Source organism: Triticum urartu, chromosome 2 (genome assembly GCF_003073215.2).
Source record: "Triticum urartu cultivar G1812 chromosome 2, Tu2.1, whole genome shotgun sequence".
Classification (NCBI taxonomy): Eukaryota; Viridiplantae; Streptophyta; class Magnoliopsida; order Poales; family Poaceae; genus Triticum; species Triticum urartu.
Window position 1 is genome coordinate 1 of NC_053023.1, and position 72089 is coordinate 72089.

The 72089-nt window shown below is 41.7% G+C and overlaps 4 protein-coding genes and 1 long non-coding RNA gene across 10 annotated transcripts; all 5 read left to right on the plus strand.

The window, feature by feature from the left end:
• Positions 1–111: 111 nt before the first annotated feature.
• Positions 112–1237, plus strand: LOC125540533 (indole-2-monooxygenase-like; the record flags this gene model as incomplete). Its single annotated transcript, XM_048704152.1, is given in 2 exon segments — positions 112–415; positions 496–1237. Coding segments are annotated over 2 exon segments (931 nt in total), but the record flags the coding sequence as incomplete, so codon positions are not given.
• A 12745-nt stretch (positions 1238–13982) lies between these two features.
• On the plus strand, positions 13983–16790 carry LOC125534904 (indole-2-monooxygenase-like). Its single transcript, XM_048697953.1, has 3 exons — positions 13983–14591; positions 15178–15606; positions 15951–16790. The coding sequence occupies exons 1-3, from the start codon at positions 14034–14036 to the stop codon at positions 16575–16577; spliced, it is 1614 nt and encodes a 537-aa protein (XP_048553910.1). The 5' UTR covers positions 13983–14033; the 3' UTR covers positions 16578–16790.
• Positions 16791–22654: 5864 nt separating this feature from the next.
• On the plus strand, positions 22655–24640 carry LOC125540534 (GDSL esterase/lipase At5g33370-like). The gene is made up of 4 exons (XM_048704153.1): positions 22655–22981; positions 23053–23180; positions 23296–23538; positions 23926–24640. Exons 1-4 carry the CDS (start codon positions 22732–22734, stop codon positions 24394–24396), a joined length of 1092 nt encoding a protein of 363 aa, XP_048560110.1. The 5' UTR covers positions 22655–22731; the 3' UTR covers positions 24397–24640.
• A 250-nt stretch (positions 24641–24890) lies between these two features.
• LOC125534905 lies at positions 24891–29332 on the plus strand. 6 transcript variants are annotated; one of them, XR_007294552.1, is made up of 5 exons: positions 24891–25195; positions 25312–25435; positions 25800–26035; positions 26448–28623; positions 28855–29332. It is a non-coding gene; the product is annotated as an uncharacterized LOC125534905 (long non-coding RNA). The 6 variants fall into 6 exon arrangements; XR_007294551.1 differs by having other exon boundaries at positions 26448–27636; positions 27706–29294; XR_007294550.1 differs by having other exon boundaries at positions 24898–25195; positions 26448–26648; positions 27507–29294.
• Positions 29333–30735: 1403 nt separating this feature from the next.
• Positions 30736–33311, plus strand: LOC125540535. The gene is made up of 2 exons (XM_048704154.1): positions 30736–31093; positions 31240–33311. Exon 2 carries the CDS (start codon positions 31286–31288, stop codon positions 32006–32008), a length of 723 nt encoding a protein of 240 aa, XP_048560111.1. The 5' UTR covers positions 30736–31093; positions 31240–31285; the 3' UTR covers positions 32009–33311.
• The last annotated feature ends 38778 nt before the right edge of the window (positions 33312–72089 follow it).

A 72089-nucleotide genomic window follows, 5' to 3' on the forward strand; every position in this document is an offset into this window, starting at 1 on the left:
ATCGATCGATCGATCGATCGATCGATCGATCGATCGATCGATCGATCGATCGATCGATCGATCGATCGATCGATCGATCGATCGATCGATCGATCGATCGATCGATCGCAGGAAACAAGGCCACGATAAACTCTTTCGGGAACTCATCGATGCCAACGCATTGCTTATCGGTGGATTTAACCTGGAGGACTACTTTCCCATGTTGGTGAAGCTGGGCATCATCAAGAGGATGGTTTGTGCCAAAGCTAGAAAGATTAACAAGATGTGGGATGACCTTCTCAATAATCTCATCGATGAGCATGCAAGCAAGCCGACGTCAGAACATGACAACGAGGAGAATGACTTCATCGATGTGTTGCTTTCTATTCAACATGAGTACAACCTCACGAGAGACCATATTAAAGCCCAGATGGCGGTATGATGTCACAAACATTGCCTACACATGTGGAACCTTATATAACATTGATACTTATATATGTATCTATATTTTTGTAGATCATGTTCGAAGCTGGGACAGATACATCATTTATAGTACTAGAATATGCAATGATTCGGCTCGTGCAAAATCCTCGCCTCATGGAGAAGCTACAAGATGAGTTGAGGAGTTCTATACCAAAGGGAAAAGAAATGGTTACCGAAGACGATATCAAAAATTTGGCCTATTTGGAGGCAGTCATCAAAGAGACACTTCGGCTACATATGCCTGCACCGCTCCTTGTGCCCCACCACTCCATGGCCGACTGCAACATAAAAGGCTACAAGATACCATCAGGAACGCGCACCATCATCAATAGTTGGGCCCTTGCAAGGGACCCTGGCAGTTGGGAGAATGCGCAGAAGTTCATGCCTGAGCGGTTCATGGATGGCGGTAGTGCCGCAACTATGGACTACAAGGGAAATGATTTCGCCTACTTGCCATTTGGCACCGGGCGGCGGATGTGTCCAGGCTTCAACTTTGGGATTGCGACCATTGAAATCATGCTAGCAAATCTAGTGTACCGCTTCAACTGGAAGCTACCAGAAGAGTCGATGAAAGGCAGCATCAGTATGACTGAATTATTTGGGGTGACAATACGCCGGAAGGAGAAGCTCCTTCTTGTCCCTATAGTGCTAGAAGATTAAGATATTGGTCCATATTATTTTGTGTGTGTGTGTGTGTGTGTGTGTGTGTGTGTGTGTGGAGAAGATTGACCACTCGTGTGTGCTCTGCCTACATAATAGTATTGTCTATGTGAAATTTGGACTTATTGGTAAGCACAAGTGCATTGAATAATCAAACCATTGCATCATAAATAGAATACCGTATTTGTCACTCGCAATTGACACTGTTATATAAATGGTCATATTGGACAGTTTTATATGTGGCAGAAGTTACCCTTCTCAGCAATGCTGAATACTTGATTACACACTTGATTTTATTCAAGTATAGATAGAGATCCGATAAAGCACGGGTGGACATGGTGCCACGTACGCGAGGTTGGTATCATACCACGTGATTCGTGCAGTTCTTATACCGCGAGCATGTATATTCATATCTCCGCACCATATCCAACTTGTATACCTTTCATATTCTATCTGACAGGTCAGGTCTGTGGCATGCAAATAAACGACATGCATTGAATCGCTCGTTAGTTGCAATGGCTACCTGCAGCACGCTACCCTCCTTCTCTTTAATCCATTCAGCCTTATTGCTTTGCCCTCGTTCTCGGCTTCTCGCTCTCTTGCCACCATCTTCTCGCCACAGGTCGGAGCCATGTGTTTATCCATGTCGCAGGGAAGCTCTCCGCCACCTTCATCCAATGTTAGTTCTAGCCAGGTCACCCGTTCATTCTCATCCATTGCCCTGAGTAACGCCCGGTACATGGTCTGGTTCATTTCAGGCAGTGGTAAACCCGGTGAGGCATTTCTACAAGAGTGATCGCCATGGTGTAAGTTCATCATCTACCTTTTCACCCATCGTTTGAACTCTGTCCAACTAACACAAATCCCTTGCAGACAGGAGGATGCAAGTTTCGGAAGCGAAAGAACAAGTATATACCGTACTTGAGCCCCTGATGGAGTCACCTGTTATAGCATTCTGGACTCCATCCATCGCATGTCATATCTTGAAGAGAATCAAGCCTGGCTGAATAACATATTAATCTGGTGCATTGCCAATGTGGTCGCCGTTGCCATGTTCTTCGTCCACAATCACTGAATCCCACCCCCATGTTCTACGGTCGTCGTCGAAGTCTGCATTTAGCAGTGCAAGTCCACCGGTTCGTCGGCTAGCCACTCTATAGCTAGTATATTTTTTTGCATCAATTCTTTCCCGTCTTTCTCCTAGTACATGATGAGTGCTCACCTACCGCACATCCACCCAGCCTGTGTTTACAGTTCCTGTACCAATAATTTTGGGTGATCTGTTGCACTTATCCACCACCATTTGAGTTATTTGCCTCCTGTAACTACGGAAAACACATGAAAAAGATAGTCCTGGGCACACCAATCAGCAGGAACTATGTAACTACTCAAATACGGTTCAATGTATCAAAAGATAATAAATGGCAAGGACAAAAATGTATATCAAACTTGTATACATCTATCAAAGACATGCATATTTGTTCTCAAATACTATTTAAGTACATATAGATTAATAGACCATAAATGAGTTATCAACAATGTTTCTTTATTGACAAAATTATAGAAGCTTCATCTTTCCAAGACAATAGTAAATCATGTAGAACAAGAGGAGCGCATTTTGGTGCCCAGGCTCACCTGCACCTGAAAATTCCGTGTGTTGGTGTCCCTGTTGGAATTCAATAAATTTGGTTTGATGGGACATGTTTGGTTTGCGCGAAAGTTGGATACGCGCCATATACCCGAATGAACAATTCTCGATGGTGGGGGCTAGCTGGCGGGCGGGGGTCAGATTCGAACGATGTGGGGATCGCTTCGCTCAATCACATTTTGAACCATGGCTCGTCTTCCCCACTTTATGCCTGAGCTGTGGCCCAATCCATCAGCACAATATGGGTGTTGAGAGTCGACTCGTCGCTCAGGTTGCCATTGCCATGGTAGTCCGTGTGGGTCTGTAATGCGAAAAACCTAGGTGTTCGGTGAAGAGTCATGCACAGCTTAACCGGGTAGTGGAACTCATTTTCTCCCTCAGTTGAGCTGACCACACAAACATGGTGTGGTGGCAGCCGATGAGTTCCACTTGCTAGCTATAACTGTATCTGAACCAACGCTCATGCGTGCCTACTACTCTGTGGGCTGGCCTATGCGGGGAGGCCCCCCTTGTGCAAAATGAGGGCTGTTCGTCACATTAAGCCGCACAGAGGAGGGGCCAACCCGATTGGGCGCGTATGTCGCTACTTAAAGCATCTCCAACAGACGCCCAACACGGCACGCGTAAAAAACAGCTTTAGCGCGTGTCCAACGCTTGGTTTGGCGCGGCGCGCTGCGCCCGCTCCAGCAGCCGCGCTAAAATGTAGCGCGCAAAAAATGCAGCGCGCACACAACATTTTTTTTAATTTTCGAACGCATAGATAAAATAAAAAGTAGATAGATTGCATATAAATAAAAAACGATACAAAGGTATTTTACATCGGTGCAACTAGATAGATAGTTCGAAAGCATAGATAAACTACGGCGCAACTAGATAGAAACTACTCTAAGTCTCTATCATCATCATCATTATCATCCTCGGCGGTGTCGTCCGAGGTATCTAGCCAGATGTCCAGCCACCGATCATCGTCCGGCGTGAAGAACGACTGCCCACCTGCTGCAACGATATCGGACTGCGCATTCGCCAACGCCTTCCGCTGACGCCTTTCCAACCGCGTCTCGCGGCGCCTTCGCGTGTCCTCCTCGCGGCGCCTTGCCCAGTAGGCCTACTCGTAGGCGACGTCCTCCGGGTGGCGCTGGCGTCACTCCGCCATGACCCGCTCGTCCTCCTGGGCGACGAGGAGGCGGCGTTGTCGCTCGGCGTGCTCCACACGGTCTTCCGCCGTGTTCAGACGAGGCAGAGGGCGCGAGGTTGAGCGCTTGCTGGAGCGTGTACACATCTTGAAAGTTCATCTGGCCACGCGGCCGGCCTAGGCGCCACGCCGCCGCGTCGTACGCGCGGGCGGCCTCGCGCGCCGTCCCGTACGAGGCCGAGCCGGAGTTCACCGGAGCGTATCTCCGCGGTGTAGCAGCCGTTGGGGCGCAGGCGGACGCCGCGGTAGCCGGACGCTCCTCGGCGGCGCGGCGGCATGGCGGCGCGGCGGTGGCGGGGCGCTGGAGCGGCGCGTGGCAGAGAGGGAGAGAAAGAGGGGAAGAGGAAGTGTGGAGAAGCGCGTGACGAAGCGGCGAAGCGGCGCGCAGCTTTATAGGCGCGCGCGAAGCGGCACGCCAAATCTTGCGCGCAAGCTGGCGCCTTTTCGCGCGCGCGCAAACGGTTCCGGCGCGCGCTTGTTTTCCGCGGCCGCTGGAGCGCGGCAAACCGCCTTGCGCGCGCTAAAAGTTGGGTTTACCGCGCGCGCGTGTCGTTTGGGGCGTCTGTTGGAGATGCTCTTAGCGACCGAATGCATCCCCAGCTGCCGCTACACATATTTGGGTCGGCCCATTAGCTCTTTTCAACTCTGGGAAGGTTCTAGAACCTTCACTTCCCTTTTTTGTGTTTTTTCTTTGCTTTTCCTTTTGCGTCCTTTTCCTTCTTTTCTCTTTTTCATTTTTTCTTTTTGCCTTTTATTTTATTTTCATTTTCTTTCTTTTTATTGAACTCATGATCCTTTTTAGAACTCATGGACATTTGTCGTATCCACGAACATTTTTTCAAATTCCCAAACATTTTAAAATTTGTGATCAAATTTTAAATCATGATCTTTTTTTGAATCCACAAACATTTTTTACAATTTCGCAAATACTTTTTATAAATTGTTCACATTTTTCAGAAACCCGGGAACATTTTTATGAATTGGTGAACATTATGAATGGATGAATGAATGTATTTTTCTGGAAATTTGGGGAACCATTTTTTAAAGTCATGATTTTCTTTGACGAACATTTTCGAGTATATGGACATTTATTAAATTAGCAAACATTTATTAAGTTTATTATCTCTGTTTTGTAATTGTTGAATATTTTTAATTTCGTGAATATGTTTTAAAAATTGATGAACATTTTTTGAATTTCTGAACATTTGTTCCATTTCATGAACAGTATTTGAATACAGGAACCATTTTTGATTTCCGAAACAATTTTTTTCAAAATCATGAACATTGTTTTGAATATGCGAACATATATTGAAAAATCATGAATATCTTTTATGAATCCATGAACATTTGATGATTTCTTGAAAACTTGTTTTCAAAATTTACAATTTCTTAAAATTTTGGAACTTTTATAAAATCCTGAATTATTTAAAGAAAAAAGGAAACAAAAAGAAAAAGAAAAAGAAATGAAATGAATAAAATAGGGCGCCCCCATACGTGGGCCCGCAAAAATGGCACGCTAGGGGAGTGGATGGTGCGCGTTGCGCCTCCTCCCAGCGCAATCACTAGTTAAGGAGCGCCCCTTGTAAAGGTCACTTCCACCTTCTCAGGGATTGACAAGTGGCACCCATGCAGTGCTTCTCGCGTTGAGATCTTCGAAACTAGATCCCATGTCCATATGTTTCGACAAAAAATTTCACAAAAAAACTAGAAGAAGAAATACCAAGCCAAAAGCACTTTTATTGGCACTTTTTCCCTTTCCGAGAGGCACGGCTAAAGGAAGCAACTTCGTGCCTCCCAGGAAAGCAAAAAGAAAAAGAAATCCTTTTCCAAGAGGCACAACTGTATCTCCACAAGAAGCAAATTTGCGCCTCTCGTGGAACCAAAACTTGTGTCTCCACAATGGGTTTACGGAAAAAACTCATCAAAAACCCGAAACGTGTATAGAAAAATAAAATAAAAATCCGAGGAAGCGTTCATCATGCGACACGTGGAAAGTGGCTCCCGCAAAGGGCACCCCTCGATTAGTTGCTCCCTCTAGATGACACCCGTGAGCGTCAAACATACGAGCTTTCACGCACTGGACAATCTGAATGGGCCGGCCTAGACGGTGACGTCATAGCAAGCCGCTACCAAAATCCTAAAAAAAAGACGATTGGTTGAGGACTCAAACTTGCAACCCCACGATAGAGAATAGAGAATAAGTGTTTCATACCACCTGAGCTGATGAGTGCTAGTGATCAATCGCCGCACAAACATCTATGATATAAATGCACTGGCAGATCCAATAAAAATTTGACCTTCAACCACTGAACGTTTCTGTATTATATTAGGAACAATTTTTAAAGACACATTGAACAATTTTATAATATAAGCTGAATAATTTTTTGTGATATATGCTGAACAATTTTTAAATACATATTGAACATTTTTGTAATATATGCTGAACAATTTTTTTAATACCTATAGCAGCGCAAATGCGTGGGTCACACTGCTAGACGTGGTCTACATATTTATCTGTTAGTGATTCTTTCTATGGATCTTCTTTATTTATTTTCCAATATTTATATAGAAAATTATAGCAATGAAAAAACTTGGAAGACATGAAAGCATGATTAAACTTTGGCCGAAATATTTCCATCATATGTTTAAAGTTGTTGGTGAACACCTGGACGATCAAGAGAATCAGCGTATGCCTCCTGCCATGCAAAATACTTTGATTATATTGTTCCCTCTTTCCTCATCCCTCAACATTTATCTTTGCACCTACTATATATTTATGAATTTTCCCTGATAAATTATAAACACTGATTATTTGTACCGGCATCTTGTCATCTATTTCATCACCTATCTCGTCATTGGCCATACTGTGCTTGTGGTTTTATTGACATGTATATGCTTTCATATCTTGTCTTCTATCCCTGGCCCTCTTTCGACCATGTTATTTTTGATGATGCTTATTTCTTGTGCATTTAACTTGAAATTTTAAGAAAAGTAAAAATATCCATTACATACTCGACATGATTTTGTCATTCCTTATTTGCTAAAAATATTCTCTATCATTCACTCACACCTTATTTTACTATATTTTTATTTTTTCCGTCAATATCCACCCAGGTGGCCCAATGTTATTTTATTTATTTTTGTCTTCACATTAGCATTGATGCAATGTTTAAATTTTATGGAAATATCGCAAACAAAATGTGCACCTCATGGAAACATATTAGACTTCGGTCAGCGATCTATGTTCAATTGTATTATTGTTGGCAAACACATCCATATAATTTCGCACTAAACTCCGTGTTTCTCTCTTCTACTTATCACCATCAGTCGTTATTTGCTCCCTCAACCAGCGCTACCCAAACTGCAATGTTCCCATTGGTATATCATTTAAATAAAAAGACTTGTTGTTCGGAATATGGACCCTAAGGAAACACGATCAAGATTTGGCAGAAATCTATATTGTTGTTGATGATATCACCATGTGAAAAAGAACATTTTTGTGATATAAGCTAAATAATTGTCAGTACACATTGAACACGTTTTGGGAAATAAGCTGAACATTTTTTAAGTACACACTGAACATTTTTTTTCAAATACTTTGAACTTATATATATATGTACAGTGAACATTTTCTTAAATACACGATGAACATTTCTGTTATACATGATGAATATTTCTGTTATACACGATGAACTCTTGTATAATACACAAAAAAGAATAATAAGAAACACAATTTTTTCATGGTATGAATGAAAGAATGGACCATAAAGCATTATCTTTATATATTGATGGAAGAAAAAGGAAATGAAAAAATAAAAATAAAAGAAATAAAAAATTGGAAAGAAAAACCAAAAAAATATGAAACCAGAAAAACATGAAAGAACCAAAAGAAAAAACCGAATAAGATAAAACAAAACAAAACAGAAGAATCGAACAAAAAAAATGAAGCAGCGAAACGCACAGCACACGCTGCCGCGATCTAATGGACAAAGGGTTTTTAAAGTACTCCCTCCGTAAACTAATATAAGAGCGTTTAGATCACTATAGTTTACAGAGGGAGTAGTCAGCAAACAGAAGAATCAGATGGGCCCACCCCCGGCTGAAACTCAGAGGGGGGGGGGGGAAGAGATTAGTTTGAAGGGAATAAGTAAAGCCCCGGTAAACATCACGTGCGTTTAGAATTATTACTCTCATAATCATAGGAGGTCCCCCGGATTCCATGCTAAACATGGACTTGGCCATGCTAAATAGGATCTGCCCTGCGCCAGATGGGCGTTCTGATACATATATCGAGAACCCACAACTGCCGAGAGGACGGCTGATTAGCTTGCGCATCGCATGTCCAAATGAAGCTAGCGATTACCAAATCTTCCTTTGCAAGGTCACTAATGGACAAAGGGTCTTTAAAGCAGTCAGTAAACATTTCGTCAAAAGTTATCATTGAGACAATATTTTCGTCTACACGGATGACGCTTATCCTTACTTTCCACCATTCTGGCGAATTCTTCCCACTCGCTTGGTACCTTTGTAGGTACAAAACTCCAAAACCATCGACGTAAGACTGTACGACGAGCAATATGCAGGAAGAAAAGTTGACCCAATGTATATGAGCTACGCGTTCGTGTGTTTTTGTATACTTACTGTTTCACCCAATATCTCGGTACGTAGCTCTTCTTCTTTGCCGGCCATCATTTGTTCGCACAAAATGTTTTACCGGCTACTTGCCCTAGGACGGACAAACTTGTTCTAAACTCTCTCTTAATTAATGAATTAATAAATGCGGCAATTCGTTTGCCCTTTAAAAAAAATCTTGGCAGAAAATGAGTTAACTGAATCAGGCACATACACAGCTGAGTGGAGTGGATCTGATGCTGCAGCTTGTATGTATATACTCTGCGGTCTACATGCATGCATGCTTTAGTCTCCGAGGATATGGCATCGAAGTGCCTCCTGCTTGCATGTCATCTTTAGGGCGACTGGCTGTATTCGTACGTTGTCGTTACTCACCCATGCAAAAGTTAGAGAGGTCTATGTCTGTAACCGTTGGGAGACAGTAGCACGGAATACTTATAACAAGTTTGGATGGTAATCTAACAATATGATAGGTGGCTAGTCACCATGTCCTATTTTCGCGGGTTGTGGCCTTTTTTTCATTGATTTTCTTGGCTTTGCTTGCGTAATGGATCTGAACTACGAACTTTGTGGCTACTTTGTTTAATTAAATGATTGTCTGCATCACTTGATGCAGATGTGGGGGTCTTCCTCCTTTTTGAAAAAAACCAAATATATTCACCTATGTTGTCACAGTCAGTTTTTTTTTAACTTTTACAAATTCTTGTTAATATATTCACCCGAACAAAAAGTTGTTCAATAAAGTGCCAGGAAACCGTAGAGGTGAGTCGGAGAAAGAAGCCAGTGTTCATGGATCCGCGTGGTGCTGCACTCACGCTCGCAGTACCCAAGTGCAGGTACAAATGGTTTGCTACTCCATGTTGCCCTCATTAGCCATACTATGTTGAGGTTCTTAGTGTGTGGTCATCCATAAAAATAATCTGTCTTTGAGGCCGGCCGGCTGCTTTTCAACGTACGTAACTCGGCCAAACAGGGCGCGTGTTTGAATGATTGATCTCATATTGCCCGCCTGTCATATCATGCGCATATACATGGATGGATCCATCAACCATATCTATCTAGTAGTACAACAACAAATCAACATCACGGGCATGTTTGTAAACACGATTTCTTAAGTTAATTATTGCCTTGACGAATGCTAGTATCATCCTTTCGGCGGAGCGAATGGTATGATGCCCCGTTATCTTCCTTTCTACTAATTTGATTCCGTACAAGATCACAAGATCAACCTTAATTTGCTTGCACTCCACAAAGTCGGGGCGGGGCGGCTATCTGATGGAAACCCACGATTCAACTGACACCGTATCTCTTTGGATTTTCGATTCAGGATCTTCTTCAGGGCCTTACTTCGGATGTTATCTAAGTAGCTCCTCCCAAGTAGGTAGCTACAAAATTTTAATAATACATGTTAAACTTTTTTGTATTATTTGATGAAATGTTTGAAAGAATATGAATATATACTTTGAACAAATTTTGAATACACATTGAACATTTTGTAACTTACGCTGAACAATTTTCGAACACACACTGAACATTTGTGTAATATACACTGAACAAATTTCAAAATGCACAGTGAAAATTTGTATGTCGTTGAACAATTTATAATGAACAATTTCTTAATACACAATTAACACTTTTGTAAGACGCAAGGAACTTTGTATACTACACAAAAAAGGAAAGAAAATTATAAAATTAAAAGGAAAGAAAAATGAAAGAAATAAAAATAGAAACAAAAACAGAAAAGAAGAGAGAAAAGAAACAGAAGAATGAAAAAACAGCAAAGCGACCATGGGCCAGCCAAATCTGGGGCATCAGGAGGCCGCGCTTCAGCGAAACCATGCCCTTTTGACGATCTTGAGCGTCAAATAGGAATCACATAGTCATATTGGTGGGACGGGACTCCATGCTAAAACATGGACTTAGTGAATCCCGAAGGTGATGGGCTTTTACATTCAGTTTGGCACAGTGCCGCCAATATATATTGAGAGCTCACAATGGCCGAGAGGACGTCTGATTAGCTTACCGTGTCGAAATGAAGCAAGCGATTACCAAATCTCACTTTGCAAGGTCACTAATGGACAAAGACTAAAGTAGTCAACAAACATTTTGTCAAAAGGTCACTAACGTATCATTGACACGATTTTTTCGCCTATATACAGCTGGCGCTTATCCTTATTCTTCCACCATTGTGGCGAATTCTTCTCACTCGTTTGATACTTTTTTTAGCTACATAACTCCAAATCCATCGACATAAAACTACTGTACGATGGGCAATGCACCAAGAAAAGTTCACATAATGTATCTCTTGTCGGAGCTACGGCTGGGCAAAACCAGACCATGGCCCGCCCAGCTCAACTAAAGTTTAGTGAAGACTGTTCTATTTTTTTAGCTGGCCCGCGCAAAGATGTGGATGCAGCTCCGCCACACACAGCCGCACGCGCGGGAGTGGATCTGATCCTGCAAGTATACTCTCTACCGTCTACATGTATGCATGCTAGGAGACCATATGGGATGGAAGTGACCCCTGTTCCATGCCGTCTATGTCAGTGTATGCTGTAACAGTGCGGGGACTGGATCTGATCCTGCAACTTGTATAGTATACTCTCTACCGTCTACATTTATGCATGCTAGGAGACCATATGTGACCCCTGTTCCATGCCGTCTATGTCAGTGTATGCTGTAACAGTCAGTTTTTTTTCTTTTTACAAATGTGGATCCTAATATGTCATTAGACCTTTGTGATCCTTACTTTTTTTTGCGGGGCCCTTTGGGATCCTTACTGATATTAACCACGACAATAAGTTGTGGAAGAAGGTGCGAGGGAGAAAACCAGTAGTACCGGAGAGGGTATGGTGGAGAAAGAAGCCACTGTTCATGGATCCGCGTGGTGCTGCCCTCACGCGTGCAGCACCCAAATGTGTGTACAAGTGTTCTGCTACTCCATGTTACCTTCACTAGCCATATTATGTTGAGGCTCTAAATGTGTCACCATCCATGAAATAATCGTCTTTGAAGCCGGCCGGCTGCTTTTCAACGTACGTAACTCGGCCGGACCAAGTATGTTTGAATGATTTATCTCATTTTAGCCGCCTATCATATCATGTGCATATGCATAGATAGGTTCGTCCATCATATTCATATCTAGTAGACGACAACAAATCAACCACGCTGGCGTTTTTGTAAACATGATGACGTTAGTTAATTATTGCCCTGACGAATGTCCGTATCATCCTTTCGGCAGAACGAATGGTATGATCCCCCGTTATTGTCCTTGCTACTAATTTAATTTCATACTAGATCACAAGAGATTTGCAGGCACTCCACAAACTCAGCGCGGGGCGGCTATGTGATGGAAACCCATGATTCAAAAAAAACCGTATCCATCTGGATGTTGCATTCAGGATCTTCTTCAGGGCCTCACTTTGGATGTTATCTAGCTAGCTCCTTCCAAGTAGGTATCTACCTCTTGTCTGTGCTATTTGTCTGCCTGTTTTCAGAACAGTACGTTTTGCTGCATGCCATGTTTATTTCTTCTTGATGGAAATGATCTTGTCTTCGTCTGAGTAAATTGATGAATTAGTTGGTGAGTCTATTTTGTCTGGGTTTCAATAGTGTTTAAGGTTGCCGTGCGATTAAATTAAGAAAGCAACTATGGGTTTGTCCGTCTTGGAGTTGATTCCTACTTATCTTTTCTGATAAATAGCTCTTTTACTAACTCAAAATTAATTCAACATATAGCATGGAGTTGACACACAACATATAGCATGATTAAAATGCACATAACCAACACTAAGAGTCTCACAAATTAAGAAAGACATAAAGGCAAGAGTAAGTCATGTGCGACCGAAACTATGTCTGTGTCGACGATGGTGAAGGTCCTATCAGGAGACTATGCCACCATCCATATTGGAAAAAATCTCCTTGACCAGCTGCTCCAAACATGTACATACATCCACGAACAGAGGAAGATACTCCATTAGTTGTAGCATATACCACGTACGAAGCCAATGCCTACAACGATGGATAACCTACATGGGAGAAGAGCTTTTACATTTAAGAAACCATATAATTTCAACAGAGACAATATGACCATAGTGAGACACATGCTACCACCCTTATTAGTATACAATTTTTTGGGGGGTGTACTGCCAAGGCAAACAATATATATTGTCAACACTTGTTGGTGGATACAAATTTGACATTATTTGGATGGATCACGTAGAACATGCAACCATGCATCTGAAAAAGAGGCGTTTGATTGTCTCATCAAGATTGGAAAACTACAATGAGGTATAGAGATGGATACTGTTCTCGGAGTGTGGCATTTCCCAACCACTTATCCTCCCATAATCTAATCTCTGAGCCGCCCTTTATCGTGAATGAATCAAAGCGGAAAATATGTTTATTTGCCTCCACCAGTTTTGCCCAAAAATGTGAATTTCCATGCTTCTAGCATGTTTGAGATAGGCTTTTGGACCTAAGCACTTATTGCATAAGAGGGTTTAACATACACCATCCTTGGTAAGAAGCTTATAAGGCGTTATTTTTGACATGGATGTCCTGCATACCTAGACCTCCTTGTCGACAAACCATACTCCATTTGGTCAGATATATTTGTTCTTTTCACTGTCCCCTATCAAAAGAATTTGGATCTAGATCTTGCAGAATCCCTTTTGAGAGCTGGAAAAATGAAAGCACATGAAGAACCTAGTTCATGAGAACATGATTGATCAAGACAAAGTATTCCTCCAATAGAGAGCAACTTGCCTTTTCATGTACCCACTCATTTGCCTAAGCACTCTCCAATGTGTTTGCACTCTTTATTAATGAGGGGTCGATAACGAATCAGAATTCCCCAGCGTCGAGTAGTACTATAGCAGTATCTGATTTGGAGTTGAATCCTAGTTAGGCGTGGCATAGGTATTAGGTACTGCAAGATTGTGTTCTATCTCATGGTGTCTGCAGGAGCACTTGGGATATTCAAGGCGTTTTGGCATGTTCGTACATAACGAAGTTGAGGTGCTAGTATACGGCGAGTTCTGTTGCCGCCGGACTTCAGTTGCCGGCTTGCCACCTTCCAAGAGACGGGCGGTGTGAGACGAGGATGAGGTGTGAAGTTTGTGTTCAAGTGCTCATCGACGTAGGGTTCTGTTGTAGTTGAAGCCTATCACAATCGAGGGGCTATTGTGTGTGGTGAGTGAGGACGAAGACATGAGGGATTATTACAAGACGTCACCACATGTAGTATGCAAATTAATAGCCAGCCTCTCATGGTGTCGTGGCTCTACATCGGCCTGCAGTTTTCTAAATAAACTATGGACCAAAAAAGATGCCTTGCTCTTGCTGCCTGCAGTCTCATAGCTTGCAGCTATAAAGCCAGCTGGGATGCTGCCTGTGGGGATGAAACACAGCGGCCATCATTAAGTAAACAGAACAGCCATGTCGCAGGTGCAGCATGGCCTCCACGAGCTGCTGCTGCTGCTGCAGGCGAGGTCGCCGTCTCCACAGGCAGCCCTGGTGGTCTCTCTGCTGCTCGTCTGTCCACTTCTCGTACTCCTCGTGGCACGTCGCTTCGGGACGCCGTCGACGGCCACCGTCACCGCGAGAGCCAGAGAAGATCAGCTGAGCAAGCTGCCTTCTCCTTCCAGCAGGCTCCCCATCGTCGGCCACCTGCACCTCGTCGGCCCCCTCCCGCACGTCTCGCTCCGAGACCTCGCCGCCGAGCACGGACGCGATGGACTCATGCTCCTCCGCCTTGGTGCCGTCCCGACGCTCATCGTGTCCTCGCCGAGCGCCGCGCAGGCCGTGCTGCGCACCCACGACCAGGTGTTCGCGTCCCGGGCCTACTCCCCCGTCACCGACATCCTCTTCTACGGCTCCACGGACGTCGCCTTCTGCGCCTACGGCGAGCACTGGCGGCAGGTCAAGAAGATCGCCACCACGCACCTCCTCACCAACAAGAAGGTCCGCTCCTACCGCCATGCGCGCGAGAACGAGGTAGCCATCCATCAACTTGAATTTGATTGCACCATGTGCATGTTGCGAGAATATGTTTTAGAGCACCCTGCATCCAGGCCCTTCTTATATAGCCATCAATTTCTCGCATCGCAATTTGTGCAAGTATATTTCTCTTTTTTGTTTCTCTATATAGAACATGTCCTGAAGTTTAAACCTACGTAAAACAGTAAAGCTTTCTAACTAGAATCTAGGATAAAACTTTTAGATTTTTTGGTCAAACATAAATATACAAAATAAGTTTTGTTTGGTTAAAAAAATCTTATTTTTAGTATTTATGTCGGACCAAAAATTCTGAAAAATTTATCCTAGATTCTAGTTAGAAAGGTTTGCCGCACTACAAAGGTTTGAACTTCAAGACATGTTCTATATGAGAAAAACAAAAAAAGAGAAAAATATATGTAGAAAGTTAGTTGTGTCACATAGATCTTAAAGCGACATTGGAGGGTCGGGATAGCGGGGCCGGGATGCAGGTGCTCAAAAACTCTGTGTCGGTGCATGTTGTCCACCTCATCAGACATACTGAGATTAATTATTGCTGCCTCTGCTCGCCTCCTCGATCAACAAGGTGAGGTTGGTGGTGGCCAAGATCCGGGAGGCGGCCACCACTGGCATCGCCATGGACATGAGTGACCTCCTCAACGCATTCGCCAACGACATTGTCTGCCATGCTGTGGCCGGTAAGTCTTTCAGAAAACAAGGCCACAACAAGCTCTTCCGGGAGCTCGTCGAGGCCAACTCGTCGCTCATCGGCGGTTTCAACCTGGAAGACTACTTCCCAGTGTTGGTGAAGCTGGACTTCATCAAGAGGATGGTGTGCGCCAAGGCCCGGAAGGTGAACAAGATGTGGGACGAACTTCTCAATAGCCTCATCGATGAGCATGCAAGCAGGCCCGCGTCAGAACAAGGTGGCGAGGAAAGCGACTTCATCGACGTGTTGCTTTCCATTCAACAAGAGTACAATCTTACTAGAGACCATATTAAGGCTCAGTTGGAGGTATGACCTCACAAACCTCACCTACCTACATATATTAAGGTTCCGTTCCAAATTATTTGAAGTTATAGCTTTGTGTTTAGTCAAATTTTACAATATTTGACTAAGTCTATTCAAAAATGTCTTAGTATTTACAACATCAAATATATATAGTATACGGAATATATTTTGTAACAAAGCTAATTTGGCTTCAATAATATTGTTATATTTTTTCTATAAACTTGGTCAATTTAAAGAGTTGACTTAAGACAAACATAAAACTTTAAATAATTTGGAACGGGGAGTGTAGCTTATATATGTTGTCCGTTCTGATATGTGTATACGTGTGTATGTATGTATGCATGCAGATCATGTTTGAAGCTGGCACCGATACATCGTTCATAGTGTTGGAATATGCCATGGTTCGGCTCATGCAAAAACCCCACCTCATGAATAAGCTGAAAACCGAGGTCAGGAGCACTATATCCAAGGGGAAAGAAATGATTGCTGAAGATGATCTGAGCAGTTTGGCCTACCTAAAGGCAGTCATCAAAGAGACACTTCGGCTCCATATGCCCGCACCGCTCCTTGTGCCTCACCTCTCTATGGCCGACTGCAAAATTAATGACTACACCATACCATCAGGGACGCGCGCCATCGTCAACAGCTGGGCTCTTGCAAGGGATCCTAGTAGCTGGGAGAGCGCAGAAGAGTTCATGCCTGAGCGGTTCATGGAAGGTGGTAGCGCTGCAACTATGGACTACAAGGGAAACGATTTCCCCTACTTGCCCTTTGGAACTGGGCGGAGGATATGCCCAGGTATCAACTTTGCTATTGTGACCATTGAAATCATGCTAGCAAATCTCATGTACCACTTCGACTGGAAGCTACCATCAGAATCAATGGAAGCTGGCATCAGTATGACTGAATCATTTGGGGTAACAGTGCACCGAAAGGAGAAGCTCCTCCTTGTCCCTGTAGTGCCGGAAGATTAATAAAAACTGGTCCATAGGAACTACCTACATAATAGTCGTATGGATTTTCAGACTTTTTGTTAAGCACGAGTGTATTGAATAAACAAAGCATTGCATCAGAAATCGATCACCATATTCATGAGTATAAATTAAGACTAGTACATGAATGCTCATTTGAACAGTTTATAACATTATATGTGTGACTCGTTGATTGAAATGTCCTTAGCAGCAATACTCAATACTTCCTTGTACAACTTGGTTTTTGGTAACAGATAGATAACCTTGCTTACTTCCACGGGCCACAATCAAAGAGCCTCTGGTGGGCTTCCATTTTCCTTCACCATGGTAATTGCCATTGATGAGATTATCAAGCGACCTTATAACGGAAATATGCCTCATGTCATTGCGAAACAACCCGCAGCCAATGTTTGGTTTAAAGCATATGTTTGTCAATATTTTTTGATAGACCACTATCTCTCATTCTCATAGAGCCACTAATGCAAGTGGTGTGTGATCTGAAGTGCTCTTAGTATGATGTGATATGTACACCCTAACTCATTGCATCGTCATGAACAAAAATATAGCATTCTTCATCTCTAATGACTAAATAGTCCTCACATTGTGTAGTCATGTCGGAAAACGTCTCTTCCATTTGCTTGGTTTTACTTTGGAGTTTTACCTTCTCCAAGCTCTGTTTTATATAGCATGCAATCATTCTTTTGGTGTCCTAGATTGCCACAAGTAAACTCTTTTTTGTCTTAACCTTGATCTCCCACTAGATTTATCTATGCCTTGCTGAGTCTTGCATGTCTACTTCCATGATTCCCATATTTTATCTTGGGTTTAGCCACATTTGCATAATGAGAAGAGGCTCTGTTTTCTCCATGTTATATATTTTTGGATTCTTCATTCAATATGATGTTCTTCACATCTCTAGTGTTGGCCTACCATTTGAACTTGAACTGCTGAGTGACAAAAAAAATGTGTTCTAGCTATTAGGAATGGAACTCATTTGCAACAATGCTTGCACCTAATCATCAAACTTGTTCTTCATAGATAAGAGTTTATTAGACAATATTAGAGGACATTCAATTTCTCAATCACCTTATTTCATGTTGCTAGCCAAGCTTCACAAATGTTTGATTGCCATGGCCTTGTTTACTAATATCTTTCTTCCAAATATGGTGTCTAACTTCTACCACATTTCATAAGCTTTTGTTTCAATTGCAACTTGCTGGAATATATCACTATTGATGTACACACAAATCATACCAATGGCATTTAGGTTCAACACTCTCCATTCATCTTCCGTGACACCAGCCGGTATTTTGTCTTCCAAAGTTGGACCATCAAAATCCTTGCAATAGATGATGTCTTCTATCATGTTTCATAAGAGAAATTTGAATAATAAAGGTTTATCATGCCATGTGTCAGGGCACCTTCTTCCATAACCATTTTAAACAACACCTCCAACAACAATTAGGCAACTAGGCTAACCACCGTATTGAACCTTCATCAGATATGAGTCTGTTGGAAATGAGGACACACTTATGGTAATACTAAAACTGCATTAGTATCAATGTATAGTTTCAACATTGATTCAAGGATTATTAATCAACAAGGAAGGAAACATGTGCATCTTCAAGTATGGAGAAATTGGATCAAATCCACCTAAGAGAAACCACCACAACTGTTTTAAAAACAAACATAACTAGAAATAATGCAAACCATAGTTAACAGACTAGCTAAGGAGAATAACATCACATGCTCTGAATGATTCAAAAGAGTAAAAGAACCAAGGCCAACACCAGCCACCTGCAACATATGTATCAAAGCAACAAAAACTATAACAACATCTAAACACAATCTCCTCCAAAAACAGATCATATATATTATATAGATCAAAACCATCCAGGATCCACTGTCCTTAGCCCAAAAACTCGCATCGCATGCCTAGGAGTCTACATGAAGGATTTCAGCCATGACTTCTCACATAAGAAGGGGGGTTGCTTATGTTAGAATTTGAAAAGGCCACTCAAACTTTGTCATATACCTTTTCAAAATCTAACATAAGCAACACCCCAGTTTTTTTGTTGATTGAATTGCATGAATGATTTCATGAAATAAACAAACACCCACCATTATATATCTACCCCTAATAATATCAGTCCGAGTGTCAGAAATATACTTTCCCATCACTAGTCCAAATCTAATATCTAAAACTTTTTAAGTATTTTACTGTTGACACTTAGCATGCATATTGGCCCGAACTTATGAAGCATGCCTTAGCATCGTGAACTTTTGGAAACAGGGTAATAATGCCACAGAAACAGGGTAATAATGTTGTAATTCCACCTCTCAACATCGAACACTCCTTTATGAAATGCATCAAACATTTCTTTCTAATCATGTGTAATATCTTTCCAAAACACTTGGTAAAATTATATAGGTAAACTAATAGGTTGTGTAGATTTATTATGGTACAAACCAAACAGATCTTTTTTCTTCTCCTCCAAATCAAATTCCTTGGTAAGAAACTATTGTTCCTCAGTACTGAAGTGAGAACAATGTAAACCATCAAAAGAAATGGAGGTAGTGTCATGAGCACCAAAAAGGGTTTTATAGATTTGAGTAATGTGCTTTATCTGCTCATCATCTCCTAGGCTCAACACCATTATTTTGCAAACTTGCAAAAAAAAAATTGTCCAGCGGCTTTGAGATGGAAGTAGTTAGTATTCCCATCTCCTTCTAATAAAACATTATTGTTTGTTCTCTGTTGGAATAACTAATAGAAAGATTGTGGTCTTAATAAATTCTACATGAAGGATGAGGTAAAAATGTACTCCCTCCGTTTCAAAATAGATGACCCAACATTGTACTAACTTTGTACTGAGGTTAGTACAAAGTTGAGTCATCTATTTTGAAACGGAGGGAGGGATGATTAAAAGGAAGGATCTTTAGGCTTCAATGTGTTGGGGCTACTAAATTAGAAAAGGAAGGATCCGATTCCCGACTAAAACGGGCGAGGACGTCATGGTAATTAATAAAAGGATTATACTTAAATGCCATTAGAAAAGGATTGTACTTAAATGGAATCAGTGGAAAATTATGCCTGAGAAAGAAAATATGAACAAGGCTAAATTGCAACGTATTTTTTATGTTCATTTTGTAGAAAGATGCTGCGTTGCAGCAATGTTCTTCATAGTGAATCCCATGCTGTGGGATATTATGCTTGCACAAAACATTAATTTTTCCCTGTTGCAACGCACGGGCATATGTGCTAGTCATACATACAAAAGTAAAAGTATTCCAGCTTTTATGCGCAACCTAGTTAAAACCATCTCTCTCCTGCCAACATGTCTGAAATCTCAAGATATCACTAAGAGGGGAGCTATCCCAGTGCCAAGGAGTAGTTGCACATGATCAGACAGCTCGTGCTAGCAGCATGAGCTCATGGGACCAAATAACATGGCCCAAAGCTGCCCTGTCCGAACGACCAGTCACTCCCATTTTCTTCTTCTCTTTTCATATAGAAATGGACCTGTCCATGTTAAGAATCGATCCATCAGACTGCTTCCAAAGCCAGCCTCTACGTGCGTGTTTACCGCCGGCGAGAAGCATCGACCGGCCGAGCCAGGCTGTACACGTGCGAGATCGCCGGAGAATAGTAACCGGCGGTCCCGGCCAGTGCCAACAGCAGACAAGCACACGCGCGATGCGATCGAGTACAGCAACTCCAGCCATGGCTTACGTTGGACGTTGTGCGTGTATGCATGCATGCTTGCCAGCAGATAGCACGTAGCGGTCAAAATAATCGTCCCTCAGGCCGGCGGCTTCAGCCTTCAGCGCACGATAAGGCCAACTTCACCGCGCGACTTCAAACGAACGTTCGTTTTGACTGGATTTTGTCCCTTTGAGACACTGATGGGCTCGTCCATGTCCGCCTCTGTTCGTTGAGTCGTGCGTGCGTCCACTGCGCGACCGCATCCCAAAACTTGTCCATAGACGTGTTTAAAAAAACATAAAAACTTAAACAAAATGACTTAAAAAGGTAAATAAACGCAGTTTAAAAAACTTAAAACTTAAGTTAGGATCCATGGCCACAAAACGGCCCAGTTTCACGTCCAACTTAACATAATTAAACATAAAACAGAAAATAGAAAACGGCCGCCGCCAGCGCGCTCGTGCCCGTGCCTGTCGATGCCGTCGCCGTCTTCAGTGGCCGTCGGCGTCGTCCTTGTCGCTGACGAGGTCCACGTAGGCCGACGGCGTCCAGAGGTGGGCCGGCGGTGCGTGGTAGACGGGGGCGGGCTGGACGGCGGGAGGTGCCTGCACGACCTCGAGGACAAGGGAGGGCTAGGGTTCGGGGCTGTTGGGTTTTGAGGAGGCCGTGAGATGGCGTGGGGCAGTGTGGACAACAACAGGTCCATGCTTCCCACTTAAAGAAAGACGACGACCTTCCGATGTGCGGATGACAGGTGGGGCCGCCCGCTCGTGCGCATTGATGTGGGCGGGTGGGAGGTAGGTGGTCGCCTGTCACGCGGCCCGACGCGGACGAGGCGCGCGTCCGTTTGGTGTCCGCCGCGACTCAAATCCGGCGCAAGTTTGCGCTCGAAATTGGTCGGCCCGGACACAAAACGGACAAGATGAGTTCGGGCCGTCGCGCGTTGGGCCGCCTTGTTTGTCCCTTTACCCCAAACGGACAGGCCGGACAAGATGGGGTCGCGTGATGAAGATGGCCTAACTCGGTGGAACCATGTCTGGTTGCATTTCTTTGTCGTCACCACTCGTCAGGTCCAAGCATGTTTGAATGATTGACCCCATTCATATAAGTAGTATGATGCATATATAGGTGGATCGGTCCGTCCATACCTAGCACACGGCAACAAGTCCACCCCGCTGCTGTTTTTAGAAATTTACTGGTAAAGGAAAAGAAAGACAAATACATGCATTCAAATGGGCTTGCTTTTTTATTTTCGGGCTGGGATTTTAACTTTTTTTTTGTGTAGCATATAATATATGATATTATTGAACGAAAATTAACAGTATATATGTACAAAGTTTCATCGATGTACGTACTACGCAGGGAACATCCATACATACTCATGTAAGAATATATATTTTTGAAACTTAAAAAAACCTTTTTGTGAGCCTTTTCAAAATAAAGTGCTCCAATGCACGAGTGTTCCAAAAATCCACATTCACCATTGGCTCTACGATATGGCCATGTCATTTAGAGTGAACATATAAGACTGGGAGGGGATTTGGGGTATGCAGGTGCAGGGGCAGCAAGTCCCTCGCCCGTGTTTTTTTTCTTTTGGATTTCGTTTTTTAAACTTTCATATCTTTTAAATAAAAAGTCCAAATTAAGTACCATTTTCATATTTGCCTTTTTCATCATGAGGGCTTTCAAATAAGATCGTTTTGAATACATTTTGATAAATTTTGAAAGAATGTGAAGTTTCAATACTCGAAACTTAGTACAAGTGCTCAATAAAATCACGAGTTTAGTACCTGCGATCGACAAAAAAAATCGCCTAAAGTTCCAACTCTGAAACTTGATACCCGTGACTGAGAAAATCATATTTTTCAGATGCAAAATTGTAAGTTCCTACTACTATTTAATCTTAAAACTTACTATGCACTCGTGCGGGATCCAACTACTTCAAAAATTGCGATGCAATTGAGTGGCTGGGCGGGGCTTGGCAGGTGTTTGCCCTTGTGAATCTTCGATATAGAACTGAGTAGATGATCTCCACTGACATATTTATCTCAACGTCCAACTATATCATCACAACATGTGTGCAGGCGGAAAGGTCTATCTCAGCATGTAAAAATGTTTTCATTATATAGTATACGATTTTATGTTCATTAATTATTATTTTATAATTATGCAATGGCCCTATATATTTAGGACTGAGTAGATGATCTCCTTACGAGAACGCTTTTCCTGGTTCAGAAGAATAAGATACTCACCCGCAGAAAAAAAGAGTAAGATACTGAAATTGTCTAGTAAATTTGATGCAACATTCTGCTGGGCTCCTCTATGTATGTACACAGACCTCTTGAGCATGAAGGCAGCCAGACCGGTCTCGTGCATTGCCCACTATATATCGTGGGGGTCTATCAAGGGATCGATGCAAGATTTGCCTCGACCGATCAGTTCACGGTGACGATGGCCAACAGTAGTTCACCGGGCTGCGTTCTCCTGGCGGCGACAATGGCGCTGGGCGTAGTCCTTCTGGCGTCGCCGGCGGAGTCCGCGCGCGCCTTCTTCGTGTTCGGCGACTCCCTGGTGGACAACGGCAACAACAACTACCTGATGAGCACGGCGCGCGCCGACTCGCCGCCGTACGGGGTCGACTACCCCACGCACCAGCCCACCGGCCGCTTCTCCAACGGCCTCAACATCCCGGACATCATCAGTACTTACTACGTGACGACCACTGCCATTGATTAGCTAGTGCACTGCGCAATTAATGTAGTCGTGTCTCAGGTGAGCATCTCGGCGCGGAGCCCACGCTGCCGTACTTATCCCCGGAGCTCCACGGCGAGAAGCTGCTCGTGGGCGCCAACTTCGCGTCGGCGGGCGTCGGCATCCTCAACGACACGGGCATTCAATTTGTACGTGCGACACGAATTCATCTCTAGTTCTGTCAAATTTACAAGTTTGTGCAAAAAAGAGTACTAATATCTCAATCAACCATACTGGTAAACCATGGGATCTACTCGTACACAGATGGAGATGGTGAGGATGAGCAGGCAGCTGCAGTACTTCCATGAGTACCAGGGGAAGCTGCGCGCGATGGTGGGCGCGTCCCAGGCGACCCAGATCGTGAACAGGGCGCTGGTGCTCATCACGCTCGGCGGCAACGACTTCGTCAACAACTACTTCTTCATGCCCTTCTCCCTCCGCTCCCTCCAGTTCTCCCTTCCCAACTATGTCCGCTACCTCATCTCTGAGTACAAGAAAATCCTCGTGGTAACAACACTTGTACTTTCTCTCTGTATTTCCTTCGTTTCTTTTCCGGAAACGCTAAAAATCTAACGCTATTTTTTTAGCCTTGACAAATCTGATGTTTTTCATGAAAATTTACATTGGCGTGATGATGGCAAATTTAATTTGCAAGCACAACAATTTTTTAGTTAAAAATAAACTGAGACGGATTTGTCGTGCTCGCCAACTAAACTTTGTCATCCTGAACGAACATAATTTATCATGAAAAATATTTAATTTGCTACAATCAAAAATCTGAATTTATAGTGGAGTTTTCTTTACTCCACATACGAGACTTATATACGGAGTAAAAAGAAACGAATACAAGTAGCAGCTGACACGTACGTACTCTGAAATTAATAATGGACGCAGAGGTTGTACGACATGGGAGCGCGGCGTGTGCTGGTGACAGGGACGGGCCCATTGGGTTGCGCGCCGGCGCAGCTCGCCCGGAGCCGTGGCGGGGAGTGCGACGCCGACCTGATGCGCGCCGCGGAGCTGTTCAACCCGCAGCTGTCCCGGGCCTTGGAGCAGCTCAACGCGCGCCACGGCGACAAAATGTTCATCGCCGCCAACACCCTCCACATCCACTTCGACTTCATCAGTGACCCGGCGGCGTACGGGTCGTGCTGCGGGCAGGGTCCGCACGACGGGGTCGGGTTGTGCACCACGCTATCCAACGTCTGTGCCGATAGGGACCAGTACGTGTTCTGGGACGCCTACCACCCCACGGAGCGCGCCAACAGGATCATCGTCAGCCAGTTCATGACCGGCTCGCTCGACTACATCAGCCCGCTCAACCTCGGCACTGCTCTTCACATAGACGCCGGCCTCACGGACTAATATATATGCCCTGAGGGTCCATGACGCTTGGGCCACGAACGCGTGCGGGGCCCTTCGTCTGTCGTCTTTTGCGTTGATATGTTGTGTGGCGATGCGGTTGTTATCTGTCATTTAATTTAATTTGTGTGTATACTTTTTTTGGCACTTGTAGTGACTAATTCATGATTTGTTTCCAGTACCGGACTAAAATAAAGATATATTGCATGGGGCGGTAGCTAATTAACCATGGACAACTATTATGATATTTCTTTATTTAGTCTTAACTGTACAACAATACTATGGCTATATGTTTTTTGAGAATTATAATTTTTTTCGCTTTGAGGTGACTGAATAATAATGTATTAAACACTTTAACGGTCGCGCAAGGTGCCGCTTCTGGTGGTGTCCACGTCGGATTAGCTACGAGCCAAAAACGATTTTCCTTCGCGGCCCCACCGGGCCACCACATCGTTCGTTTCGTCCAGAAAAAAGAGAAAAAAACAAAGAAAGGGATTGCCCAGCCATCATTCCCCATCCCTCGAGTCCTATCCCTCTCCCTCGTCTTCTGCCGCCGCCACCACCGGCGACCTCCTCAGCCGCTGCCACCACCCACGCCCTCCCCCACGTCTGACGCTGTCACCCCTTCTCTCCTCCTCTCACCTTCTCCTCACCATCCACGACCCCCCCCCCCCCCCCCCCCCCCCCCCCCCCCCCCCCCCCCCCCCCCTCGCCGCAGCAGGCCCGGACTGACGCAGGCTCAGATCCGACATGCCCACAACCCTGGTTCCGCTTCAGGACGCCATGGATAGCCATGGATAAGGTGCCCTCCCCTTCTCTTGTGTGTGTGTGTGCGGCTGTGCGCACGCACGCGTGTGTGTTGGATTCGATTTGGAGTTGGTGCTCGATTTTTGAAGCTCCTTCCCGTCCTTGTTGCAGGAGAACATCTCTCTATCCCTCTTTGCTGAATCAAGTTGGTGCTCCTGCAACCTCACCCCCTCCCCCAAACAAGCAGACCCAACCCTAGCCCTTCCTTCCATGACGACTAGGAGGTGTAGCACAGGTACGAATCCTTCCTCTGCTCCCCTTTTTGTGGTTTTCCTCATCCCTCTCTCTTTATATCTTCTCGACTAGAAGTAGTCGCTGTTTTCGCAAGATGAGGGGACTAATGGAAATCCAAATAGCGATGCAAATCAGAGAAGTAATGAAACCTCAAATAGCAACTCAATTGAAATGGTCTCTGGTTTCCTGTATAATATCTTGCAGAAGGCAGCTGTTTCTTTGAGGAAAGCATGTGACGAGAATGATCAAAGTTTAAAGCACAAAAATGATGCCATTGGAATATGCAACCATTTCTTATTTTATGCAGTTTGTGTGGATATGACGCGTGCACTATAAATTTTTTTAATTCTCCTTTTGTCCTGCAGATGCTAGCAAAGAAAGTTGATACCTTAATACCCAATAAAAAGATGATGATGCTAGAGGTTGCTGCCATGGAGAAAGAAGTTACAGCTATGCTTGTCGATAAGGATCAAGAAATGAAAGCCATGCAGCTTGGTAATTCAAAATGGTCTGGGAATTCTCACTTCTCAAATGCTTCCGGAAGGTCCATCTTCACACGGGATGAAATCTTGTTCTGTCCGACATGAGCACATGAGAAAAAGTACTGACTTTCTTTTCTTGATTGTTTTGATAGTCACTGTTTGTAAGTTATCTGTCCAATATGAAATCATAGTGATTATTACTGTAGTCCAAGCTTGAGTATGTATTGCTACAGCACTGCTTGCTTAAGGGAACAAAGAGCTCCACTGTAAACTGAGATGCCAAATATCTTGATAGAGAAAATATGGTGGATAATCATATACTCTGTATTATTTAGTCTGACTTAGACAAAGTTTGCCACTCGCATAACTTTGAGAGATGAGAAGTTATTACTTATGAATCAAGTTTCGCATAAAAAATATCTTAAAAAAGAACAAATACATCAAGAGTTGCAGGTTATACCATGTTCTGTAGCTATTATTATATCTATAACTGAGAAATCCTCACTAACATTAGCATCCTCTGCGAGTCAGTGTTACTAGGTCCTTGCAATGAACAGATTCATGCATGGAATTGGTAAGGCCAATCATCTTCGGTGCAGAAGCTTGAGATTTATGAACCAACATCTCATCGAACTATCAGGGTTCCTTTGTTTTTGTATGCATGTTCAGAGGATGAACCTGTCATACTCGTGGCGTACGTTGCTGGTTTACACGCTGCTGCCGGCCAAGAAGGTGACATGCTTCTTTCTTCATTTTGGCACTTTTTTTCTTGGACATGGGAATTTGTTGCATTAACTGTAGTGATGGATATTTCAGTTTCCCTATATGATTTTCTAAACTGTGACCCGTGAGTGGTTCAGTAGATAGGTTTTACAAGAAATTTCAGATTAGGGGCTATCATTGTCATAGCTAGTATGGTTTGCAGAGGTAGATCTTGCAAGTTTGATTTAGTTAAGTTTCTTTAGCCTTGTTGAGATGACATGGCACTGATAAATCCATTTTGTTAGCTGAGAGCAAAAAACTGTTCATGAGCTTTTGTAATTGTGAACCTGGGATGGATGGTGTTTTCTTATAGGGTGGTGATTTGATAAGCACAAAGGCAGAATATGTATTCTGGTAGCTCTTAACTGATTGATGTTTTTGTTATTGTTCAAATCACTTAATTAAATTTAGTTATAGTAAAAAAAATCCATGTCCATCACGTGACATGCTCCATTAAAAACATGCCCTCTTGTACTGATCCACACATGTCTGTCATGTTACTTGATGCTCCTTTTAGTCACCTGGTTATATACTCGCATCATAGGATCAGTGTACTAACAATTGCTAACCTTCGTGTACCAAACCAGAGCTAAATAATATAATGCCTGCACTTACCTCACCTCATATCAGTGCAAATGCTGATTTTTATCATGTTTTCTGATTATAAATTTACTTACTTTGGTGAAGAAAGAAAAATATTACATTTAGGTCCAATATTTTTATAGAACCATGCCCCAGGCATGTTCCTCACCAGTCATATTAACATGACATAAGTCATGTGCGCATTTTCCTCATTAGTCTACTAAAATAAAATGTTCTTTCTACTAGGCACAGGGCTCTGAGTAGCAGCAAAAAAGCAAAAAAATAGTCATTCAATACTATTTAGTAAAGTCTGCAACAGAACATATTAAGTAGGGACTACGCTTATTGCTAAACTTATCATGTCTGCTAAATGAAGGTAGGAAGAAGTTCATTTTTGCACTCATAATGTGATAGCTTAACTAAGTTTCTCTTTGGTTGTTTGAAGATCCAAGTTAATGGTCAAAATTCAGTGGATGATGCAAGTCTTTTCTTAATGGATCAGGGAAAGGTATTTTTTCTCTTGATAGGATTATTGCACTCACCAGTTGAGTACTCAGGTATTTGTTCTCATCTTTATGATGTAATGAACGTTCAGGGCATGCAGTATTTTCCAGTCATTTTGACTTCTTGCCGTATGTTGGCCGACTCTCATTCGGTTCAGATATTTCTCTTCCTTGCTTTGGCTCAAAGTTCTTACTTGCAAAAGCGAAACACTATCAGTTGAAATCTGATGGCCGCAATCACGATTAATTTTTATGCACTTTAATTAGGTTTAGCTAAAAAAACGTTTTTTTACATTCAAGACAGTAGGAATTAGGAAAGACTCCTACTGACATATATATTTCATACTAACAAGTTACATGTAGCATTTTTTTGTTACAATACATGTAGTGGTACATATATATTTCATACTAACAATCCGTTTCTTGCTGCTAGATAATAGTTGCTATATTATAATCCCCAATGAAAATGGGCAATAGAGGGTAAATAGTTGCAGAACTTTTGTGGAGAAATCTTGCTGCTAGATAACACATGAATTTTGCCTCGAGGCAGTTAATCAGGTTTCTGAATTGGTTCAGATTCTCTACAGGTTTAGGCACTTCAATGTTGGTGACACAAATTTTTGCACTGCTACTAATTGTACTATATGTTATTCTTTAGTAGGGATATTGGCATGGGGATAACATATAATAAAAACAAGAATAATCATCACTCTCACAGCTACATTACTACGTCCTTTTGTTTCATTGAGACCTATTTTGTTTACTTGTCTCATTTCGAGACAAACTTCTCTGAATTTTGTTGATTCACGTTGAACAACACATTTGAACGGAAGGTGTTGAGTGGACAACTTCAGCGATTGGTGAGTTAGAGCTCAATCCTGTCTCCCTGCACCCCACTAAATCTGATTCTCATTTTTTTATCTCGCCTGATATTAATTCTCGGTATTCTCCCTGCCTAATTATTTTCTTTCTTGTTCCCAGAGTTCTTACTTACTACTCCATCCGTTCATAAATGACGGTGGGACTATTATATGCTCTTGCTGATGTAATAGATTGGTTGGTTTGATCAAAATCAAATGGGATTCTTCTAGGTTTGCTAGAAAATGATGCAAGACAACGAGGAAGCCCTTATCAGCCGATGGACGTGTCGGCTGCTGCAGCTAGTGGTTCTTTGGGCGAGCAAGGGTAGCGCCGTCCTTCTCCTGCTCAAGACACTGCGTCAACCTTGGTGGCACACGCAACCACTGGCTGCACTATGACGAGCACGAATTCTTGGTCGTCGAGACGTTAGCATTCAGCAATGAGGAAGGTGGCTTGGTGGGGTCGGCGGAGGGTGTTGTCCAGTTGTGGTGGACGTAAAGGCGGATGAATTCATTGTGTAGATGAACCGCAACTACAAGTCCAGTGGCTGCAATACAATGACATGATGAAGAGGAGCAGTCATATGTAATGCATAAGCTGTACATGCATGTGTGTTATCAATCAGAGCTAAAATCCAATGCAAAGGGCGGCACCCTACCTAGCACCCAAACTTTCTCTCAGGAGGCGTCACGGGTGGCGCCCCAACCACTAGTTGTCTATAAAGTGGGAAAAACTTCAAGGTCTTCCAATGAGCCGATCCTAAAAGTAAGTTTATCTTTACAAACTAAAGGAACTCCCTATTCGCCGCCTTTAGCGCCCCTGAAGACAACCGGCGCTCATTGGAGCGTCACGTGGGCTGGCCCACGAAGGCAGGCTGGTGGCTTGCTCGTGTTGCCCCTTCCATGGGTTTGGTCTATTTTTTTCTCCAGGGACTTGAGTTTCATTTGTTGAATTGATCATGTTAACCACCAACCGGGCCGTTGCCTATTCGAAAAAAGTTTACGCATTTGGGAAGTTCATATATTTTAAAAAATCAATAAACATGGAATTTTTTGTGAAATATGAAAAGGACTAACATCCTACCGTGCGGTCTGTTAGTAACAGATCCGTACGATTCCTATATTTCATCGATCACCCTCGCTCAAAAGACCTCCATTCTTTTCTTAAATGTGGCTGAGGTGGATAGCGCAGTGCACAACTCGACCCCGTTGCATGATGCATGTTAAGAATGAGCGCATGATGCATGCTAATTATGCCTAAAAAAATGCATGCATGCATGAAAGAATTGCTGACATCAGCAAAGATTTCATCAAATTTCAAAAATCAAAATGTTTTCTAGCTCAAACCGTCGCTCCGATCAAAAAACTGTTCTCATATAAAAGATTCGCCGCGACGAGACCTTCGAAACTAGATCCCATGTTGACATGTTTCGACGACTTTTTTCGAGTACAAAGTTACCAGACATGTGCTACATAAGTTATCACGACTGCGACACATAAGTTACCAAGTAGTAATTACCGGGTATGAAAATATGGTCTTGCAAATTTTCTTTCCATGTGCACATGGATATATGCACTAGATGACAAAACTATGATGCCATACTAGATTCTCCCTATTTCGAAAATTCAAAATATTCTATAGCTCAAACCGTCACTTTGATCAAATAATTATTTTTACATAAAATATTCGTCGCAACGAGAACTTCAAAACTAGATCCCACGTTGATATGTTCCAATGACTTTTCCCAGATAAAAAATTACCATGCATGTGCAACATAAGTTATCATGCTAGTTGAGCGTAAGTTATCGTGTTGTTTACACATAAATTATTGGGGCATAAAAATGATGTCTTTAACATTCTCCACAAAAGCACATTCTTGTGCCCCAGGGAACGAAAAATGCTAATGTCAGGGAGGATCTCACTGGAACTCAAAAAGAAAAAATATTTTGTAACTTAAACAGTCGCTCCGATACAAAAATCATTTTCACATAAAAAATTTATTGCGACGAGCCCTTCAAACTAGATCCCAGTGGCGGATGTACAGGGTGGCCAGGGTGGGCCGCGACCCACCCTGGGATTCTGAGACGGGTCATATACATATACATTCTAAATGGGCCAGAAAAAAAATAGCCCAATAAACAGACCGTCCATATCCAATTCCCCGACGCCCACTGCTCCCTCGCACCTGCTCGACCCCGATAGCCGCCTCCGCGCCTCGCCTCGCCGCCGTTCGCGCTCGGCGCCCCAGCCGCCGCCCAGCCGCCGAGGAAGCTCCCAGCTCCCGCCTGTTCTCCAGCCCGGCCCTCGATCCAGGCGCATCTCCCTGTGCGCGCGCGGCGAGCCCTGTCCCAGCGCGCGGCTGCGCCTTGGCCGGTTGGCCCTGCCGGCTGCCTGCGCCCCTACTGCAGCTCGTCGGGCGGATGCCTGGCGGCCCTGCCCTCGCCCCCCTCCAAATCCGGCTGTAGTGAGGTACTGAAAACAAATCCCCCAAGTTCATGATTTACCCTAAATTTATGATTTAGGGTTTGCTTTTTTGCACTATGTTCTGCCTCAATTAGCTTTATTGATAGGAAGCAGTACTAATAGAAAGTAGTATTCTTGCATATTTGTTGAAGAATCAAGAGGGCAGCAGACATTGTTTCTCTTTTTCAAAGAGAAGCTATGAAGATAGGGAAGAAGAAGAAGGCAGAGAATATCTCGGATGTAGCTGAAGAGCAGACCCGCGAAGTTGTGTGTATGCCAGTTCTGATCGAAGAGCAAATTGAAGAACCAACATTGTCTATGTCAAATGTGACCATAGAGCAAACTGAGGATGTGTCACCGCCATCACCACCGGTTTATGATTTTAGTCGTCTTAAAGATAATCTCGGGGACAGGCTACCCATTGCAAGTTATCCTATCAATGATCAAGATGCAGTTCGAAGAGCATATATCCTTAAAAAGCCATTCAAACCTTATGCACATGATTTTAAAAAAAGAACAATTGGGAGTAGAGAACGTTCATTCAATCCTTTGTGGCTTCATAATCATAGTTGGCTTGAATATAGTATCAAGAAGGAATCTGCATTTTGCATTGTATGTTACTTGTTCAAAGAGAAAAAAACTAGTGGTAAGGGAACTAATGCATTTACTGATGGTGGTTGGAGTAATTGGAATAGAGAGGATGCTCTTCTTAAGCATGTTGGTTGCGTATCAAGTGTGCATAATGCAGCTCAAGAGAGATATAACTTATTTGTGAATCCTCGTGCAGCAATTGATGATCTTTTTGTGAAGGTGAACAGTGAGGATCTACGTCTTTACAAGATGAGGTTGAAGTATTCACTTAGATGCTTGCAGTTTCTTCTTCATCAAGGATTGGCATTTCGTGGGCATGATGAAAAGTGAACAGTCTAGCAATAGAGGAAACGTCCTTGAGCTATTGAAGTGGCTTGCAGCAAATAGTGAGGAGGTGAATAAGTATGTTTTGAAGAATGCACCAGGTAACTGTCAATTGACATCTCATCAGATACAACATCAGATTATTCAATGTTGTGCACAACTTACTAGAAAGAAAATTATTGATGAACTTGGTGATGAGCACTATGCTATTCTAGCCGATGAGTCTAGTGATGTATCACATAAAGAACAACTAGCTTTATGCTTGCGTTTTGTTGATAAAGTAAGGAGACCGTTTGAGCACTTTCTTGGAGTTGTTCATGTAAGTGACACTACTTCATTGTCACTTAAGGAAGCAATTGGAACTTTACTTATTGATCATGGTTTGACTATAACACAAAATCGTGGGCAAGGATATGATGGGGCTAGTAATATGAGAGGAGAAATTAAGGGATTGAAAACATTGATCATGAAAGAGTAACCTTCTGCCTATTATACTCATTGTTCTGCACATCAACTCCAGCTAGTTCTTGTTGCTGTTGCCAAGGGAAATGATGATTGTGTGTGGTTTTTTGATCGAGTGTCTTTATTACTGAATGTTATTGGAGTGTCTTGTAAGCGTCATGATATGCTTCGAGATGCTAGACTTCAGAATATCCTAAAACTACTTGAATGTGCTGAGTTACAAACTGGGAGTGGTTTGAATCAAGAGATGGGGTTACCTAGGCCTGGTGATACTCGGTGGGGCTCTCATTACAAAACTATTCTTAACATTATTGCTATGTATCCCACAATCCGTGATGTGCTCATAACTCTTGGACAAGATGCTTCACAAAGAAGTGATTGGCCCAAAATTCATACTATTGTTGGAGTGTTCGAGTCATTTGACTTTATTTTCAATGCACACTTGATGTTTGCCATTCTTGGATACACAAGTGATTTGTCTGATTGTTTGCAAAGAAGAGACCAAAATATTCTTACTGCAATGGCACTTGTTAGACATGCAAAAGGTAGAATACAAGAGCTTAGGGATAATGGGTGGGATGCATTTCTGCAAAAGGTCACACTATTTTGTAACAAGCATGGCATTCAAGTTCCTATAATGGAAGATAATTATGTGCCTTATGGAAGATCAACACGGTTTGCTCGACCCCAAACAAATGATGATCACTTTAGAAGAGAAGTTTTTCTTGGAGTCATTGATCAAATTAGTCAAGAGATTGAAAATCGGTATGATGAGATCAATATGGAGCTGCTATCTTGTATGTCTGCTTTGAATCCCGCCAACTCATTTGCTGCTTTTGATGCACAAAAGGTATGCAAACTGAAGGAAATATGCCCTAGAGGCAATAATAAAGTTATTATTTATTTCCTTATTTCATGATAAATGTTTATTATTCATGCTAGAATTGTATTAACCGGAAACATAATACATGTGTGAATACATAGACAAACAAAGTGTCACTAGTATGCCTCTACTTGACTAGCCCGTTAATCAAAGATGGTTATATTTCCTAACCATGAACAATGAGTTGTTATTTGATTAGCGGGATCACATCATTAGGTGAATGATCTGATTGACATGACCCATTCCATTAGCTTAGCACCCGATCGTTTAATATGTTGCTATTGCTTTCTTCATGACTTATACATGTTCCTATGACTATGAGATTATGCAACTCCCGTTTGCCGGAGGAACACTTTATGTGCTACCAAACGTCACAACGTAACTGGGTGATTATAAAGGAGCTCTACAGGTGTCTCCAAAGGTACATGTTGGGTTGGCGTATTTCGAGATTAGGATTTGTCACTCCAATTGTCGGAGAGGTATCTCTGGGCCCTCTCGGTAATGCACATCACATAAGCCTTGCAAGCATTGCAACTAATGAGTTAGTTGCGAGATGATGTATTACGGAATGAGTAAAGAGACTTGCCAGTAATGAGATTGAACTAGGTATTGGATACCGACGATCAAATCCCGGGCAAGTAACATACCGTTGACAGAGGGAACAACGTATATTGTTATGCGGTCTGACCGATAAAGATCTTCGTAGAATATGTAGGAGCCAATATGGGCATCCAGGTCCCGCTATTGGTTATTGACCGGAGACGTGTCTCGGTCATGTCTACATTGTTCTCGAACCCGTAGGGTCCGCACGCTTAAGGTTTTGATGACAGTTATATTATGAGTTTATGAGTTTTGATGTACCGAAGTTAGTTCGGAGTCCCGGATGTGATCACGGACATGACGAGGAGTCTCGAAATGGCCGAGACATAAAGATTGATATATTGAATGACTATATTCGGACACCGGAAGGGTTCCGGGAAAGTTTCGGATAAAACCGGAGCACCGGGGGGTTACCGGAACCCCCCGGGGGGTTAATGGGCCTTATGGGCCTAATGTGGAGAAGAGGAAGGGGCTGCCAGGGTAGGCCGCGTGCCCCCTCTCCCCCTAGTCCGAATTGGACAAGGAGGGAGGGGCGGCGCCCCCCTTTCCTTCTCTCCCTCCACCTCTCCTAGTTGGACAAGGAACGGGAGGGGAGTCCTACACCTGGTAGGAGTAGGACTCCTCCTGCGCGCCTCCTCTAGGCCGGCCGCACCCCCCCTTGGATCCTTTATATACGGAGGCAGGGGGCACCCTAGAACACACAAGTTGATCCTCGTGATCGTTCCTTAGCCGTGTGCGGTGCCCCCTGCCACTATATTCCACCTCGGTCATATCGTTGTAGTGCTTAGGCGAAGCCCTGCGTCGGTAGAACATCATCATCGTCACCACACCGTTGTGCTGACGGAACTCATCCCCGAAGCTTTGCTGGATCGGAGCCCGGGGAGCGTCATCGAGCTGTACGTGTGCTAAGAACTCGGAGGTGCCGGAATAACGGTGCTTGAATCGGTCGGATCGGGAAGAAGACGTACGACTACTTCCTCTACGTTGTGTCAACGCTTCCGTTGCGATCTACAAGGGTACGTAGATCATACTCTCCCCTCTCGTTGCTATGCATCACCATGATCTTGCGTGTGCGTAGGAATTTTTTTGAAATTACTACGAATCCCAACACAAACTTGCTTCTAAAATTTATATCACTTTCAAATTTGGTACACAAAATCTCTAACTCATTTGTTTCTTTTGATGCACACAAGGTACGAAGACTTGCTGAGTTTTATCCCAAAGAATTTTCAATTGCCGACTTGATACACCTTGAACTACAACTTGATAACTATATTTATGACATGAGAAATGATGAGAACTTCCAAGGCCTTGGAAATCTTGTTGATCTCTCGGTTAAGCTTGTCCAAACATGGAGACATATAGTTCATCATTTGGTGTACTTGCTTTTAAAATTGGTATTGATTCTCCCGGTGGCAACGGCAAATGTTGAGAGAGCATTTTCTGCCATGAGTTTTGTCAAGAACAAGTTGAGAATAAGATGGGTGATAGTCTTTTGGATGATTGCCTAGTGACATACATTGAGAGGGATGCTTTCTCCGAGGTGAATAAAGATGACATAATTGATACCTTCATGGCAATGCAAAAACGTAGGCCAGAAAGATAGTCTTTTTGAACTTCTCAAGGTATGTACTATGGTCCATGTACTATTCAGTCATCGGTACTATTTACTATGTATTATGCAAAACTGAGATTTAATTGAGAATTTTAGTGTGTTCGTAAGACCATATTGATTTATTTCTATGTGCTATTGATAATTAGTTAGAATGTTCACATGTCATATTAGTTATCAAAAAAAATTAGGGCGGACCACCCTGATGTCAAATGCTAGCTCCGCCACTGCTAGATCCCATGTTGGTATGTTTCGACAACTTCTTTCGGTCAAAAAGTTATCAAGCCTGGGTTAACTAAGTTATCAGCTCTGTTGTGTGTGTATTACCATGCTATTCACACACGAGTTACCGAAGAGTGTTTTTAACAAGCCCCCCCTCCGGTCAAAAGTTATCACACATAGACTAAGTAAGTTATCAAGTCAGTTGTGCATATATTATAATGTTATTTAATCATGAGTTATTTGGTCAAAGTTATCACCGTGGTTGTACGTAAGTTACTAGGTTTGCGGTGCATAAATTACCATGTAATTCGCACAAGAATTACCAGGAACATGTTTCTTCAACTTTGTTTCCAAAGGTCAAAAGTTATCAAACGTGTTGCTCATAAGTTATTAGGTCTACGGTGCATAATTACCATGCTATTCACACGGAAGTTATCGGGGATGAATTACAACAACCCCACCCCCGCCAAAGTTATCACAGTATTAGTACATAAGTTATCAGGTGTGTGATGCGTAAATTATCATGCTCTTCACACAGAAGTTATCAGGGATATGTTTTCAACCCCCCCCACCCCCCCCCCCCCCCCCCCCCCCCACCGGGGGTAGGTTTCAACCAACTTTTCCCCCGCGGTCGAAGTTACCGCGGTATTTGTACGTAAGTTATCAGGTCCGCGGTTCATATATTATTATGCTACTTACACAAAAATTACGAGGGTATACTTCAACAATTTTTTTCCCAGGTCAAAAGTTATCATGGTGTTCGTACGCCTCATTGGCTCATCGAGAAATTGTCCTCATTATCATTGTAGTGTTCAAAGGGGTGCAACAAAGTGTATTTACCATGTGAATGATACAATGGAGAAATGTAGCAAAAAATCATGATGAACTAATAGCTTTTATACCCCAATATTATGCATTTATTTTCTTGTGAGTGTTCTTCCTACTAAATGCAAGAAATTTGGGGTTAAAAAGGTCTCAAATTAAAAATACAAATAGAGCAGCCGAGCCATTTGACTATTAAAATGAAGAAAAAATAGTAGGAAAAAGAAGGAAAATTTGGTGTAAAAAAGGAAAGAAGAAAAGGACACTTTATTATTTGCGCCACGTTTTTTACAAGTACAAAAACTACCTAATCTGAATGTAGTCACATCCTCAATCTAGTCCGGGTGGTTAGGGGCACTACAAGATACCAATGAGGTATTGATTTCGATTCCATTTTCTCCCAAATTTTACTGCCTTCAGAAAGGAAAAAGGGAAGAGGGAAAAACAAGTCCCGAACGGGAGTGGGAATCACGGGATCCGTTCGATCCGAATTGTGCGGATCTGTTGCAGAATTCCATATGGCAGGAATTTAGCTTTTAGATTTTTAAATAAAAACTCATGATTTCAAAAAATATCATGAATTAAAAAAATCATAAATTCTAGAAGGTTTGTGAATCCAAAAAAATCACAAATTTGTAGAAAAAGTTTAAATTTTGAAAAATTGTTCACAATATTTACAAAAATTCACAAATTTGATGAAAAAAAGTAGATGAAATTGAAAATGTAACAAGAAAAAAAGTGAGAAAAATTAGGAAAGAGGAACAAAAACATAATTGAAAACCAGAGAAAGAAAACAATAACCGATGAGAAGAAACCGAACAGAAAAAGAAAAGAAAAAGGGAAATGGGTTGGAAGTTTGCAGAAGCTTGCCGAAAAACAGACCAAGAAGCTTACGCAAATTTCACGGAATTGGCGTGAAAACTTTGACGTGGGTGTGTGTGTGTGGGGGGGGGGGGGGGGGGGGGGGGTGAACAAGACCTCATGTTCGGTGCTCTGAGCGCTGGTTAGCGTTGCTGGCATTCGCCCGCAACGTGGAGCCGGTCGGCCTAGCAAACGTGAAGAAAAACAATAGACTTGTTCGTTCCGTTCCGCTCGAGCGGACCAGTTGCTTGTTTTGCTCGTTCGCTCGAGAGATCTCCCTAGTTGACCGGTTGACATGCTGACCAGTTGACTATTGACTTTGGGAAAAATGATAAAATGAAAAGGGAAAGTAAAGTTGAAAAGATTTCACAAAAAATAGAAAGTAAAAGTAAACTAGAAAAAGTTCAAGGATTTGAAAAAGTTCATAAAAACTGAGAAGAGTTCATGAAAATATGAAAAATTCACAAATTTGAAAAATTTCATGAAGAATGAGTAAAGTTTATGAAATGAAAAAAAGATCATGACACTAAATTAAGTTCACAAAGTTAAAAAATCTCACGAATGTGATTTTTTTTCAGGAAATTTGAAAAACAATAATGAGATTTGAAAAAAAATGAAACATCCAGAAAATATTTCACAAGCTAAAAGCTTGTGAATTTTAAAAATTAATGCATTTGAATAAGTTCAAAAAATTGAAGAAATTGCACGGGCTAAAAAAAATCATGAATTTGACAGATATTCATGCATTTGAAAAAGCATAAATTATTAAAAAGTTTACACATTTTTAAATTGTTTACAGAAAATGAAAATAAAAAAATAGAAAAATGAACAGAAAATCAAAAATGAAAAAGAAACAAAAAAATAAGAAGAAGGTACAGAATAGAAAAAACGATAGAAGAACACAGGAGGAAAAACTTAAAAAACTGGAAATTGATAGGACGGTCCGCACCACACCAAGCATACATGGGGTGTGCACCCTGTACGCAAATGCCCTTAATGGCAGCTTAAGGCGCTGAATGGGACCTCCTAGTTGACGACCCGCGCGTTGGGAAGCGCTGAAGAACGCACACCCCAAGTCATTTTAGGCTGGCGACACTAGTTAGGGGTTACCCTTTACAAACGTATTCCCATCTTCTCACGTCCTGACAAGGGACGCATTGCAGGGGCGTAGCTTGTCACCTCGCGTCATTTTAAACTGGTGCCACTAGTTTTGTTTTTTTTAAATTTTTTATTTAAAACATCATTTTATCGTCGACTTTCTTGTGATGATGCCTCTGAAACTACAACACATGTTCATAGGTCTTGACGAAGTTTTTTTCACAAAAAAAAAACAAAAATACCAAAAACCAAACAAAAATCCTAAGAAAAATTTAAAAGAAAGAACTGGCAACCAAAAAAATAAAAAAATGAAGAAATAAACCGAAGCCTAGAAACTTGGTTGCGGTTTTCGAGTTTTTTTAGAAGGACATGCTATGCTTCTGACGAAAAGAAATATGTGCTCTCACGAAAGCACAACTCTTCTAGAAGCACATGTTGTGCTTCACAATATGTGCTTCTGACGAATGTACCGACTGTGCTTCTTGGAAACACAACTCCATGCTTTTACGGGAAGCAAGTATTTCCTTCTCGTGAAAGCACAGACTTTACTTCTCACTGGAGGAAGTGTGTGCTTTCACGTGTTGCACTTCTCGTGGAAGCACAACTTGTGCTACTTCCAGAAGCACATGTTCATTAATTTGTACAAAAGGCAAAAACTAAAAGGCCGACCCCCCCCCCCTCCAAAACTCATCTAAAACCCTAAAACCCGTACATAAAAAAAATTCAAAGGGACTGTCCAACATGTGACACATGACGGCGGTGGGGCGCTCTCAGGAAAAAAATAACCCTTGCGGGAGCCCAGCAAAAGTTAACCCCAAAATTTGAACTTTTGTTTTCCTTTTTTTCGTTTCTTTTCTTCCCAGTTTATTGTTTTTGCATTTTAAATCAAATTTGCGGTTTCCCAAAAATGTTCATGATTTCCCAAAAATGTTCATAAATTAATAAAAGCCGCAAAAGTTTGCAAAACAAATTGTTCACGAATTTTAGAAAATATTCACCAAATATGCAAGACAAATGTTCCAAATTTGAAATAACCTGCTGTATGCTCGAAAGGAAAAATGAAGAAATGTTCACTAATTTGTAAAAAACGGTATATGGATTCAAAAAATTGTTCATGAATTCTTTGCAAATATTTGCTGATCCAAAAATGTTCACGAATTTCAAAAAATGAACATTTTTCTTATTTTCTATGAACATATTTTGTATTTAATGAAAAAAAAATCAAATCAACAAACATTTTGAATTTGATGAACAATTTTCGGAACTGGTGAAAACTATTTGAGAATCATGAACATTTCAAAATATATGATGTACATCTTTCGAATTGTGATGAACATTTCTTTCTATTTGATGAGGACATTTTGAATTAGATAACCACTTTTTGCTACTTTAAATTGAAGTTGCGCTTTCCAAAAAATGGTCATGAATTTGGAAAATGTTCATAAATTTATAGATTCAAATTTTCATAAAACATCACGAAGTAAAAAAATGTTAACAAAATTATAAAAGCAAATGTTCTAAGTTCAAAAAACTGTTCACTAATCTCTGAAAAATATTGATGAATTTCACGAAATGTTCACTAATGGAGAATTTGTTCATGAATTTCTAAAAGTGAACATTTTGAACAAATTTTCAATTGAATTTCTTTAGTTTGATGAAATATTTTTGAATTGAATGTAATATTTTGAATTGGATGAATAAATTTTTCACTCATTTACCTTTTTGAAAAATAATGAACATATTTAAATATATGATAATTATTATTTTTGTGTGGTGAAGATTTTGTTGAATTTAATGAATTCGATGACATTCCTTTGGAAATTAATGAACATTTTATATTTATTTAACCTGAAATATATGAAAAAAGTTCATCAATTTATAAAATCTTTGCGAAATGATAAAGCAAAATAGGAAAAAAAATAAAAATATTAATGAACATGAAAAAGGATAAAAAGGAAAAAATAAAGGATAAATAAATCAAAATAGTAAAAATGAAAAGCAAAAGAAAACTACTCACAGGCGACCATGGTGGCCGGCAAGTTGATGTAAATGACCACCGTGATGATTTTCCCCTCTGATGCAGTACCAAAAAAGGCCTCCAGATTGGATGATGAAGAAACAATGACGTGCGGTAGTTAAAAAATTATGGTGATAAATTCCCAAAGGGTTTCATAGGTATATATAAATGGACATGGACGGAGAGGCCATGGATCGGAGCAACAAGGGAGGCACGCGGCAAGGGGGCACGCCCCTAGGTATCGTGGGGTGCCGCCTGGAGGCCTTGGGTGCACCCAACCAATGTCGATGATTTTCGGAACCTTCTCAACATCAATATTCCGCTGATTTTTCTGGGATCGACAATCTTTTTCCTGCAAAATCTAAAAACAATAGAAAACAACAACTGACACCGAGCACTAGATTAAAAGTTAGTCAATAGAAATAATGATAAGGGGTTTAAATTGGTGCCCAAACTATGCTAATACAAGATAAATCGGACATGAAACAAGCAAAAACTATAGATATGTTGGAGACGTATCTATTCAACACAAACAACCTTTGGTTCAACTTTATTGAGGACTCGATGCAGCAATATTCAAGAATCAAGTCGGCCCCATGTGTTAAAAATGTGATGCATCAAAAAATATGATGGGTGCAGAGACAAACACTCACCTAAATCAGACCAATCATTATGAATCTCACCCTTTGGCTGTAGATGCAACAGAAGTCAAATGGATTTTGGACACACACACACACACAATATATATATATTTATACTTTTGTTCAATAAGAGGGATAACATCCTCAGCCTTTGCAGCAAATACAACCCATCCATCGGTTGCATATTGAGACCGTGAATGTCTGGGCGGTGAGAAAAACACCATGTATAGATCCAATTTATAGCCTTGAAAATAGTATGTAATGTGTGTAGAGCTTTTGATTAATTAAATACACAATCACTGCAACAAATTGAAATATCCCAAAGTAAAGCACAAACTCCGACCTGAATTGAGCCTTAATGTTAGGATGAATACATGCTAACTAGTTGACAAACATATTTGAACTACTCATAAGTGGCGACAGATCAAAAGTACATGAACACTACAAAACTATAGTTTGACGAGAGGGTATTGAAGTAAAAGATGCCGAATCAATTCCTCATTGAGACAAACCAACATTTTGTGTAACCTTCCCATATGCTTTTTCAGATTATTCATAGTTAGGATCACTTTCCTATCCACGTACCACAAGAAATTTTTGATCTTAAAAGTGATTTTTAATCTTTCAGCATATTTGTGATGAAAAGGGTGGCCATCATGGATGAGGCCCATATACATGGATTTAACTAAGAACGTGTTGAAAGGATTCAACTTTTAGCGAAAAGTACTTTGTTTGTCCCGAGGTTGACCGCCACCCACATATTGATAAAGTGCAACTGGTCAATCTATTTTTTTTCAGTGAAAGGCCATCGGAATGCAATATTCAAAGGTACGTGTCCCGACATCGATGCAACATAAACATATTTCCCTTGCACAAGGTTGTATAGACGCAAGTATTATCATAGCTAGGGGTGCATCTCCATCCATGTATCCTCCCAAAAGAATGTGGTCAAGCTGCTAACCATGAAATAACCTCTTGTGAAAACGTCATTTGACCCCACCAAAACTTTTCAAAAATCAAGCGCTCATTTTTTATCTCTAGATCCACCACAACAAGGCCACCTTGGTTCTTAGGACTACAAATCACATCTCATCTTGTTAGAAGGTACTTGTGTTTGTGTTCATCAAATTGGTGGAAGAATATGGATCTATAAAAGTGCAATATTTCTAATACCATAAGGCTATTTCAAAGATGGATAACACAATTTGCTGATGTCACACAATTTTGATTGGACTATTATCAATTTTTGTACTGATGTAGAGAAGCACGTATTTGCACACAAATATAGTACTGTAGGCTAGTTATTAAACCCATTAAGCTACGCATGAAGGACGGCCAACCAGCTATGCCACGTGGTGCAAGCTGGTTGGCCGCAGTGAAAAGGCTTTTGGGATTTTATTTTTAGATGAAGATGAGGAGTTTTTTAAGATGTTTTGTTTCCTTTTTAGATGGAGGTGATGGCCCAACATATTGTTTTAAATGGAGGGCTACACAAAGTGGCGCTCGCTGGTAGGCTGCGTTGGTGATTTTTTTACTTCTTTTTCTAGATGAAATCCTATGATTTTAAAAAAATATTTTTCTAGATGTAGATGAGGACGACATGTATTTTTTAAAATGAAAATATGCGCACAACTTCCTTTCAAGCGGCGCCACCGGGTGGCGCCCCAACCACTAGTTTAGATACGAATGGTACGATTTCTATGGGGATGGCCGTTTTGGCTCTCAGTGGCTTCTTTGCTTGACAGGCTTTCTTGATGAACAGTAAATTTGAAATGCATAGTAAATAAAATCTAAAAAATTATGCTATTTTACGTGTTTTTGTTAGTGTAACAAGCATATTTGGCGGTTTTATGTGAAACACGATAGCAGTGCTTCGTCGGTGAAAAAACAGAAATAACTGTAACATTTGGACGTAACATTAGGTGTTCGCTAATTTTTTCACAAGTCAAAATGCTTAAGCTTGCCCCCCAATTTTGCAGGTAGCGGAAATCCATAAGGAGGACAAAGCAAGCTAGCATTGGGATTGAGTCAGGAGCTACACCACGGTTAGTCGTACAAAGAATCTGGCGCCAACGAATACTAGGTTTGAGGTGGAGAAGTTTGACAGAACTAAAAACCTTGGGTTATGACAGACAGCGGTGAAAATTTGCTGACACAACAAGGATGCTTGAAGGCGTTGCGGGATGTCAACCAGTTAAGATGGATGATGAGGGCTGCGTGGAGTTGTAGATGGTTGCAGTCATAAAAGTCGGCTCGGGTTAGACACATAGGGCAGTTGGCCTGGACAGTCTGATGGATCGACGCAAGTCGATTGGTACGGAAGACGGTGGTGGGATTGACGACGACGACATAGGAGCGTGGTGCTGATGGTGACCGACTTCTGGGCATGGAAACACGTGTCGCAGGCCCGAGTGCTTGTGTGACTTCGACAAGACTATGGCACGGAGTTGATTCAAGGTGGTGTACACACGGAGTTTGAAGTCGACGGGGCGCGGGGTGGGACGTACAACCACCATGGAGTCATATTGAGGTGGAGCTGGAGTTTGACGGAAGACTTCACTTGGTGCTGATTGAGGGGCTACGGCGTAAGTCGACGGAGTCGAAGCCTATTCAGCAGGGAAAAAGTGAGGGACACGTAGTTAGGACTGGAGCCCAGTGGTCTGATGGAAGTGTGAAACTCGTCATCGGTCGGTGATGATCGGTGGTACTCTGCAGTGGGGATTGAGTGGTGTGGTTTCGCGACCTTTGAGACTCGACCAGGACAGCAGAGGCTCGATGCGGTAATAGCGGCGAGGCGTGCGGTACGCACGGGGCATGGAGACGGGCCAGGGCTCTGGTGGTCATACATGTGGTGAGACAATTGCGAAATTGACTCGGGATGACTACAAGCAATGGTAAAATTCCTTCAAGTTTCAGACAGGCGGTCAAGAAAGGAGCGGTGATGTTGAGTTCAGGTAACTCTTATGTGTGATATCCAATATGTGAGTTGTTCACATTCACGCAGGTCAGTGATCAGTGCGTGATGGCATTGGACTGATACTTTGGAAGTTGGGAGCACAAATTAGAGTAACAAGGAACTTAATTTTTCTTGAGTGTTGACTGCGGTCAAGAAAGGAAGGGACTACAAGTTGCTGGTGGAGTCATACGGAGTCTTTGGAGTAGCAGCGATGCTCATGGGATAAACTTAAGTCCAATGTACATGGAAGTTTGATGCACTGACAAATTCAAGGTGGTGGAGAATATTCACCAAGGTGGAATTTGTTGAAGTTGTGTCGAATATAGTGTACAAGGTAGGTTACAGTTGGACTTGTAGTTGTATTGTGTTTAGATAGAATATGGAGTCGTGTCCAAGTAGGACACTTGTATCTTAGGCCTCTCATATATAGTGGGGGTAGACACACGATGTAACTATGCCAACATAATAGCACTGGAACGCAGGGGAAGCCGGTGGCATGTGCCGGCGTCCAGGGCAACCGGGTGCGGTATTGTGACGGTGTCATGGGAAGGAGTGCCCATAGTCAGGCCCCGGGGATGTAGCCATATCGGTGAACCTCGTTAACAAATCTCGGTGTCGTGCTCGCGCCACTTGTTGCAACCTGTGCACTTTTTCTTTTTTCGTAAATCAGTTTATTCACAACAATTTATTTCTTAAACCATGCGTCCAAATCTCGAACCGTTTTCATCATTGGATTCCTCGTGTCAAGATCTTAAAAACGAGATCCCATGTTCATAAATTCTGACGTACTATTTTCTTCACGAAGAAAACCAAAGAAAAAAGGCGAACTAAAAACCAAACCAGGAGCACGCTTTTTTCCTTTCCAAAAGAGGCATAGCCATTCCTTTCGTGAAAACACAACCATGCCCCTCGCGAAAGAAAAACTGTGCCTCTCGCAGAAGAAAAAAAGAGCAGAAAACGCGTTTTTTTCGTTTCCGAGAGACACACCCTCTCGCGAAAGCACAAGCGCGCCTCTCGCAGAAACAAAACCATGCCTCCCACGGAAGAAGAAAAGAACACAAAACACGTCTTTTTTCTGTTTCTGAAAGGTACGGCCGTGCCTCTGGCGAAAGCACTACCTTGTTGGAAGCAAAATCATACCTCTGGCAAAAGAAAAAAAAACAAAAAACACGTTTTTTTTCATTTCGAGAGGCACGGTCGTGCCTCTCGTGAAAGAAAAAAAACAGAAAACACAGAGACACAACTGTGCCTCTTGCCGAAGAAAAATCGTGCTTCTCACGGAAGAAAAAAAAACATGTTATTTTTCGTTTCCAAGAGAAGTAAAATCATGTCTCTCCCAGAAGAAAAAATCTTTTTTTCATGCAAAAAAGAAAAAAATATTTATTTATCTAAAAGCTAAGAAAAACCGATGAAAACAAAAAAATCGTTTAAAAAAACTAAAACAATGTAAAAAGAAAAAAAGAAAAAATGAAGAAAACTTCTAGAGTGCACGTGACGGCAGCTGATAGCACGCCATGTGACATGCTTTTAACCCATCAAGTAATCATTGAGAGGCTCAAAAAAACGCTCTACAACTAGTTGCTGCCCGTGAACCCATGCCCACGCGCTGCTGGATCCGTCCATGACAGGAATCGATCCAGCAACGTGGTTCCAAAGCCAGCCTCGGTCTACCTGCGTGTTTGCTGCTGGGTAAAAGCATCGATCGGCCGAGCCAGCCTGTGCAACACGTGCGAGATCGGCGGCCCGGCCACTGCCAACAGCAGACAGCCACGCGTGCGATGCGATCGAGTACAGCTAGCTCGGCCGATGCATGTAATCTTGCACGAGGTAATAGCACTGCAGGTCCTAGGTCCTGAACTTGCATGTCAGGTGATGGTTTAGTCCTTAAAGTTGAAAAAGCTGATTATTTCATCCCTCAACTTGTCATGGATGTGCAAGTTTAGTCCACAGCCAATCCGAACGCGCCAAGTGGAGCCAGGTGGACTGGGCTGGTCAGCGCCGTGAGTTTTTTAGTTAGCCCCCTCCCTTTGTGACGAATCAACCCGCAGTACTACTCGTCCCCCTCGAAGCAAAAAATACCTGAATTTATTTTGTCCCCTCCCCACCCCAATCATTCATCCACTTGGCTTGGTTGCTGTCTTGCTCGCGCCGACCGCGTGCGCCGGGTGCTCAATCTATCCTGTCGGCAGCTCCCCCCTCCAATCACCTCTCTGCTCCCTCGCTTCCTTCCTCTGCTTCAGCTCGTCGCCGTCGCCGCCGTCCAGCCCGCTGCCGACACCAGCTCACCGCCATGTTATCTTGGAGTGAAGGATCCAGCTCGTCGTCCGACGGCTACTCTGTGACAAGTGAGGTTAGTTCGTCACTATCCTCTGGCAGTTATAGGGTTAGGGCAAGAATTGGGGATTTTGTTGACTGGAATGTGTTGTAGGCTCTTGCTCCTGCAGTCATTTTCTGCTCTGAGTGGAGAGGCATTGCTTCAGATCTTGCAGCTAGATGTGAACACCAAGATGTCTGTGAGAAGTTTGTGTCCTTTGATTCAGTTGATAGTGGAAGGAGGTATCTTGCTTGTGCACAAAAGGTTAGTAGATCTATAGTTAAATACACACTTGGAATGTTTCATCTTACTGTGATCTGTATAAGAGTGTGGAACAGCATCATGTTTGTGAAGTTAACTTAATGTTTAAGTTAACATCATCTTGTTTTTGATTTCTTACTGAATTTGAAATGAACTAACTGAACTTAAATGAACTTAACCCTAACTGAACTTAATTGAACTTAACCCTAACTGAACTTAATTGAACTTAACCCTAACTGAACTTAATTGAACTTAACCCTAACTGAACTTAATGAACTTAACCCTAACTGAACTTAATTGAACTTAACCCTAACTGAACTAACTGAACTTAAATGAATTTAACTGAACCCAAGCTTTTTCATTAATCTAAAGTTGTTTTCTATCTTATTTGGTAGGATAAATGCAACTTTGTGGAGTGGATTGACCCTGAATGGCCTGCCACTCTGAAGATGAGTTTAGCCAAGGTTTGGGGCATGTATGAAGATAACAACAAGCTAAGGCTCAGGGAAAATGTAGTTAATGCTGCAGAAAATTTTAGGGTTGTGAAAGAGAAAGAAAAGATGGAAAAAGATCTGAGGTTTTTTAAAGTTGATTTTGCTAAGATGGTGGCTGACAAGGAGCAGGCAATTACAGAATTGGGCAATGCAAGACTTGCTCTTTCTGACCTAAAGCAAGAGCTTGAGAAGAAGAAGCTGTCTGATAAATCTACCACTAGCATTCATCAGTTTTTGAGGGCTAAGGCAGAGAAAGAGAGGGATGAGATGCAGCAACAGATGGACAAAATGAAGGAAGAGATGGAGAAACTGAAGGAAGAGGTGGAGAAAATGAAGGAATGGATGGACAAATTGGTGTCACAGAGGGATGAGCTGAAGAAGGAGAAGAAGAAACTAGAGTACATGATTGGTGATCTATTCAGGCACAAGGAGGAGACCAAGAGCAAGATAAGGAGGGTGAAGGAGATCTTAGATGAATTTGAGTAATTCATTCAAGAAGATCTATTAATTAGTTGTACTGAATTTGTTGGTTTAATGCCAGTATTATGTAATGCACTGAATTTGTATGAATGTTTTTAGTTAATTAAATCTGTATGACTGCTTTTATTGTTACTAGTTATCTGAATGTCTCCAGATAAGTGCAATTTTTACAGTGTCAATTAACTTAGTTTGTAGTTAACTGAAGTTCAGTTATCTGAAGATTCAGTTAACTGGATGTAAATGATATATCTTCAGTTAAACACAAGTTGAGTTATCTGAAGATTCAGTTAACTGGATTTAAATGAGCAATCTTCAGTTAACTACAAATTCAATTATCTGAAGATTTTAGTTAACTGAATTTTAATGAGAAATCTTTAGTTAACTACAAATTTCAGTTAACTGAATCTTCGGTTAACTGAATTTAAATGAGTTATATTCAGTTAGAATTGCAAAGCAACAGCAGCAGCAGCATTGCAAAGCAACAACAGCAGTAGCATTGCAAAGCAGCAGCAAAATAGTTCAGACAATAGCATTGCAAAGCAACAGCAGCAGCAGCAGCATTGCAAAGCAACAACAGCAGTAGCATTGCAAAGCAGCAGCAAAAACAACAGCAGTAGCATTGCAAAGCATGATAACAAGATAGGCACAGCAAAGCAGATTAACTATATAGATAGCATGCAGAAGTTGCAGGATAGTTCAGACAATATAGCAGAAGTGCAACATTACAATTAACTTATGTGCTCTGCATATATAGAGCACACCTAACATAACCTAACCAAAATATCACTAACTTATATGCTGAATTTTCTTGCTAGTCAGCATACCTAACTACCGCATCATCTTCAGTTCTTCAGGTGCTTCAGGCGCTCCAAGCGGCGCACCTCCCCTGCAAATGGCCTTTTCTTCGTCTTCTCCGGCTTCTCTGGCTTCTCTTTCTCCTCTTCTGCCTCATCCATCACCTCCTGCTTGACGATGTCAGGCACATCTGGGAGCACCTCCACGTCAATTGGGAGGTCTCTGTCGCCCTCATTGGCGTTGTGGACTGGCGCCATCATCTGGATCTCGTCCTCTTCCTCCTCTTCCTCGTCGTCCGACAGGACAACGACGGACACCTCCTCATCGCCAGACGAGGCATACGACGCAGAGGAGTCAGAATCCCCTCTATAGCCCGAGTCGTTGTCGGAGTCCACCTTGCAGTACTCTGAGTCGGACGACAGAGATACGTCGTCGTCGACGTGCACGAGGGGCACCGGCGCAGGCAGGGCCAGAACCACATCGTGGAGGCGCTGCATCCTCGACCACACGCGCGTCGGATCCGGCTGCGGCTGCTGCGTGGTGGCGGACCTGTACATCCACCAACGCCAGCGCTGCCTTGGATCGTCCGAGCGCGTCTCCGCCATTGCGAAGCGGAAGATGTTGGCCGGAGGCGTACCTGGGCCGTCCACGAGAGCGCGCCTCTTCTCGTCGTCGGTCATCTGGTCGATGAGGCCCCGCGCGTGGTTCCTAAGCATGTCGATGCTGGGGAACCACCGGCCTATCTCCTGGAGCTCCGCGCGCGCGACCTGGTCGTCTCCTGCCAGCTCATCGACCATCCTCTGCCATGCAGGGTGGCTGTCCATGGCGTCAGCGGCGGCGTCGAGATGGCCGGCGAGGGTTTTCTTCTCAGGTGGAGTGGGAGGTGGGGAGCGTAGAGCCTGAGGCGTCGTGAAACGGTAGTGGTGAGTGGGGGCGGTGGGTGGTGGGTGGTGGCCTCTTAATAGGAATGGAAGAGCGAACAGCACCGCTCTGACCAGCATGTACAGTTTATCTCAGTATAATAAACGTGGCAATTAGTATCTAGCAGATCACCAGTACTAGCGCACTGGCATAGAGCTCATCCTATCACACAAAGGGTCCTGGGCTCGATCCCTAGGATAAACATTTTTTGAGAAAATTATTTTTAGTTCACAACAGCAGTCACTCCAAAACATATCATGATTTTGTTAACCCAGATAAAAACAGCAATGTTCATTTCAGTTCAAAGCAGCAATGTTCATTTCAGTTAGCACAACAAAAATCAGGAAAATTCAGTTCACTAAGTTAACTAAGTTAACTGCATCTTCAGTTCACTAAGTTAACTAAGTTAACTGCATCTTCAGTTCACTAAGTTAACTAAGTTAACTGCATCTTCAGTTCACTAAGTTACTGTATCTTCAGAATCACTAACACTGCATTCATGTAAATTCCAACTTAAACTACATCACTGAAATGCATCATAAATTTAGTTACAAAAAGGTCAATGAATGCCATTGTGAGCCACTGTTTGCCATCAAAAATTAGGCAATATGAGCCACTGTTTGCCTATCAAAAAATGCCTGTCCATAATATAAAATTACTGTAGGCTTTAACAAAAAAGAATGGCAGACAATAACTGTCACCAAATCACTCATGTGGTGCCATGAAATCATCAGCAGGTGCATTGAGATCAGGAATTGTCCTCTGATCTCCAAACAGCAGCCATCTCCATCCTCCATATGGAACATTTGCTGCTCCTCCTCTCCCTGCAAATGGCATTGCCCCTCCTCTCCCTGCAAATGGCATTGCTCCTCCTCTCCCTGCAAATGGCATTGCCCCTCCTCTCCCTGCAAATGGCATTGCCCCTCCTCTCCCTGCATCTGGCATTACTCCTCCTCTCCCTGCAAATGGCATTGCTCCTCCTCTCCCTGCATCTGGATTTCTTTGTCTTTTTCTTCCTCTCCCCCTACCAGATCCTTCTCCTCTGTCAGCTACTGTTCTTGCCCTTGTCTGTCTACCTATGTTCATTTCTGTAGTAACCCTTGGCTGAGGTATTGCAGCACCAGCAGCAGCAACAAATGCAGATTGCTCAGGCAGTGGCCCATGAACCCTCTGAGGAGCTCTTCTTGCAAGCTCTCTCTGAGTCATGTTGTAGACCATACTGAATGGTGTGTCAATTGGATCCAATAAAGGATCTGGCTGGTTAGGGAAGATGTTCTGCACAAATTCAGATAAGTACAACAAATTCAGTAAAATTCAGTACAATGCAGTAAAATGCAGTGACATGCAGTAAAATGTAGTAAAATGCATGCACCTGAAGAAATGTTGGGTCATCATAGTTCTCATCAACAACCTCTACCCCTTCTTCAATGAGAGCCTCCTGCCATCTGTAATGACCCTTTCTGTTGTGATCAGCTCTCCCACAAATAGAGCAGTGCATTGTAACACCTTTTTTGTTCAAAACCCTAACACCATTCTTGATCTTCTCCTCTGGTGTCTTCTTCCTGTTTTTCTTGGGTCTACCCAACTGTTTGGTGAACACTGGTGGAAACACCTTATAGCCATTCTGTTTCTGCCACTCCTTAGGGTCTGCAAGAGGGACAAGAGTGTATCCATAAGCTTTGAGATATGTATGAACAGTATAGCAGTCATGAACCAGTGTCTCTGGGTCAATTCTCTCCTCCCTGCAACATGCTATGCAATGGCCACATGGTACTCCAGATAACTGCCATCTCCTGCAATCACAAGTGTGCAAGCAGAGGTCCACAGTGTAGCTATTGTTACCAGACTGAACTCTGAAGATTTGCTGGCCAGCTTCTGTTACATGGCAGTTAGCAGCAAACTCTGTGTTCTTATCTAACTTCTTCTTGATCTTGGGACATATTCTCTGGCCTGTCCACTTTTCAATAGCTTCTCTTTGTTTGCTAACAATCCTGTTTATCATCTTATAGAAAATGTACTCAAGCATGCTGAGCACTGCCATCTCTCTGCCCTCAAGAATGTAGCTGCATACAGATAGGAAGAGAACAAGTTAGTATGATATGATAATTAGTAGTACAGATGGGCTATATGTTAAAATCAAAACAACTTAGGAAATTGACCACCAAACTACCTGTTAAAAACCTCAGAGTTATTGTTGAGCAGTATGTCACATTTGGGGAATTCACTGAAGAATGCTTTGCACCAAGTTTTCCACTCTAGTCTTTCAGTCCAGTGGAAAGCAGCTAAACTGTGGTCATCCATTTTCTGACAGTTTTCTCTCCACTTCACTTTGTTTGGAGATCTTGCAATTGCCCACAAGTCTTGCTTCAGTACCTCTCCTTTGTGCTTCTCATTAAAATTCTGGTAAAAATGCCTGACACAAAACCTGTGTTCTGAATCTGGCCAAACTTTGTGCACTGCATTTATTAAACCTTTCTGTTTGTCACTCATGATTGTGAAAGGAGCAGTGTTAGTGATGTTGAGATCATCTCTGAGAGTGGTCAGAAACCACTCCCATGAACCTGTGCATTCAACTTCCACCCATCCCATTGCTATTGGGAATATGCAGTCATTGGGATCAATACCAACAGCACTAAGTAGCACTCCTTCGAACCTTGTTTTCATGTGACAACCATCAATGAAGATGATTGGCCTGCAGCCCTTTAGCCACCCTCTCTTACATGCATCATATGACCAGTACAATGTTTTCAAACATTTTCTGCCCAATGGAAATTTTGTATCTTTCACCAGTGAAGTTGTGAGCAGAAATGTAGACCCAGGGTTTTTGGTCCTTAATTCTTGTCCATAGTCCCAAAGCCTACTGAATTGCTCTTCCTCATCACCATGAATCTCATTAAGTGCTTGCTTTCTAGCCCTAGCAAGCTTCCATCTGTTAGGAGTAACATTGAATTCCTTAGTAATTTTCCTTGAAAATGTTGCAAGTGACATCTTCTGGTCATCTCTGAACTCATCCAAGAAAAACTGGCACAGAAACTTGGCTGTCAAATCCTTCAACTTCCACTTTTTCTGACAGAGATGCTCTCCAAAGTAGGCCTTGATGACAAATCCTCCAGTCCTGTTGTCCTTGCTAGCTTTAAGCAGCCATGGGCAACCTCTCTGACAAACAGCCTCTAATCTCATCTTATCATTCTTCAACTTCTTGATTTGCACTCTGTTCCTTATAGAATAAGCAGTAAGAGCTTTTCTCAGCTCAACCACATCAGAAAATACCATCCCTAATTTAAATATAGGGGATTTCATGTCCACCTTGGAATTGAAAGCTTTGAACTTGTATTTCAATTGCTCTTGCTCTTCAACAGAGAGGTTTAGATCTTCATCCTCAAGTAAATAGTCTGGCTCCACCTCTTCCTCAACTTGCTCAGCTTCTTCATCAACATCAAAATCAATGTTGTCTTCATATAAATCATCATCTCCATCATCTATGTCATAATCACTATCACTGAACTCTGAATCTGAGAGCACTGCATCCTCTGCAGCATCATACAACACATTCTCTGCTGCTCCACCCTCTGTCAGCAAGTTATCTGTTGCTGCACCATCAGTTAGCAAAGTCTCTGTTTCTGTTCCATTAGCAACCAAGTTGTCTGCTTCTATGTTATTTGCTGACACCTCTGAAATGGGATCTTCAACATAGACTGAAATGAGGCTATGACAAGATGCTGCACTGGCTGCAACAACATTTGACTTGGCCATTATGACAGAACTCTGAACTGCTGGCAATGTCAATACCAAATCTTCCCTGCAATTACTGATGAAATCTGCATGGTCAACCATTATTACAAGCACCTTATGCTGACTACTAGCTCTGATCATGTGTTGCACACCCTCATCACCTCTAATTCTCAACATACCATCTGAAATTGTTTTGTCAGGCATGCACCAATAAATTATGTGCTCAGCCACAGGATATCCCAACCACAGCAAGTGCTCTGCAATAACTGAATATGAGAATGTGCCAGCATCAACATAGTCAAGCACCTCCACAGAAGGATTATAGTACTCCATGTTATTTCTTGGTCCACAGAAAAGCCCACCATGCTCAAGTTCCAGTGTAAAGAAAGGGGTGTCCACAATCTGTCCCATTGCTGAATCACAAACTGCAGCAACAAAGTACATTATGTAAGCAAAAACATATCACATCTCAAAAAACCTCTAAGTAGGTAACTGAATAGTAAAATAACTGCAACTAAACTTAATAAATTCATATAACTAAATTATGTAACCTGCAAGTTAACTCCAAGCAGCAAGTTAACTGAATTTATTCAGTTAACTGCATGCTGCATGCTGCAAGTTCACTGAGGAAATTCAGTTATGCATTCTTTTTGCATAAACAGGGTAAGCACAATCTTCAACCAAACTCAACCAACCACAGTCCACAAATTCAGCTAACTGACTAAATTAAGTTAACTGACTAAATTCAGTTAGCTGACTAAAATTTAGACAAAATTCAGTTAACTGACTAAATTCAGTTAGCTGACTAAATTTAGTTAGCTGACTAAATTCAGTTAGCTAACTAAATTCAGATAGAACTTGCTGAGTATCTACCAAACAACAGCAACAATACTACATTGTGCCCGAAAGAACATTTGCTGCACAAGAACCCTAGCTTCTTGGCGAAATCCAAAATTTCGCACCCTAAACCTAGCCTGAAATCAACGACCACCTCAATAACCAGCTTCGCAACTCCGGAAGCTGTATAGACACAGAATTCCAACGCAAATACCCGCAACGCTATCCAAAGGGGGTGATCCGCCGGTGCTGCGAAGGACGCGGGAGGACGATCAAACCAGAGGAGGAGGGGGAGGAACAGAGTAGAGAGGGGAGGAGGACGCACCATAGTCGGGAGGAAAGACGCCGTGCGGGCGAACTTGATGCGCGGTCGGAGGAGGAACTTGATACTCCGGCGACGACGCCGCCATGGTGGCTGACGTCAGCCAGCACCCGGCGCACGCGGTCGGCGCGAGCAAGACAGCAACCAAGCCAAGTGGATGAATGATTGGGGTGGGGAGGGGACAAAATAAATTCAGGTGTTTTTTGCTTCGAGGGGGACGAGTAGTACTGCGGGTTGATTCGTCACAAAGGGAGGGGGCTAACTGAAAAACTCACGGCGCTGACCAGCCCAGTCCACCTGGCTCCACTTGGCGCGTTCGGATTGGCTGTGGACTAAACTTGCACATCCATGACAAGTTGAGGGATGAAATAATCAGCTTTTTCAACTTTAAGGACTAAACCATCACCTGACATGCAAGTTCAGGACCTAGGACCTGCAGTGCTATTACCTCGTGCAAGATTACATGCATCGGCCGAGCTAGCTGTACTCGATCGCATCGCACGCGTGGCTGTCTGCTGTTGGCAGTGGCCGGGCCGCCGATCTCGCACGTGTTGCACAGGCTGGCTCGGCCGATCGATGCTTTTACCCAGCAGCAAACACGCAGGTAGACCGAGGCTGGCTTTGGAACCACGTTGCTGGATCGATTCCTGTCATGGACGGATCCAGCAGCGCGTGGGCATGGGTTCACGGGCAGCAACTAGTTGTAGAGCGTTTTTTTGAGCCTCTCAATGATTACTTGATGGGTTAAAAGCATGTCACATGGCGTGCTATCAGCTGCCGTCACGTGCACTCTAGAAGTTTTCTTCATTTTTTCTTTTTTTCTTTTTACATTGTTTTAGTTTTTTTAAACGATTTTTTTGTTTTCATCGGTTTTTCTTAGCTTTTAGATAAATAAATATTTTTTTCTTTTTTGCATGAAAAAAAGATTTTTTCTTCTGGGAGAGACATGATTTTACTTCTCTTGGAAACGAAAAATAACATGTTTTTTTTTCTTCCGTGAGAAGCACGATTTTTCTTCGGCAAGAGGCACAGTTGTGTCTCTGTGTTTTCTGTTTTTTTTCTTTCACGAGAGGCACGACCGTGCCTCTCGAAATGAAAAAAAACGTGTTTTTTGTTTTTTTTTCTTTTGCCAGAGGTATGATTTTGCTTCCAACAAGGTAGTGCTTTCGCCAGAGGCACGGCCGTACCTTTCAGAAACAGAAAAAAGACGTGTTTTGTGTTCTTTTCTTCTTCCGTGGGAGGCATGGTTTTGTTTCTGCGAGAGGCGCGCTTGTGCTTTCGCGAGAGGGTGTGTCTCTCGGAAACGAAAAAAACGCGTTTTCTGCTCTTTTTTTCTTCTGCGAGAGGCAACAGTTTTTCTTTCGCGAGGGGCATGGTTGTGTTTTCACGAAAGGAATGGCTATGCCTCTTTTGGAAAGGAAAAAAGCGTGCTCCTGGTTTGGTTTTTAGTTCGCCTTTTTTCTTTGGTTTTCTTCGTGAAGAAAATAGTACGTCAGAATTTATGAACATGGGATCTCGTTTTTAAGATCTTGACACGAGGAATCCAATGATGAAAACGGTTCGAGATTTGGACGCATGGTTTAAGAAATAAATTGTTGTGAATAAACTGATTTACGAAAAAAGAAAAAGTGCACAGGTTGCAACAAGTGGCGCGAGCACGACACCGATCGATGCTTTTACCCAGCAGCAAACACGCAGGTAGACCGAGGCTGGCTTTGGAACCACGTTGCTGGATCGATTCCTGTCATGGACGGATCCAGCAGCGCGTGGGCATGGGTTCACGGGCAGCAACTAGTTGTAGAGCGTTTTTTTGAGCCTCTCAATGATTACTTGATGGGTTAAAAGCATGTCACATGGCGTGCTATCAGCTGCCGTCACGTGCACTCTAGAAGTTTTCTTCATTTTTTCTTTTTTTCTTTTTACATTGTTTTAGTTTTTTTAAACGATTTTTTTGTTTTCATCGGTTTTTCTTAGCTTTTAGATAAATAAATATTTTTTTCTTTTTTGCATGAAAAAAAGATTTTTTCTTCTGGGAGAGACATGATTTTACTTCTCTTGGAAACGAAAAATAACATGTTTTTTTTTCTTCCGTGAGAAGCACGATTTTTCTTCGGCAAGAGGCACAGTTGTGTCTCTGTGTTTTCTGTTTTTTTTCTTTCACGAGAGGCACGACCGTGCCTCTCGAAATGAAAAAAAACGTGTTTTTTGTTTTTTTTTCTTTTGCCAGAGGTATGATTTTGCTTCCAACAAGGTAGTGCTTTCGCCAGAGGCACGGCCGTACCTTTCAGAAACAGAAAAAAGACGTGTTTTGTGTTCTTTTCTTCTTCCGTGGGAGGCATGGTTTTGTTTCTGCGAGAGGCGCGCTTGTGCTTTCGCGAGAGGGTGTGTCTCTCGGAAACGAAAAAAACGCGTTTTCTGCTCTTTTTTTCTTCTGCGAGAGGCACAGTTTTTCTTTCGCGAGGGGCATGGTTGTGTTTTCACGAAAGGAATGGCTATGCCTCTTTTGGAAAGGAAAAAAGCGTGCTCCTGGTTTGGTTTTTAGTTCGCCTTTTTTCTTTGGTTTTCTTCGTGAAGAAAATAGTACGTCAGAATTTATGAACATGGGATCTCGTTTTTAAGATCTTGACACGAGGAATCCAATGATGAAAACGGTTCGAGATTTGGACGCATGGTTTAAGAAATAAATTGTTGTGAATAAACTGATTTACGAAAAAAGAAAAAGTGCACAGGTTGCAACAAGTGGCGTGAGCACGACACCGAGATTTGTTAACGAGGTTCACCGATATGGCTACATCCCCGGGGCCTGACTATGGGCACTCCTTCCCATGACACCGTCACAATACCGCACCCGGTTGCCCTGGACGCCGGCACATGCCACCGGCTTCCCCTGCGTTCCAGTGCTATTATGTTGGCATAGTTACATCGTGTGTCTACCCCCACTATATATGAGAGGCCTAAGATACAAGTGTCCTACTTGGACACGACTCCATATTCTATCTAAACACAATACAACTACAAGTCCAACTGTAACCTACCTTGTACACTATATTCGACACAACTTCAACAAATTCCACCTTGGTGAATATTCTCCACCACCTTGAATTTGTCAGTGCATCAAACTTCCATGTACATTGGACTTAAGTTTATCCCATGAGCATCGCTGCTACTCCAAAGACTCCGTATGACTCCACCAGCAACTTGTAGTCCCTTCCTTTCTTGACCGCAGTCAACACTCAAGAAAAATTAAGTTCCTTGTTACTCTAATTTGTGCTCCCAACTTCCAAAGTATCAGTCCAATGCCATCACGCACTGATCACTGACCTGCGTGAATGTGAACAACTCACATATTGGATATCACACATAAGAGTTACCTGAACTCAACATCATCGCTCCTTTCTTGACCGCCTGTCTGAAACTTGAAGGAATTTTACCATTGCTTGTAGTCATCCCGAGTCAATTTCGCAATTGTCTCACCACATGTATGACCACCAGAGCCCTGGCCCGTCTCCATGCCCCGTGCGTACCGCACACCTCGCCGCTATTACCGCATCGAGCCTCTGCTGTCCTGGTCGAGTCTCAAAGGTCGCGAAACCACACCACTCAATCCCCACTGCAGAGTACCACCGATCATCACCGACCGATGACGAGTTTCACACTTCCATCAGACCACTGGGCTCCAGTCCTAACTACGTGTCCCTCACTTTTTCCCTGCTGAATAGGCTTCGACTCCGTCGACTTACGCCGTAGCCCCTCAATCAGCACCAAGTGAAGTCTTCCGTCAAACTCCAGCTCCACCTCAATATGACTCCATGGTGATTGTACGTCCCACCCCGCGCCCCGTCGACTTCAAACTCCGTGTGTACACCACCTTGAATCAACTCCGTGCCATAGTCTTGTCGAAGTCACACAAGCACTCGGGCCTGCGACACGTGTTTCCATGCCCAGAAGTCGGTCACCATCAGCACCACGCTCCTATGTCGTCGTCGTCAATCCCACCACCGTCTTCCGTACCAATCGACTTGCGTCGATCCATCAGACTGTCCAGGCCAACTGCCCTATGTGTCTAACCCGAGCCGACTTTTATGACTGCAACCATCTACAACTCCACGCAGCCCTCATCATCCATCTTAACTGGTTGACATCCCGCAACGCCTTCAAGCATCCTTGTTGTGTCAGCAAATTTTCACCGCTGTCTGTCATAACCCAAGGTTTTTAGTTCTGTCAAACTTCTCCACCTCAAACCTAGTATTCGTTGGCGCCAGATTCTTTGTACGACTAACCGTGGTGTAGCTCCTGACTCAATCCCAATGCTAGCTTGCTTTGTCCTCCTTATGGATTTCCGCTACCTGCAAAATTGGGGGGCAAGCTTAAGCATTTTGACTTGTGAAAAAATTAGCGAACACCTAATGTTACGTCCAAATGTTACAGTTATTTCTGTTTTTTCACCGACGAAGCACTGCTATCGTGTTTCACATAAAACCGCCAAATATGCTTGTTACACTAACAAAAACACGTAAAATAGCATAATTTTTTAGATTTTATTTACTATGCATTTCAAATTTACTGTTCATCAAGAAAGCCTGTCAAGCAAAGAAGCCACTGAGAGCCAAAACGGCCATCCCCATAGAAATCGTACCATTCGTATCTAAACTAGTGGTTGGGGCGCCACCCGGTGGCGCCGCTTGAAAGGAAGTTGTGCGCATATTTTCATTTTAAAAAATACATGTCGTCCTCATCTACATCTAGAAAAATATTTTTTTAAAATCATAGGATTTCATCTAGAAAAAGAAGTAAAAAAATCACCAACGCAGCCTACCAGCGAGCGCCACTTTGTGTAGCCCTCCATTTAAAACAATATGTTGGGCCATCACCTCCATCTAAAAAGGAAACAAAACATCTTAAAAAACTCCTCATCTTCATCTAAAAATAAAATCCCAAAAGCCTTTTCACTGCGGCCAACCAGCTTGCACCACGTGGCATAGCTGGTTGGCCGTCCTTCATGCGTAGCTTAATGGGTTTAATAACTAGCCTACAGTACTATATTTGTGTGCAAATACGTGCTTCTCTACATCAGTACAAAAATTGATAATAGTCCAATCAAAATTGTGTGACATCAGCAAATTGTGTTATCCATCTTTGAAATAGCCTTATGGTATTAGAAATATTGCACTTTTATAGATCCATATTCTTCCACCAATTTGATGAACACAAACACAAGTACCTTCTAACAAGATGAGATGTGATTTGTAGTCCTAAGAACCAAGGTGGCCTTGTTGTGGTGGATCTAGAGATAAAAAATGAGCGCTTGATTTTTGAAAAGTTTTGGTGGGGTCAAATGACGTTTTCACAAGAGGTTATTTCATGGTTAGCAGCTTGACCACATTCTTTTGGGAGGATACATGGATGGAGATGCACCCCTAGCTATGATAATACTTGCGTCTATACAACCTTGTGCAAGGGAAATATGTTTATGTTGCATCGATGTCGGGACACGTACCTTTGAATATTGCATTCCGATGGCCTTTCACTGAAAAAAAATAGATTGACCAGTTGCACTTTATCAATATGTGGGTGGCGGTCAACCTCGGGACAAACAAAGTACTTTTCGCTAAAAGTTGAATCCTTTCAACACGTTCTTAGTTAAATCCATGTATATGGGCCTCATCCATGATGGCCACCCTTTTCATCACAAATATGCTGAAAGATTAAAAATCACTTTTAAGATCAAAAATTTCTTGTGGTACGTGGATAGGAAAGTGATCCTAACTATGAATAATCTGAAAAAGCATATGGGAAGGTTACACAAAATGTTGGTTTGTCTCAATGAGGAATTGATTCGGCATCTTTTACTTCAATACCCTCTCGTCAAACTATAGTTTTGTAGTGTTCATGTACTTTTGATCTGTCGCCACTTATGAGTAGTTCAAATATGTTTGTCAACTAGTTAGCATGTATTCATCCTAACATTAAGGCTCAATTCAGGTCGGAGTTTGTGCTTTACTTTGGGATATTTCAATTTGTTGCAGTGATTGTGTATTTAATTAATCAAAAGCTCTACACACATTACATACTATTTTCAAGGCTATAAATTGGATCTATACATGGTGTTTTTCTCACCGCCCAGACATTCACGGTCTCAATATGCAACCGATGGATGGGTTGTATTTGCTGCAAAGGCTGAGGATGTTATCCCTCTTATTGAACAAAAGTATAAATATATATATATTGTGTGTGTGTGTGTGTGTCCAAAATCCATTTGACTTCTGTTGCATCTACAGCCAAAGGGTGAGATTCATAATGATTGGTCTGATTTAGGTGAGTGTTTGTCTCTGCACCCATCATATTTTTTGATGCATCACATTTTTAACACATGGGGCCGACTTGATTCTTGAATATTGCTGCATCGAGTCCTCAATAAAGTTGAACCAAAGGTTGTTTGTGTTGAATAGATACGTCTCCAACATATCTATAGTTTTTGCTTGTTTCATGTCCGATTTATCTTGTATTAGCATAGTTTGGGCACCAATTTAAACCCCTTATCATTATTTCTATTGACTAACTTTTAATCTAGTGCTCGGTGTCAGTTGTTGTTTTCTATTGTTTTTAGATTTTGCAGGAAAAAGATTGTCGATCCCAGAAAAATCAGCGGAATATTGATGTTGAGAAGGTTCCGAAAATCATCGACATTGGTTGGGTGCACCCAAGGCCTCCAGGCGGCACCCCACGATACCTAGGGGCGTGCCCCCTTGCCGCGTGCCTCCCTTGTTGCTCCGATCCATGGCCTCTCCGTCCATGTCCATTTATATATACCTATGAAACCCTTTGGGAATTTATCACCATAATTTTTTAACTACCGCACGTCATTGTTTCTTCATCATCCAATCTGGAGGCCTTTTTTGGTACTGCATCAGAGGGGAAAATCATCACGGTGGTCATTTACATCAACTTGCCGGCCACCATGGTCGCCTGTGAGTAGTTTTCTTTTGCTTTTCATTTTTACTATTTTGATTTATTTATCCTTTATTTTTTCCTTTTTATCCTTTTTCATGTTCATTAATATTTTTATTTTTTTTCCTATTTTGCTTTATCATTTCGCAAAGATTTTATAAATTGATGAACTTTTTTCATATATTTCAGGTTAAATAAATATAAAATGTTCATTAATTTCCAAAGGAATGTCATCGAATTCATTAAATTCAACAAAATCTTCACCACACAAAAATAATAATTATCATATATTTAAATATGTTCATTATTTTTCAAAAAGGTAAATGAGTGAAAAATTTATTCATCCAATTCAAAATATTACATTCAATTCAAAAATATTTCATCAAACTAAAGAAATTCAATTGAAAATTTGTTCAAAATGTTCACTTTTAGAAATTCATGAACAAATTCTCCATTAGTGAACATTTCGTGAAATTCATCAATATTTTTCAGAGATTAGTGAACAGTTTTTTGAACTTAGAACATTTGCTTTTATAATTTTGTTAACATTTTTTTACTTCGTGATGTTTTATGAAAATTTGAATCTATAAATTTATGAACATTTTCCAAATTCATGACCATTTTTTGGAAAGCGCAACTTCAATTTAAAGTAGCAAAAAGTGGTTATCTAATTCAAAATGTCCTCATCAAATAGAAAGAAATGTTCATCACAATTCGAAAGATGTACATCATATATTTTGAAATGTTCATGATTCTCAAATAGTTTTCACCAGTTCCGAAAATTGTTCATCAAATTCAAAATGTTTGTTGATTTGATTTTTTTTTCATTAAATACAAAATATGTTCATAGAAAATAAGAAAAATGTTCATTTTTTGAAATTCGTGAACATTTTTGGATCAGCAAATATTTGCAAAGAATTCATGAACAATTTTTTGAATCCATATACCGTTTTTTACAAATTAGTGAACATTTCTTCATTTTTCCTTTCGAGCATACAGCAGGTTATTTCAAATTTGGAACATTTGTCTTGCATATTTGGTGAATATTTTCTAAAATTCGTGAACAATTTGTTTTGCAAACTTTTGCGGCTTTTATTAATTTATGAACATTTTTGGGAAATCATGAACATTTTTGGGAAACCGCAAATTTGATTTAAAATGCAAAAACAATAAACTGGGAAGAAAAGAAACGAAAAAAAGGAAAACAAAAGTTCAAATTTTGGGGTTAACTTTTGCTGGGCTCCCGCAAGGGTTATTTTTTTCCTGAGAGCGCCCCACCGCCGTCATGTGTCACATGTTGGACAGTCCCTTTGAATTTTTTTTATGTACGGGTTTTAGGGTTTTAGATGAGTTTTGGAGGGGGGGGGGGTCGGCCTTTTAGTTTTTGCCTTTTGTACAAATTAATGAACATGTGCTTCTGGAAGTAGCACAAGTTGTGCTTCCACGAGAAGTGCAACACGTGAAAGCACACACTTCCTCCAGTGAGAAGTAAAGTCTGTGCTTTCACGAGAAGGAAATACTTGCTTCCCGTAAAAGCATGGAGTTGTGTTTCCAAGAAGCACAGTCGGTACATTCGTCAGAAGCACATATTGTGAAGCACAACATGTGCTTCTAGAAGAGTTGTGCTTTCGTGAGAGCACATATTTCTTTTCGTCAGAAGCATAGCATGTCCTTCTAAAAAAACTCGAAAACCGCAACCAAGTTTCTAGGCTTCGGTTTATTTCTTCATTTTTTTATTTTTTTGGTTGCCAGTTCTTTCTTTTAAATTTTTCTTAGGATTTTTGTTTGGTTTTTGGTATTTTTGTTTTTTTTTGTGAAAAAAACTTCGTCAAGACCTATGAACATGTGTTGTAGTTTCAGAGGCATCATCACAAGAAAGTCGACGATAAAATGATGTTTTAAATAAAAAATTTAAAAAAAACAAAACTAGTGGCACCAGTTTAAAATGACGCGAGGTGACAAGCTACGCCCCTGCAATGCGTCCCTTGTCAGGACGTGAGAAGATGGGAATACGTTTGTAAAGGGTAACCCCTAACTAGTGTCGCCAGCCTAAAATGACTTGGGGTGTGCGTTCTTCAGCGCTTCCCAACGCGCGGGTCGTCAACTAGGAGGTCCCATTCAGCGCCTTAAGCTGCCATTAAGGGCATTTGCGTACAGGGTGCACACCCCATGTATGCTTGGTGTGGTGCGGACCGTCCTATCAATTTCCAGTTTTTTAAGTTTTTCCTCCTGTGTTCTTCTATCGTTTTTTCTATTCTGTACCTTCTTCTTATTTTTTTGTTTCTTTTTCATTTTTGATTTTCTGTTCATTTTTCTATTTTTTTATTTTCATTTTCTGTAAACAATTTAAAAATGTGTAAACTTTTTAATAATTTATGCTTTTTCAAATGCATGAATATCTGTCAAATTCATGATTTTTTTTAGCCCGTGCAATTTCTTCAATTTTTTGAACTTATTCAAATGCATTAATTTTTAAAATTCACAAGCTTTTAGCTTGTGAAATATTTTCTGGATGTTTCATTTTTTTTCAAATCTCATTATTGTTTTTCAAATTTCCTGAAAAAAAATCACATTCGTGAGATTTTTTAACTTTGTGAACTTAATTTAGTGTCATGATCTTTTTTTCATTTCATAAACTTTACTCATTCTTCATGAAATTTTTCAAATTTGTGAATTTTTCATATTTTCATGAACTCTTCTCAGTTTTTATGAACTTTTTCAAATCCTTGAACTTTTTCTAGTTTACTTTTACTTTCTATTTTTTGTGAAATCTTTTCAACTTTACTTTCCCTTTTCATTTTATCATTTTTCCCAAAGTCAATAGTCAACTGGTCAGCATGTCAACCGGTCAACTAGGGAGATCTCTCGAGCGAACGAGCAAAACAAGCAACTGGTCCGCTCGAGCGGAACGGAACGAACAAGTCTATTGTTTTTCTTCACGTTTGCTAGGCCGACCGGCTCCACGTTGCGGGCGAATGCCAGCAACGCTAACCACCCCCCCCCCCCCCCCCCCACACACACACACCCACGTCAAAGTTTTCACGCCAATTCCGTGAAATTTGCGTAAGCTTCTTGGTCTGTTTTTCGGCAAGCTTCTGCAAACTTCCAACCCATTTCCCTTTTTCTTTTCTTTTTCTGTTCGGTTTCTTCTCATCGGTTATTGTTTTCTTTCTCTGGTTTTCAATTATGTTTTTGTTCCTCTTTCCTAATTTTTCTCACTTTTTTTCTTGTTACATTTTCAATTTCATCTACTTTTTTTCATCAAATTTGTGAATTTTTGTAAATATTGTGAACAATTTTTCAAAATTTAAACTTTTTCTACAAATTTGTGATTTTTTTGGATTCACAAACCTTCTAGAATTTATGATTTTTTTAATTCATGATATTTTTTGAAATCATGAGTTTTTATTTAAAAATCTAAAAGCTAAATTCCTGCCATATGGAATTCTGCAACAGATCCGCACAATTCGGATCGAACGGATCCCGTGATTCCCACTCCCGTTCGGGACTTGTTTTTCCCTCTTCCCTTTTTCCTTTCTGAAGGCAGTAAAATTTGGGAGAAAATGGAATCGAAATCAATACCTCATTGGTATCTTGTAGTGCCCCTAACCACCCGGACTAGATTGAGGATGTGACTACATTCAGATTAGGTAGTTTTTGTACTTGTAAAAAACGTGGCGCAAATAATAAAGTGTCCTTTTCTTCTTTCCTTTTTTACACCAAATTTTCCTTCTTTTTCCTACTATTTTTTCTTCATTTTAATAGTCAAATGGCTCGGCTGCTCTATTTGTATTTTTAATTTGAGACCTTTTTAACCCCAAATTTCTTGCATTTAGTAGGAAGAACACTCACAAGAAAATAAATGCATAATATTGGGGTATAAAAGCTATTAGTTCATCATGATTTTTTGCTACATTTCTCCATTGTATCATTCACATGGTAAATACACTTTGTTGCACCCCTTTGAACACTACAATGATAATGAGGACAATTTCTCGATGAGCCAATGAGGCGTACGAACACCATGATAACTTTTGACCTGGGAAAAAAATTGTTGAAGTATACCCTCGTAATTTTTGTGTAAGTAGCATAATAATATATGAACCGCGGACCTGATAACTTACGTACAAATACCGCGGTAACTTCGACGGGGGGGGTTGAAAACATATCCCTGATAACTTCTGTGTGAAGAGCATGATAATTTACGCATCACACACCTGATAACTTATGTACTAATACTGTGATAACTTTGGCGGGGGTGGGGTTGTTGTAATTCATCCCCGATAACTTCCGTGTGAATAGCATGGTAATTATGCACCGTAGACCTAATAACTTATGAGCAACACGTTTGATAACTTTTGACCTTTGGAAACAAAGTTGAAGAAACATGTTCCTGGTAATTCTTGTGCGAATTACATGGTAATTTATGCACCGCAAACCTAGTAACTTACGTACAACCACGGTGATAACTTTGACCAAATAACTCATGATTAAATAACATTATAATATATGCACAACTGACTTGATAACTTACTTAGTCTATGTGTGATAACTTTTGACCGGAGGGGGGGCTTGTTAAAAACACTCTTCGGTAACTCGTGTGTGAATAGCATGGTAATACACACACAACAGAGCTGATAACTTAGTTAACCCAGGCTTGATAACTTTTTGACCGAAAGAAGTTGTCGAAACATACCAACATGGGATCTAGCAGTGGCGGAGCTAGCATTTGACATCAGGGTGGTCCGCCCTAATTTTTTTTGATAACTAATATGACATGTGAACATTCTAACTAATTATCAATAGCACATAGAAATAAATCAATATGGTCTTACGAACACACTAAAATTCTCAATTAAATCTCAGTTTTGCATAATAGATAGTAAATAGTACCGATGACTGAATAGTACATGGACCATAGTACATACCTTGAGAAGTTCAAAAAGACTATCTTTCTGGCCTACGTTTTTGCATTGCCATGAAGGTATCAATTATGTCATCTTTATTCACCTCGGAGAAAGCATCCCTCTCAATGTATGTCACTAGGCAATCATCCAAAAGACTATCACCCATCTTATTCTCAACTTGTTCTTGACAAAACTCATGGCAGAAAATGCTCTCTCAACATTTGCCGTTGCCACCGGGAGAATCAATACCAATTTTAAAAGCAAGTACACCAAATGATGAACTATATGTCTCCATGTTTGGACAAGCTTAACCGAGAGATCAACAAGATTTCCAAGGCCTTGGAAGTTCTCATCATTTCTCATGTCATAAATATAGTTATCAAGTTGTAGTTCAAGGTGTATCAAGTCGGCAATTGAAAATTCTTTGGGATAAAACTCAGCAAGTCTTCGTACCTTGTGTGCATCAAAAGAAACAAATGAGTTAGAGATTTTGTGTACCAAATTTGAAAGTGATATAAATTTTAGAAGCAAGTTTGTGTTGGGATTCGTAGTAATTTCAAAAAAAATTCCTACGCACACGCAAGATCATGATGATGCATAGCAACGAGAGGGGAGAGTGTTGTCTACGTACCCTCGTAGACCGGAAGCGGAAGCGTTAGCACAACGCGGTTGATGTAGTCGTACGTCTTCACGGCCCGACCGATCAAGCACTGAAACTACGGCACCTCCGAGTTCTAGCACACGTTCGATGACGATCCCTCGACTCCGATCCAGCAAAGTGTTGGGGATAACTTCCGTCAGCACGACGGTGTGGTGACGATCTTGATGTTTTACCGTCGCAGGGCTTCGCCTAAGCACCGCTACAATATTATCGAGGACTATGGTGGAGGGGGGCACCGCACATGGCTAAGAGATCAATGATCAACTGTTGTGTCTACGGGGTGCCCCCTGCCCCCGTATATAAAGGAGTGGAGGAGGGGGCGGCCAAGGAGGGTGGCGCGCCCTAGGGGGGATTCCAACTCCCACAGGGAGTAGGACTCCCCTTTTTCCTATTAGGAGTAGGAGGGGGGAAGGAAGAGGAAGAAGGGAGGAAGGAAAGGGGGGCCGGCCCCCTTCCCAATTCGGATTGGGCTTGGGGGGGCGCGCCCCCTCCCTTGCTCCTTTCCCCTCCTTTCCACTAAGGCCCATATACCTCCCGGGGGGTTCCGGTAACCCCCCGGTGCTCCGGTTTTATCCGAAACTTTCCGGAACCCTTCCGGTGTCCGAATATAGTCATCCAATATATCAATCTTTATGTCTCGACCATTTCGAGACTCCTCGTCATGTCCGTGATCACATCCGGGACTCCGAACTAACTTCGGTACATCAAAACTCATAAACTCATAATATAACTGTCATCGAAACCTTAAGCGTGCGGACCCTACGGGTTCGAGAACAATGTAGACATGACCGAGACACGTCTCCGGTCAATAACCAATAGCGGAACCTGGATGCCCATATTGGCTCCTACATATTCTACGAAGATCTTTATCGGTCGAACCGCATAACAACATATGTTGTTCCCTTTGTCATCGGTATGTTACTTGCCCGAGATTCGATCGTCGGTATCTCAATACCTAGTTCAATCTCATTACCGGCAAGTCTCTTTACTTGTTCCGTAATACATCATCCCGCAACTAACTCATTAGTTACAATGATTGCAAGGCTTATAGTGATGTGCATTACCGAGTGGGCCCAGAGATACCTCTCCGACAATCGGAGTGACAAATCCTAATCTCGAAATACGCCAACTCAACAAGTACCTTCGGAGACACCTGTAGAGCACCTTTATAATCACCCAGTTACGTTGTAACGTTTGGTAGCACACAAAGTGTTCCTTCGGTAAACGGGAGTTGCGTAATCTCATATTCATAGGAACATGTATAAGTCATGAAGAAAGCAATAGCAACATACTAAACGATCAAGTGCTAAGCTAACGGAATGGGTCAAGTCAATCACATCATTCTCCTAATGATGTGATCCCGTTAATCAAATGACAACTCATGTCTATGGTTAGGAAACATAACCATCTTTGATTAACGAGCTAGTCAAGTAGAGGCATACTAGTGACACTTCTTGTTTGTCTATGTGTTCACACATGTATTATGTTTCCGGTTAATACAATTCTAGCATGAATAATAAACATTTATCATGAAATAAGGAAATAAATAATAACTTTATTATTGCCTCTAGGGCATATTTCCTTCAGTCTCCCACTTGCACTAGAGTCAATAATCTAGTTCACATCGCCATGTGATTTAACAGCAATAGTTCACATCACCATGTGATTAACACCCATAGTTCACATCGATATGTGATCAACACCCAAAGGGTTTACTAGAGTCAGTAATCTAGTTCACATCACTATGTGGTTAACACCCAAAGAGTACTAAGGTGTGATCATGTTTTGCTTGTGAGATAATTTTAGTCAACGGGTTTGTCACATTCAGATCCGTAAGTATTTTGTGAATTTCTATGTCAACAATGCTCTGCACGGAGCTACTCTAGCTTATTGCTCCCACTTTCAATATGTATCTAGATCGATACTTAGAGTCATCCAGATCTGTGTCAAAACTTGTATCGACGTAACTTTTTACGACGAACCTTTTTGTCACCTCCATAATTGAGAAATATTTCCTTATTCCACTAAGGATAATTTTGACCGCTGTCCAGTGATCTACTCTTAGATCAATATTGTACTCCCTTGCTTAACACAGTGTAGGGTATACAATAGATCTGGCACACAGCATGGCATACTTTATAGAACCTATGGCTGAGGCATAGGGAATGACTTTCATTCTATTTCTATCTTCTGCCGTGGTCGGGCTTTGAGTCTTACTCAATTTCACACCTTGCAACACAGGCAAGAACTCTTTCTTTGACTGTTCCATTTTGAACTACTTCAAAATCTTGTCAAGGTATGTACTCATTGAAAAACTTATCAAGCGTCTTGATCTATCTCTATAGATCTTGATGCTCAATATGTAAGCAGCTTCACCGAGGTCTTTCTTTGAAAAACTTCTTTAAAAACACTCCTTTATGCTTTGCAGAATAATTCTACATTATTTCCGATCAACAATATGTCATACACATATACTTATCAGAAATGCTGTAGTGCTCCCACTCACTTTCTTGTAAATACAGGCTTCACCACAAGTCTGTATAAAACTATATGCTTTGATCAACTTATCAAAGCGTATATTCCAACTCCAAGATGCTTACACCAGTCCATAGATGGATCGCTGGAGTTTGCACATTTTGTTAGCACCTTTAAGATTGACAAAACCTTCTGGTTGTATCATATACAACTCTTCTTTAATAAATCCATTAAGGAATGCAGTTTTGTTTATCCATTTGCCGGATTTCATAAAATGCGGCAATTGCTAACATGATTCGGACAGACTTAAGCATAGATACGAGTGAGAAACTCTCATCATAGTCAACACCTTGAACTTGTCGAAAACCTTTTTGCGACAATTCTAGCTTTGTAGATAGTAACACTACTATCAGCGTCCGTCTTCCTCTTGAAAATCCATTTATTTTCTATGGCTTGCCGATCATCGGGCAAGTCAACCAAAGTCCATACTTTGTTCTCATACATGGATCATATCTCAGATTTCATGGCCTCAAACCATTTCGCGGAATCTAGGCTCATCATCGCTTCCTCATAGTTCGCAAGTTCGTCATGATCTAGTAACATGACTTCCAGAACAGGATTACCGTACCACTCTGGTGCGGATCTCACTCTGGTTTACCTACGAGATTCGGTAGTAACTTGATCTGAAGTTACATGATCATCATCATTAGCTTCCTCACTAATTGGTGTAGTAGTCACAGGAACAGATTTCTGTGATGAACTACTATCCAATAAGGGAGCAGGTACAGTTACCTCATCAAGTTCTACTTTCCTCCCACTCACTTCTTTCGAGAGAAACTCCTTCTCTAGAAAAACTCCGAATTTAGCAACAAAAGTCTTGCCTTCGGATTTGTGATAGAAGGTGTACCCAACAGTCTCCTTTGGGTATCCTATGAATACATATTTCTCCCATTTGGGTTTGAGCTTATTAGGATGAAACTTTTTCATATAAGCATCACAACCCCAAACTTTAAGAAACGACAACTTTGGTTTCTTGCCAAATCACAGTTCAGATTGTGTCGTCTCAACGGACTTAGATGGTGCCCTATTTAACGTGAATGCAGCTGTCTCTAATGCATAACCCCAAAACGATAGTGGTAGATCGGTAAGAGACATCATAGATCGCACTATATCTAATAAAGTACGGTTATGACGTTCGGACACACCATTACACTATGGTGTTCTAGGTGGCGTGAGTAGTGAAACTATTTCACATTGTTTTAGTTGAAGACCAAACTCGTAACTCAAATATTTTACCTCTGCGATCATATCATAGAAACTTTTATTTTCTTGTCACGATGATTTTCCACTTCACTCTGAAATTCTTTGAACTTTTCAAATGTTTCAGACTTATGTTTCATCAAGTAGATATACCCATATCTGCTCAAATCATCTGTGAAGTTCAGAAAATAACGATACTTGCCGTGAGCCTTAACACTCATCGGACCGCATACATCAGTATGTATTATTTCCAATAAGTCAGTTGCTCACTCCGGAGAACGGAGTCTTAGTCATCTTGCCCATGAGGCATGGTTCGCAAGCATCAAGTGATTCATAATCAAGTGATTCCAAAATCCCATCAGCATGGAGTTTCTTCATGCGCTTTACACCAATATGACCTAAACGGCAGTGCTACACATAAGTTGCACTATCATTATTAACTTTGCATCTTTTGGTTTCAATATTATGATTATGTGTATCACTACGATCGAGATCCAATGAACTATTTTCATTGGGTGTGTAACCATATAAGGTTTTATTCATGTAAATAGAACAACAATTTATTCTCTTACTTAAATGAATAAACGTATTACAATAAACATGATCAAATCATATTCATGCTCAACGCAAACACCAAATAACACTTATTCAGGTTCAACACTAATCCCGAAAGTATAGGGAGTGTGCGATGATGATCATATCAATCTTGGAACCACTTCCAACACATATCGTCACTTCACCCTTAACTAGTCTCTGTTTATTCTACAACTCCCGTTTCGAGTTACTAATCTTAGCAACTGATCCAGTATCAAATACTGAGGGGTTGCTATAAACACTAGTAAAGTACACATCAATAACATGTATATCAAATATACTTATGTTCACTTTGCCATCCTTCTTATCCGCCAATCACTTGGGGTAGTTCCGCTTCCAGTGACCAGTCCCTTTGCAGTAGAAGCACTTAGTCTCAGGCTTAGGATTAGACTTGGGCTTCTTCACTTGAGCAGTAACTTGCTTGCCGTTCTTCTTGAAGTTCCCCTTCTTCCCTTTGCCATTTTCTTGAAACTAGTGGTCTTGTCAACCATCAACACTTGATGTTTTTCTTGATTTCTACCTTCGTTGATTTCAGCATCACGAAGAGCTTGGGAGTTGTTTCCGTTATCCCTTGCATATTATAGTTCATCACGAAGTTCTACTAACTTGGTGATGGTGACTAGAGAATTCTGTCAATCACTATCTTATCTGGAAGATTAACTCCCACTTGATTCAAGCGATTGTAGTACTCAGACAATCTGGGCACATGCTCACTAGTTGAGCGATTCTCCTCCATCTTTTAGCTATAGAACTTGTTGGAGACTTCATATCTCTCAACTCAGGTATTTGCTTGAAATATTAACTTCAACTCCAGGAACATCTCATATGGTCCATGACGTTCAAAACGTCTTTGAAGTCCGATTCTAAGCCGTTAAGCATGGTGCACTAAACTATCAAGTAGTCATCATATTG

Coding starts and splice junctions, on each gene's coding strand:
- LOC125540535 (XM_048704154.1), top strand. CDS start 31,286: ATGAAGATAGGGAAGAAGAAGAAGGCAGAGAATATCTCGGATGTAGCT.
- LOC125540534 (XM_048704153.1), top strand. CDS start 22,732: ATGGCCAACAGTAGTTCACCGGGCTGCGTTCTCCTGGCGGCGACAATG. Junction 22,982..23,052: donor CAACATCCCGGACATCATCA/GTACTTACTACG, acceptor GTCGTGTCTCAG/GTGAGCATCTCGGCGCGGAG. Junction 23,539..23,925: donor AGTACAAGAAAATCCTCGTG/GTAACAACACTT, acceptor TAATGGACGCAG/AGGTTGTACGACATGGGAGC.
- LOC125534904 (XM_048697953.1), top strand. CDS start 14,034: ATGTCGCAGGTGCAGCATGGCCTCCACGAGCTGCTGCTGCTGCTGCAG. Junction 14,592..15,177: donor GCCATGCGCGCGAGAACGAG/GTAGCCATCCAT, acceptor TCGATCAACAAG/GTGAGGTTGGTGGTGGCCAA. Junction 15,607..15,950: donor ATATTAAGGCTCAGTTGGAG/GTATGACCTCAC, acceptor GTATGCATGCAG/ATCATGTTTGAAGCTGGCAC.